The sequence below is a fragment of the Globicephala melas genome, chromosome 12, assembly GCF_963455315.2.
Source record: "Globicephala melas chromosome 12, mGloMel1.2, whole genome shotgun sequence".
Lineage (NCBI taxonomy): Eukaryota > Metazoa > Chordata > Mammalia > Artiodactyla > Delphinidae > Globicephala > Globicephala melas.
The window spans coordinates 78,594,551-78,666,639 of record NC_083325.1 but is presented as its reverse complement, the minus strand read 5'-3'; the positions used below and the strand labels follow the sequence as shown (position 1 = coordinate 78,666,639).

The 72,089-nt window shown below is 46.2% G+C and overlaps 1 protein-coding gene across 2 annotated transcripts in view; it reads left to right on the top strand.

Annotated features, from left to right (window-relative positions):
• The first annotated feature begins 70,718 nt into the window (after positions 1-70,718).
• Positions 70,719-72,089, top strand: part of MYCN (MYCN proto-oncogene, bHLH transcription factor) — a 5,948-nt gene continuing 4,577 nt past the window's right edge. Inside the window, exon 1 of one of the 2 annotated variants that reach the window (XM_030851835.2) lies at positions 70,719-70,921. In XM_030851835.2, coding sequence (XP_030707695.1) covers positions 70,766-70,921 — 156 coding nt within the window. In that variant the 5' untranslated portion in view covers positions 70,719-70,765. Of the gene's footprint in view, positions 70,922-71,288 lie in introns of those variants that run through there. The other variant, XM_060309728.1, reaches the window with a different exon arrangement.

Here is a 72,089-nt window from a genome sequence, read left to right as displayed (position 1 = left end):
GCCCAGTGCCCACCATCATTGATGTTTCCTCCACAGGATCTCCAAGCCGTCCTCTCACATCTGCTCCCCTAGGGCCCCTGTCTCCCCTTGGGTTCCTCCATCTCCCCAGCTTCCCAAACCTGTGCATTAGGCTTGCCATCCTCCTGCCGGTCAGAAAGTCCATTCAAGTCTTCCGTCGTTGTATCTCTAGAACCTCACCACTTCCTTCCATCCCAGCCGCCACTGCGTCAGGTCAGGCCACCGGGACCTCTCACGTGGATGGGGGCTCCCATGCTCCCCTAACTGAAACGAGGATGAGACCGTCTCTCTAAAAAGCTTATCTTCTTCAAATGACTCTCCTGTTAAAACTTCATCAATTGGTCTTCCCTGGTGGTGCAGTGGTTGGGAGTCCGCCTGCTGACGCAGGGGACGCGGGTTCGTGCCCCAGCCCAGGAAGATCCCACGTGCCGCGGAGCGGCTGGGCCCGTGAGCCATGGTCGCTGAGCCTGCGCATCTGGAGCCTGTGCTCCGCAACGGGAGAGGCCACGGCAGTGAGAGGCCCGCGTACCTCAAAAACAAAACAAAACAAAAAACACTTCATCAATGATTTTTCTGGGGTGGCTTTTGCTTCTGTTCTAACACCCTCAGAGATTTGGCTCCTGAGTTCTAGAGCCCAGGACACTCTCTGGGTGACCCCAGAGCATACCCAGGTTTAGGCATCACTGGCCTGCACGGCCTGTGCCTCTGTTGCCAGGACGGGCTGCTTCCGACGCGTGCAGGCCTCACCCCACTCCTTTACTCTTACGAGCACATCAAGACGTGGAGACCCAGACCACGCTCCCCGCCGGAGCCTCTACCCTCGAGGGCTGGTCCATCCCTGTGCCCTCAGCCACGCGCATGTCCCTCCGGCAGAACACGGAGGACACTGCACTGTCCAGATTTTGACCATGACCTCCATCCTTCCGGTTAAGGAATGTGTCCTTTGTCCCTGGGCCCCCAGCAAAGGGCCAGGGCAGGCATTCAGGAACTGTTTCTTAAAAATACAGTGTCTCTTGGACTTCCCTGGTGGTGCAGTGGTTGAGAGTCCGCCTGCCAATGCAGGGGACGCGGGTTCGTGCCCTGGTCCGGGAAGATCCCACATGCGGCGGAGCGGCTGGGCCCGTGAGCCATGGCCGCTGAGCCTGCGCGTCCGGAGCCTGTGCTCCTCAACGGGAGAGGCCGCAACAGTGAAAGGCCCACGTACCGCAAAAGAAATAATAATAATAATACAGTGTCTCTTAGCTTTCAGCTTTTTAAAGGCTTTTTATTAGAGTCTCACCCACGCAGAGAGATGGACAAACCCCAAGTACATGGCTCCATCGGTTTTCACATGTGAACACACTTGTGTCACTGGCTCAGAGATTGGCCTCCCAGCACCCAGCGAGCCCCATCTGCCCTCTCGCACATCTGCCTTCTAGAAGCAGCGTGTGTCCTCACTCCTGACCCTCCTGTGGGTGGAACCACGTGGCACGTACTCTCCTGCGTCTGCTTCCTCTCTCATTCTATTGAGCTTCGTCTGTGTTTGTGTTGTCGCGGTTCCTCTGTGTGGTGAGGGCCGTCGGAGGTGTGGGTAGGAGTGATGGGTGCATTCTCACTTCAGCCTTCAGACTTTGGGGAGCAGAAGGGGGAAAAGAATCCCTTCCCTATGTGGGTCCTGGGGCTGGGGCTTCTGCTCCCTCCTCTGCCAGGGCCCGCCCTCTGCCCCCCACCACCCCACGGTCGCTGTAAGGACGAGCCTGCCCCTCTCTGGCTTCAACCCCTGAGTCTATGGTGGGTGAGCTCCGAGTGACGTCTTGGGTCCCTTCTGGCCCCGTCCATCTCCGCCCCAAGCTCTTCATGCCTCATGCCCGGCTCCCCTCCCCACGGAGATGACTCAGGCTGGGGGAATGCCAGGCTGCAGCCTGATTCGATTAAGGGGAAAGAGGGGCCTTGTGAAGCCACAGGGCAGGCGTGCCACCACACTGACCCCTCAGAGGATGCTGATAATGGGGCGAGTGGCCGGGCCGAGGCTGAGGCCGGCCCCAGCAAACCTGATTACAGGGTCTCTGGCTGCAGCCTGCCTGCATCTCCCAGAGAGAACAGTCTTTATTCCCTCAGGCAGGTCCCTGGACAGGCAGTTTAAATTGAATCAGGCCCTGGTCCCTGGCACAGAATGGGCCATTCACTGGCCCTGCCATCCCCTAGCAAAACAGACCCCTCAGCCATATGGCGGCCTGGGGAAACTGGCTGGACGTGTGGCCAGCGGCCAGCCTTGCAGCGGCCTGCACAGGCCAACTCAGAAGTAGGGCCGTCTCCAGGGTCCGCGGTGCCAAGCCCGAGCTGAGGGACAGATGCCCGGCTGACAGCCATCGTGGGTTGGGTGAGCCAAGGGATCGAGGGCAGAGGGAGAGGCAGGAGGCCTGGGTGGCCATCGACACACCCCGTAACAGTGGTGGCTCTGGTCCCAGCCATGTCACATAACCGCGGTGGGACTGTGGAAGACCACTCGGCCTCCCTGGTGCGTGGTCTCATGAGTGATAGAACAGTGGTCCCACCAGGGCTGCTGTAAGGACGACACGAGGAGAGGAATATGCCCAAAAGGCCTTCGTGTTGGTCTGCGGCTTCTCTGAGGCGAATGGGGGCCCTCAGTCCGTCTGCAGGAGGGGCCTGAGGCCCCAGGCAGAAGCATTGGCCACATGGTTCCTCCCGTTTGCCAGTCCAGTGGGCATCAGCCTGACATCTAGCTGTCTGTGTGGTTGGCCGGTGGCCTGTCAGATACCAGCTACTATGACATCTTCCTAGAGGGACCCGAGACACCACTCCCGGATTTATGGATAGAGAAACTACCCCTCAGATAGGTTAAGGGACCTGCCCACATCAGAGAAGAAGGGGGGCCTGAAATTCTCACCTCCCAGCCCCAAATATTGCAGCTTTTTACGCTAGGCATTATTTTAGAGATAAGGAATCAGTGGCCAGAAGGGGGAAGTGACTCACGCAAGGTGCACTGTGGACAGCCCCCTTAAGGCACCCACTGTGCCTGGGGCCGGCCAGGGCTGCAGCAGCAGGGCCAGTGCACCTGAGACGCTAGTTTGGGGGAGCCTTCTTGCTGACGTCTCAAAGGCCTGGAAAAAAACACAAAAATAAATCCTTAAAAACAGATTTGGCTGCTGCACAGCAAGCGTTCTAAACTCGGACCCAGAGGCTGCAGCTCCCGGGCAGGCCCCCTCTCCACGCCCACCCCGGACTGGCTCTGGCTCTCGGTCTCCGTCCCCGGCTGGAGCTGAGTGAGGGTCCCCCCAGTGAGCACCGCAGAGAATCACCTTGGTGCACCTGGCTTCGCATCAGACCTGCCTCCCTCCTCTTGTTTCCGTGGAAACACCTCAAGCCCCACGGATCAACTCTCACCTGAGGCTTTCATTAGCCCGAACATTGGAATAAGTTTTGATTCAAACACGACGCTTTTTAACGCAGGGAAAAACTCGTTTTGTGCAAGACCCCATTATGCGGAACGGACAAGCGGGTTGATGGCCAATTTAGTTAATAGAGCTTTGCAGCTGACCTTGAATTAAACCTGCAGGAAGCAGCCTCCATTTCCCCCGGGAAGAGTCACAGGTGTAACCACAGCGGGCTGGTCCCACCCCATCCCCCCTGCTTCAGCCACTGCCTCCCCCTCAGCTGGGAGAGCAGAGGCCTTGCTCCAGTACCTCTCGGGGACTCTAGGGCTCCAGGCTGAGCCCTAGATCTCTAGCTGGGTCTCACGCCTTCCTCCTATCCTTGCACCCGGGCCCCCGTCCTTCACTCAGCACCGCGTGCTGAACTTTGAATACACGGTGTTCCCCCCAGCCCCCTGCATTCGTAGGTGTGGCGTGCCATCCCCCTGCCCCCCAGAATATCTATATGTAGATCCGTCTCTTCATTTTTAATTGTCTCAAGACACTACTAATTATTTCTGACCCTCAGTCTCCTCCTTCGTAAAGTGGAGTGATGACGCCTCCTGAAAAAATACAGGTAAAATACCTACCTGGGCGGTAGGATTAGAGGCTGCGCTACCTACCAGCGGAGGAACAGTTTCGCAGCTTCTCTGTGCCTGTGTTTTCTCACCGTAGAGGGCGGGTAACATGGTCCTTCCCTCTCCGGATTGCTGGGAGGTTTGAGTTAATACAAGTAGGCTGCTTGGGATAGTGACTCCATGCTGGAGCATGTGATGGTGACCGTTCGTTCTTTGCAATGGAGGTCCCATCCCCTGCCCCTCACTCTTGTTAATGGAGAGACCCTCCACACGGTTGGCTAGAGACACACGGGACGCCCTGGCCTGAAACAACTCCTAGGAGGATCCTGGGAGAGTCTCACACAGAAACCAGGGCCCTTCTTCCCTGGTGGGTGGTCGCTTGGGGTCACTGGGGCAGGATGGGACGGGATGCCTCTGATCGGTGTTAATGACAAGTGCTGCTCGCTGTGTGGGTCCCGGGCCCTGGGAGCAGGTTCCTCAGGAGGCTGCTGCCCTCTGCTCTGGATGAGGCTGGACCACGGCTGCCTGCACACACCCACCCCCGTCCTCTGCCTATGCTGTTCGGGGCTTCGTCCCAGCACCCTTGCTTGCACTATAGGACACCCAGGCAACGGTTCACCTGGACCCTTCCGTCAATCCGCTGTGAACCTCAGAGAAGCCACGTCCCCTTTGTAGCCTCAGTTTCTCTTAAACTTTCGGGTCCATCGCAATCACCCCGGTCACTGGTGACAATTCCTGGGCCCTGGCAGGGGGTGGGTAATGCAGGAGTCTGCAGCCCACCCTGTGGGAGACACAGCCTGGATGATGAGCCCAGGCCCTGAGTGGGCACTGAGGGCTGGCAGGGCCCCCAGACCCTTTTTAGCTCCGGGAGTGTTAAGGGCGGACAGCTCTCTGTGGTCACCCTACCCACGTCCACTGCCAGGGTCACATCTTCTCCCCAGCACAGCCATCATCCAGTGACTGGTCGAGGAGTAGGGGGTGCCAAGGCCTAGCCCCTGGCCCCAGACCAGAGCAGCTCTGCAGGACCAGCTCAGCTCCAAGGTTCCGTCATCACCGCATCCCCGCTTGACTCTCCCTCACCTGGTCCTGCTTCCTTCGCTCCCCAGTAAGTCTCCTGCATGTTAACCTCTGCCTCAGAGTTGGCTCCAGGAGCCTGTCCTGCAATGGTGCTTCCCAGACCTCACACAAGAGTCACTAGCCCTTGTAGGGGTCTTTCATGTAGAGAGCGTGTGCCTCGTGCCAGGGATGCAGAGACACACGGAAGATCCTCACAGTTCAATCGGGGTGCGAACAGGCCAACCAATGACTGCAGGACGGTGAGCCCAGGGCTCAGAGAGGTTTGTACAAATGCCATGGGACACAAAGGATGGAGACCCTAATCCTGCTGGGAGGCGCGTAATCCATGGAATGGTAGTGTCCAGGAGACAAGGAAGCGCTAGGTGGCTTTGAAGGGCAATCAGGATGTTGTCAGGCAGGTAAGGGGGCACCGGTGCAGGAAGGCAGCTCACGCACATGTGCACTTTCCCCTGGAGAAGTTCTCTCTTCTGGGAAACCAGAGGCTCGGGAAGGAAGAGGGGAGAGACGGCGTGCAGAGATGAGCGTTCCCAGCAAGTAAACATTTGCTGTTGTTTTTCACCCAAGCTAAGTGAGTGGGACAGAAAATGACGTGGTGGCAGCCCGCCAGCCCGGGCAGGAGAAGCACACCAGATCCGCGCACAGCGAGCTCCTCCAGTGCAGCCTGGACGATAATTATCTACCAGTTGTCCTGCTAGAAAACGCTCTGGATCTGGAGGCGTTTACAACAGAACAGCGTGTCCGGGAGCCTTGGGCGCCATCTCACAGTGGAGGGGGCAGACCTCCCCAGGGATTGATCAGCCTGGCCGTGGAGCCAGGCCCCTCTCCCCTGCGCCCACGGGCAGGGCATCCCCACCCAGCTGCCTAGCTGCTGGTGTCATGGGTCACCCGGAGTGTCCTGCCTCCCCAGGGACTGAAAGCTTTTCAAGACTGAGGACAGTGTCGTATGCAGCCAGCACTAATCAATCTATGGCAAAGGCTACAATGGGTCCAACCAGTGTCCACTGTGCTCGACCCTGTTCTGGGTCTCTAGCCCTTGTCCTGGAAATGACCACTGTCTTGTGGGAGAGAAGGATGAATAGAAACAAGGAGTAAAAAGGGCACTGACAGAGGTAACTCAGGGGTCCCTGCCACCCACAGGAGCACAGCAGAGGGCACCAACCCCGGTTACTCTAACTATTGAGGACAGTTTCTCAGAGGCCCCAAAGGTAGAGTAGGAGTTCACAAGTGCAGGGAAGGCTGTTAAAGGGAGAGGGAACAGTGTGTTTGAGGTCCTGGAGGGGAAGGGCATCTGTAGAAGTGGAATGAGAGGCGCTCCGGAGAGATGGCAGAGTCCAGGCAGAACCCTGAGGGATTGGCCTTGGGAAGCCTCAGAAGGGTTTTAAGTCAACCATAAAAATGCCTTTTCATGAAAATCACTTTGTTTTCTAAAGATGGCTTCCAAAGCTTGAAGCCCAACCTGAGAAGATGAGATTTGACCCAAAGAGAGCAAGAAACAATTCTCGAATCTGTTAATGCCAAATTCACGCGAAGGCCACAGACCAGGGTCCACTTGGGTTGGCCCTTCCTACCGATACGTGGAAGAGCAGCTCCCGGGGAGCCTGAAAGGCCAGACTCAGCCCAGTCCTTGAAGGGATCCCTGGGAGTTCCTCCTCTACCAGAGAAGCAATCGGGGGCCTGAGAGTGGAGGGTCTTCTCCGTCAGGAACAGCACGGCACCCAGTGCCCATGGGCCCCAGAAGAGGTCAGCAGGCTCTATCAGGTGTGGTTGTGGCCTGAGGCCTGATGCCAGAAACAATCTCTGCCCCTTTGTTTTCCTTATTTCCTGCTAGAAGGAGAAACATCCTAGCGCAGCACTCCTTGTGAAGTTAGGGGGAAGTCCCCAAGCTTTCAAAAGGTGTTTTATCCTTTTTCTGATTGGATGAGTAGGACAGGAATGAGAGAGAAGGAGAGGGAGAGAAAAGGATGAAGGGATGAAGGAATACAGGGAGTGATGGAGGGATGGAGGAAGAGGGAGAGAGGGAAGTGTGAGTGCAGGAAGAATAAGACACTTACTGCCCTGAAAAGAGCTTTAACTACAAACTCCTGAAGTTACAGGAGGGAGGGGAGGAGGCTGGTCTCAGCCCTCAGGACGTTCCTAGCAGCTGGGTGGGGGCATTTCTGGTTGGGTTGAGACAAGTTGCAACAGTCAGGATCCAATCAAGACACAAACCACCGCGATCATTTGCACACAGAGAATTTAACATAAAGAATTCTGAGGTATAAAGCTATTAACTAGGTGACTGGAAAAACAAAAGGAGAACTCTGAAATATCCTGGAGATAACAATACACGGAACAGTTTGCCACCCCTAGGACTGCAAGAACCAAAGGAATTGTTCAGGATGTCTACAACTTGGAAGTTTTGAGGGTGGGACCCACAGAGTTGAGTCCCAGGCATCTGGTAGGGGTGCTGTTTGGCTGGTCCTGGGGTCTCTGAGCTGGAGGAGGGGTCCTGGGGAGTTGGGACCCAGACCTCTGAGGCTCTGCTCGTCTGGTCCTGGGGTCTCCGGAGAGGAGGGCAAATGAAGCTGGTCTATAAGGGGTGGAAGAAAAGGGAAACTGGATCCAGCTGCTGATGCCAGGGTGAAGGAGCATAGCCGGGGTGACACTCAGAGGAAGGGCAAGTGCCTTGAGCCTTCTGGGCTCCCCCGTCATCCCCTGTTGGCAGAGCCCAATAGAGAGGCTGTGCAGAGTCCCATCCCCAGGACCATGGAGCTGACTCCAGAAGTAGATTTGGAGCTGAGAGGAAATACAGTAACTGAGATTCGAGCTTTTAGCACAGGAGCACGAGCCTTCTTTGTGTGTGGGAGGGCGGGCAAGGCTTATGTTGGGACGAGGATTGTTAATGGGTCTCAGTATAGGAAATGCGGAAAACAGGGCGGGAAACAAGAAAGAAAATCACTCCTAATTCTGCTCCCCCAGATGACCGCGGCTAACATTTTGGTGTATTGCTTTCCAGTTGTTTTTCAAAACATGGTTATGATCTTACATATATAATTTCACATGCTAATTTTTGGTTCTATATCACATCACAGTGTGTTATGGGTGGGTGTGTCCCCACTAAAGTGTTGACGTCCTCACCCTCAGAACCCATGAATGTAACGTGATATGAAAATAGGGTCTTTGTAGACGATCAAGTTAAGATGAAGCCATACTGGAGCAGGGTGGGCCCCTAATCCGATGTGACTGGTATCATTATAAAAGGAGAAAATTGGGACACAGACACCCACACAGGGAGAATTCCACGTGGAGGCTGAAGTTGTGTCGCTACAAACCAATGAACACCAAGAATTGTCAGAAGCCACCTGCAGCTATAGGAGAGAGGCCTGGAACAGAGCCTCCCTGGAGCCTCCGCAGGAACCGACCTGCAGACACCCTGACCCCAGGCAACCAGCCTCCAGAGCTGAGACAACACATTCGTGTTATTTAAGCCACCAAGTTTGCGATACTTTTTTACAGCCGCCCTAGTAAAGTAACAGCAAACTAAAGACAAAGAACGGTATGAGCATCTTCTGGTGTTATTGTAAACTCTTCCCAAACATAATTTTAATTACATATACTACTTCTCTAAGTGGATATAGGCTAATGTGCCCTATTTGGGGTATCTTTTAACTGTCGTAAATGGCATTATATTGGTCAGATTTTTCCATCAATCTTGCTTTCTTATTTTGTATTATTTCCTTTAGGTTTCTTGAAGTGAAATTATTGGGTAAAAATATCATATACACACACACACATATATGGCTTCTAACAAAACAAAATTTTTACTAATTATAAAGTTAACACATACAGATAATTTGCAAAATAAAGGAAAGGATAAATATTTTTTAAAATGTTATGCCAGTCAGAGATGTCCCATACCATTTTAGCCTACTTTCTTGCAATTATTTTTTCAGGTTCCCAGCACTTACAATTGCTTTCCATAAAATTACATTTCCAGGGCTTCCCTGGTGGTGCAGTGGTTGAGAGTCCGCCTGCCGATGCAGGAGACGCGGGTTCGTGCCCCAGTCCGGGAAGATCCCACACGGTGCGGAGTGGCTGGGCCCGTGAGCCGTGGCCGCTGAGCCTGTGCGTCTGGAGCCTGTGCTCCGCAACGGGAGAGGCCACAGCAGTGAGGGCCCGCGTACCGCAAAAAAAAAAAAAAAAATTACATTTCCACCACAAACTGTATATGAGAAAGTCTGTTTTGCAACATCTTCACCAGTCCTGAATATTATGACCTTTTAAAATCTTGGAGAATTTGAGTGGTAAAACTCATGTCATAGTTTTACTTGGCCTTTGATTTCTAGGGGATTGAACATTATAAAGTGTTTTTAGCTATTTATTGGCTCTCTGTCTAATGAAGTCCATTTTGTTTTTTAAAAAATCAAGATCTTAGTGTTTTTCTTATGCATTTGCAACTCTTTTAAACATTAGATGTTAACCTCTTGTTATAGTGGCTACAGGGTTTTTTCCATCCTTTTTTTAACTTTTAATATGGGTCACCTTTTAATGCCCACTTTACCTATTCAAATCTACTGATCTTCCTCTTTGCAATCTCTTCCACTACATTTCGGTGGTTCTCCTTGCTCAGAATGTAAGTTATTTATATGTTCTAGGCATCTTATGGCTTTATGTTTTTGTATTTAATTCTTTGGTCCATCTGAAATTTCTGTTGGAGTATAATATAAAATGTGAAGCTAAAGCTTTGGGATTTCGGTTTGTTTTCTTTCTTTTTTTTTTTTTCTGCACAGGCTCCGGACGCACAGGCCCAGCGACCATGGCTCACAGGCCCAGCCGCTCCGCGGCATGTGGGATCTTCCCGGACCGGGGCACGAACCCGTGTCCCCTGCATCGGCAGGCGGACTCTCAACCAGTGCGCCACCAGGGAAGCCCTGTTTTCTTTTTTTATTTAAAAAACAGCTTTCACATTGTGCCTGTACAATCTCCTGAATGATCTTACCCTGTTTTGAGGCTGACCTCAGCACAGGTTCAGTTTGGATGGATTCTAGAGTTAAAATTGGTTTCATTGATCCAGACCTATTTATGCTAGTCCCTTACCTTCTAACATGATGTTTTGAAAAGAGGTAGGGCTAGTTTTTCCTCATTTTTTTCTCTCTCTCTCTTTTTGGTGTGCGTGAGTTTTTGTTTTCCCCTAACTACTCACATCTGTTTATCTTCCAGGTAGCATCTGACATGAGAGGGGCTTCCCTTTGAGCCCCTGTCTCCCAAGGTCGAGTCAGTTCCTCCCCCACTATATTTCTGACACCCCTGGAGCCAGCCAGAAAGAGAAGAAGCACTGAGGCTATGAGCCCTGAACCCCTGCTTATTCTAGAAATAGAGAAATCTGAGTCCCCAAGGTGTGAACAGCGCAGCCAGGGCATGTGCTGGAGGAAAGGGGAGGAGAACCTGAACAACACCCCACCTTTCAGGACTGAGTACACCTGCCCTGGTCAGAGGGTGGTGGCATTTCCCAAGCCTGACTGATGGCAGGAATCACCCAGGGCTTATCTCCATTCCTGGGTCCAACCCAGACCTGGGGAACCAGAATCTCCCAGGGAGGAGCCCAGGAATCTGTGTACCTGGGAGATTCTTCACATCAGACAAGGCTGGAAAACACAGAGCTAGGAGAAGAAGGCAGAGCAAAACTAAAACCAGGACGTTATTCTGGACTTGCCCAGACAGCAAAATTGGTACCAAGAACCCAGGGGGTAAGAAACCCTCGGAAGGGCTCCTGCAAGGGCATGAATTCCAGCTGGGTCAGAGATCTTGAAGATAGGATCAAATGGAAGGAATGAGAGCCATCCTGGCAGGCAGGATTTGTCAGGCCTGGGTGGAGCAAAAGGAATATGTCAGGAAGCAGAGAAGGATCCCGAATATCTTCAGCAAACATTTACAGAGCCTTCTGGTGGGTACAGGAGACACAGGGACAAATAGAGTGTGTGGTCCCGTCCTTAAAAAGCTCATAGGTAAAGAGAAGATTACAGTAGAGTGTGCTAAGTGCCTAGGAGAGAAGGATGTCTGGGAGGTGATAATTAATTTTGCCTAGAGCAATCGAGATCGACTTCACAGGGAAGACCACCTTGCGCGGGACTGGAAGGATGCCTAGTAGATTCTTGGGTAGTGGTTGGGATGGGCTTGACAGGTGTGGAGAGGAAAGGTGGAGACATTTTTTTTGAAGCAGAAACGAATTGAGAAAGGCTGAGAAGCAAGAAAATCCTTGGTGCTTGGGGGAAAGTGTAAGTGGTTCAGTCCAAAAAATGTCTAGTGTGTTTGCAGGAGCCAGGCTACGGAGAAGCTCGGGCTTAACTCTGAGTTCAACAGGGAAACACAAGAGGGTTTAAATAACACCATGAGGTGATCAGATTTGCAGTTTAGAGAGATCACTCCGGCTGCCGTGAAAATATTGATTTAAGGGAGGGGAGATCAAAAGTAGAAAAACTGTTTAGGAGGTCGTTATAAAAGTTCAGTCATGGGGCTTCCCTGGTGGCGCAGTGGTTGAGAGTCTGCCTGCCGATGCAGGGGACACAGGTTTGTGCCCCGGTCCGGGAAGATCCCACATGCCGTGGAGCGGCTGGGCCCGTGAGCCATGGCTGCTGAGCCTGCACGTTCGGAGCCTGTGCTCCGCAACGGGAGAGGCCACAACAGTAAGAGGCCTGCGTACGGCAAAGGAAGAAAAAAAAAAAAAATTCGAGTGACTTTTTTGTAGAGTCCATTGGCTTTTCTGTATAGGTGATCATGTCATCTGCAAATAAAGTTTTGCTTACTTTTTAATTTGATGCCTTCGTTTTCTGCCTCATTGCATCAGCTATAAACTACAATGTGCAATTCTGCGCTGAAGCGGTGAGAGACTACATCCTTGTCCTATTTCTGATTTTCGGGGGAAAGCATCAAGTCTTTAACCATTAAGTAAAATGTAGGTGTTCTGTAGATGCCTTTTCCAGGTTGAGGAAGTTCGCTTCTATTCCTCGTTTGCTGAGAGCAGAGTTAGAAAGGGCAGATATGGAGTATTTAAACCCAGTCTCTCAGACCTTAAAGCCTGAGTACTCAGCCCTTCTAGCAGCAAGCATGAGTATTTTTTCTCCATTTCTTGCCAGTTCATTTTACAAAAGGCCATTCCCCTACCCTCTGAAAATATTTCTTTAACTAGGCAATGGGGAAGAAGAGATTTCTCAAAGGCTATTTCATCAGAAACTTGATGAACGTTCTGTTTTGCTCTAACGTACAGGTTCTTATTTCTCATCAGCTCGACTCTTTAATTTCATGTAAGTGGTGTAATTAGAGTGACTGTTAATTGGTGTATTACTAAGGTGCTATAATGGTATGTGACAAGCCTTAATTAGCATGTGGTCTGGCACTCAGTGTTCTCAACGAATCGCTCGGAAACAGAGATCGTTCTCTCAAGAGTGGCACTTGATATGAACAGAAAGGTAGTGCAATTTTGAGGCAATGGAGGAAAAAAGGAAAGAAAATAATAACCTCCAATGTTTTTTGCTCATGGAAGTGGAATTCTCACTGCCCGCGTGAGCATCACCTCCACAGTCAAAGAGACAAGGGTGCAGAACATGTGCTGGGCTCCACTTAACTGCAGAAGGTCGTACAAAGAAACAGCCTCGCATTGCCTCAGTAAACAAAGACACCTCTTTAACCCATGGGACTGTTCTTTAAAATAGGTGTCCTCTAAAACACAGGGCCTTCACTACTTCCTTACCCTAGAATGTCCTGGAAATTTTCTACCTATTTTGGGATCCAGAAGTCAACTCACTCGTTCTTTTTTCTAACAGTCAGCCATCAATCCAACTGATAAATATTTTCTGAGACCCAGTATGTGCCTAAGGCTCTAAGGAGATCAGAAGAGGAATGTGACGTGGTCCTGCCCTTGAGAAGGTCCTTGTCCCTGTTCACACAGCACCTGGGCTTCCTTCCACCAAGGCATTCGTCACAGGGCACAGAAACTGGCTTTCTACCACCAGTATCCCTTAGGGAGACTGCAGTTCCTTGAGGGTGATTTTATTCTACACTGTGCCCCCTCGTCCTTAAACATCTAGTACAACACCTGAAATATTAATTAACAGACTGTTAATATGAATCATTGCATGGCCTTAAAATGGGTGTTGGGGTGTTGTGGAAAGAATATTGCTTTAGAATTAGAACACTTGCCAGCTGGGTCAATCTGGATCAATTACTTTGTCCTTTTGAGCCTCAGTTTTACTTGTCTTCAAAATGGGAATAAAAAGGGAATTCCCTGGCAGTCCAATGGTTAGGCCTTGACACTTTCACTGCCGGGGCTCAGGTTCAATCCCCGGTCAGAGAACTAAGATCCCGCAAGCCACGCAGCACAACCAAAACCAAAACAAAAACAGAAACAAAAACCCAGAATGGGAATAAAAATAAATAGTTTTGAGACTGATGTGTAGCTCAAATGATATACTTTATATGATAACATGTTAAACTGCTAAGTGCCATTCAAATCAATTATTAAGTTATCTTATTAGTTATTAATTTAAAATGTCACCAGTACCATTTAAGATAACACCCCAATGACTCCAAGAACATTAATTGCCTCTTCTGTTCTGAAAGTTATCCAAAGTTGATTTCTACAATTCAGGGAACTCTTCTAATAACTGTCAGCCCTATTGGTCAGAAAGAAAATAAAGATAAGACTTCAATCAGTTTCCTAGAGATTTCTACTAAATACAATCTCATAGATGGTGTTTGTTTCATTTTTTAAATAAACTCAGAGCAGATAAATTATCCAGCCTTATGATTCAATGCACATCCATCTATTGTTTCTAGCGAAAAACCAATTCAAATAAGCCATGACCCATTTAATTGCCTAGCTTACAAAATTACGATTTTAATGCGGTTGAAATGATATTAACTGAGCTTGTGCCAAGCGTTGAGCTGGGTACTAAGGGTACAATAGTGAGAGAAGCACACCAATAGTTTAGAAGCACACCTTCTAAACTAGCTTGGCTTGTAAATATAACTCACCTACTAAATAGCTGTAGAAGCTTAAAAAAACCTATGTTAGTGGCCAGAAGCCTTATTTCCATAGTAAAATATTGGAAATAGCTAATAAGTAATGGTAAGTAAAAACTGGAGAAATGTCTTCCAGGTATGTTGAAGTCTAGAAGATTCTTTTTACTTGGAACCACAGGTAACTGTATAATACTTGTCTAGAAGCAATGATGGAAGAGTCAACTGGAGTTTCACAGACCACACAGATCTTGGGGTACTTAGAATATCCACAGTCAAAGAGTTGCTAAAAAGAGATAAAAAGAGTTGCTATTCTCTGCTGTTTGGGTAGAACACATCTGTTTTTTAAAGATTGACCTTTGAGCATGCAAATGGAAAGTCTGAGAGCATTCCACAGGGAGCTTGTAAGCACAGTGGAAAGCTGTCTGTCAAAAATGATGAAAAAATGGTGTCCCAAGAGAGAGAAATGAACCCCAGGGCCCAAGTTGCACAACTTGGTTGCTCACTATTCACGTTATAGACTCCAGGGGGCGCCATTATGTAGACAGCAATCTTGTACAGGCAGTGATTCAGGTTCTGAGTAAGGACTTTACCCAGGTCCTACTTTTGGGGATCAGTATTTAATAAACACCAGAACAATTTCCTAATTATACACATATGTTATTTTAAGTTAGCATATTTTACATGTGTATGTGAATATACAGATATATTAATAAATTTAGCAAATTTGTACATAACTCGATCTGTAGACTCAATCTAGATCTTGAGTACCAAGATAAACAAGCCCCACAGATATCTCCAAGGACAGCAACCTGAACTGGGTAGACATGATAGGTGGATTTCCTGGTTGGGTAAGTCAATTACCAAGGTCTCAATGAGTTAGTGAAACCACGCGTGTGTTAGCCAAGTCTACCCTGTAAAACTGTTGGAAAAATAATTACAATATCCTGCCATGTAATTCATAGACACTGAGACTTTATAAATTAAGAGATCGTATATTAGAATATTTGGCATTTTGTCCAGTAGCTTCAAAAAACGAAAAAACAAAAAAGCATGAAGTTATGACCAAAGGGTTAATGCCTAAGAGTCTTATTCTGATGTCAAATTATTCTAAGTCAAGACAAGCGAGCTCTATAAATATATTTTGTTATGGCAGCCTCTCTCTGACTCTCAGAAACTTCTCTCAATGAATGTCATTATCCAAGGCTGCAACTTTCAGACTCTGCATGCACAGATAATGGCTGTTCATTCATTGTATAACTCCTGGCGAGGAACCGGTCTCAACTTCTCTTTTAAAAAGCTCAACAGGCTAGAACAAAAATGATTGGAGACAATAGCAATAGCTTTTAAGTTCTTTTGAAAGGGGAATGATTTTCCAGAAGCATCTTCTTTAACCCTGTACCAATCCAATGTTACTTCTGCCCAGGTAATTCTTTCAAGTCCTTTTTAACTAGGTAGGCATTCCAACATTTCAGTTTGGATATCAACTGACAAAGTAAAGGTACATTTATTCAAAATAAATCTTCAGGTTAGTCATTGTTATTCCACTGAGAAAAATAGGATTGGACTTTAACCATTCATTTAAGAAATAGTTTTTCAGAGCTTATTAGGTGCCAGACGGTGTTCTAGGTGCTGAAGATTCAGCTCTGAGCAAAGAGGCAAAGACCTGGCATTCATGAAATTTACATTCTAGTAGGGAAGACAGAAATAAGCAACAAATATATTTTAATGTGCCAGATGAGGAAGGGCTGTAAAGAAAAACGGCAGGGTGAAGTGACAGTGACAGACGTTTTTAAAAGCATGGTTTTTTTTTTTAAATAAAAGGACATGGAGAAAATATTTGCAACAGATGTAGCTAACAAAGGACTTCTATCTAGAACCTAAAAGAAACTTGGCAACTCAATAATGAGACAACCCAATTTTAAAACAGGTTGAAGATTTAACAGATATCTCAAAAAGAAGGTATAGAAGTGGCCAATAGGCTCATGAAGAGATGTTCAATATCTTTAGTCATGGAAAAATGTAAATTAGAAAGAAATGAGATACCACTACAAATCAAGATGGGGAAGAAACGTTTTTTTTAAAGACTTACAATACCAAGCACTGGCAAGGGTGTGGGGCATGGAAATGTCATTATTGCCAGTGAGAATGTAAAGTGGGACAGGCACTTTGGAAAATCCTTCGGCTTTTTCTTGTAAAATTAAAATAAACTTACACTATGGCCCAACAACTCTACACCTCGGTGATTACCCAAGAGGAATGAAAACACCCGTCCACAGAAAAGACTTGTGAGCAATGTTTATAGTAGCTTTATAGACGATAATAAAAAATGGGAAACCACCAAGACCACCACCTACCCCCCCACAAATATGGATCCACAGGTCGATGGATAAACAAACTGGTATACTCATAAAATGAAAAAGGACACCTACAGATACTCACAACAAACATGGGAGAATCATTACGCTGAAGAGGAAAGAAGCCAGACACGAGTCCAGACTGCATGGTACCATTTATATGAAGTCCTAGAGCAGGCAAACCTCATCTAGAGGGCTAGAAACCAGATCAGCGGTGGCCTGGGAAGGGACGGAGGGGAGCATTGAGGCTCCGAAGGCAATAAAGGAACTTTGGGGGGTGATGGATACACTCTATGTTTTCATTGGGGTGATAGCTACAAAGGTGTATATGTTTATCAAAACTCAGCAAACTGTTTACTTAAAATCCGTGCGTTGTACTGTTTGCAAATTACACTTTAATAAAGTCGAGACCCATTTCTAAAAGAAAGGAGCTCAGATGGAAGTTTAAAATTTAATAGATGGGTTCAAATAGATATTAGAACCGACAGGGAAATTTGGTCAATGAGGACGTAAAGAAATGATCCAGAATGCCGCACAGAGATGAAGAAAGGAAGGTTGACAGGAAGGATAGAGCGAGAAGTACTAACCTATTGAACTTGGAGCTCTGTTAGGAAAGGAGCGAGCGAGACATCCCCCAGCTGATGCCACAGGAGCAGGGATGAGCTTGTGTCACTAAGCCCCGCTCAGACTGCAGATTCACAGCAACGTAAATCACTGCTGTTGTTACAAGCTGCTAACTGTGAGGTAGGTTTTTTTTTAAATAAAACTGTAGGTTGCTGGGATAGGTTTTGGCACCAGGAGTCTGGTGTCGCTGTAACGAAAACCTGCAAGACGTAGCCTTAGCTTCGGGACCAGACATGGTAGGAGCCAAAGGGCTTCGAGGAGGCTGCTGGTGGAGGCTTGAATGTGAGAAAGGTGTTATCAGAGGCCAGAAGAACTTGCATGCGGGAGGCTAAAATTTAACAGTATTATCACCCATGGTAACATGTAAGTGAGAAGCTGTACCCAAGGAACTGACAATCTAATTAAGGAAATTTCCAGGCGCAGTGGTGCTGTCTGGCTCCTCCAAGTTGCTTCTAATAAAATCAGAGAGCAGAGAAACAAAGTGATGAATGGCTCTTTAAATATAAAAAAGCGACCCACATGAACTGAAAAGTTTGGCCACACAAAAACCCACACGCAACTGTGTAGAGCAACTGTATTCATAACCGCCAAAACTTGGAAGCAACCGAGATGTCCTTCAATAGGCAAATTAATCAATAAACTGTGATATAAATAAATATACAGTGGAATATTACTCAGCAATAAAAAGAAATGAGTTATCAAGCCATGAAAAGACATAGAGTAAACTTAAATGCACATTTTCAAGGGAAAGAAGCCAGTCTGAAAAGGCCACATACTGTACGATTCCAACAACAATAAAAGCCAAACAAAGGACAGAGGAATAAAATTGTGCTAAGATAGATAATAAAATGCGCTAAGAAGCTTACAATCCCAAATTAAAATGATATAAGTGAATATTTTTATGGCTTCTGGATAGGGAGCGATCTCTCAAGTAAATTCCAAAACATCATCTGTGAAGAAAAATATATACACATATAAATATGATGGTGTTAAAGTTAAAAAAATTGGGTCAAAGGCATTATTAAGAATCTGAACAACATAAGCCAAAGAATGAAGGAAGATTGGCAACATATATAACCAATAAAGGGCTTTTATCCAAAATATTTTAAAAAAAAAAAAAAGAACTCTAGCACATCAATAAGAAAGAGATAGTCAACACAGTAGAAAAATGGCCAAAAGACTACAACACAGTTCACAGAGGGAGAAACACAAAGGCAGAAAGAGATTTCAATCTCACTCATCGTCAAGAAAATGACATCATGATATTACTTTCCCATCAAATCGGAAAAAAAGAAAAAGTTCTGACAATAACAGATCTTAGCGAGGGCATGTAGCAAGAAGAGCCCTCATACACTGCTGATGGGAATGTTAATACATATAACCACTTGGGAAAACAATTTGGCGTGATCAACGACTGTTGAAACCCATACACTACGTATAACCCTGCAATTCCATTCCTGGATATAGGCTTTAAAAAAAACCTCTTGTAGGTATACACAAGACTCAGGGTAAGCATGTTCATTGCCGCACTGTTTGTAGTAAAAAAAAAAAAAACTGGGAACAGTATAATATCCATAAATAGTGGAATGGATGAATAATGTGTAGATCGTTCATCTAATGCACTACGACGTCACAATGAAAATTAATGAAATCTTGCTCAATGCAAGAGCACAGATCCACCTTAAGAGCACATTGAGTAAAAGAAGAAAGTGCCTGGAGAGTATGAGTCCATTAACAGAATGTTCAAAACCAGGCAGAGCTAAACCACGTTGTTAGAGTTACATACATAGGTGGTAAGACTGAAGAAACAGGGAAGTGTTTACCATGAAATTCAGAAAAGTGCTTATTTTCAGGAGCTAGGGAAGGGAGTATGAGCTGGGAGGGAACATCTGGTGTGGGGCGTGGGAGGACGGAGCTGGGGTGATGCCGGCGTTCTAGTTCCTGACCTGGGTGATGGGTACACAGGTGTTCACTCGAAACATGTTTATTTCCCTATACATCGAAAGACTTCTTTTTTTTTCTATTTGTGTTTGTTATATTCCACAGCTTAAACAAAACTGAGAAAAAGTTTAAGTAGCTTTCTCAGGGTCAAAGAGCTAGTTCCTCACAGATTCATGCAGGACAGTCTCACACCAAAACCTCTTAACCTCTATGCTACAGAGTCTCTGCAGTAACGGGCTAGTTAGTTAAGCATATATTAAGCCCTCCAGAGCCCTCTCCACTAATGCTAATGTTGTTTTACCTCTCACTCTAACGAGCCTCCCGCCCAATGCCTTTCATCCAGGTATCAGTCTCTCCAGACTGATTTCATCCAAGAGCATAGCTAAGTCCTTCTTGGTCACACTTACAAACTTCTGAGTTGAAGAACCTCTTTAGGTACAGACGTTCCATGAAGCACAAGTTCAGGGCCGTGCCCTTGTCACACGCCCTCCAAGGCCTCTGTCTCCAGATGTTAAGACGTCTGGGCCAGGTGCACCCCTGAATAACAGCAGTTACGATTCTAGTAACCAGAGGGCCAGGCTAGACAAGCCATTCCTCTCCCACCGCGCTCGACGGCTGCGGTGTTTCAGCCTATACAGGCTGCACGCATCACACACACAATGGGCCGTCCTCAGAGCCCCTTCCCCTCCCCCATTCCAATCAATACAGCTGATTGATTTCTTCCTAGGGACCAGATAAACTATTCACTCCTCTGACTCCCCCAGGCGATGGCCCAGGTCTGACGGGGTCATTTACTTCTTTGAGAATTCTTCACCAGCTCCCCAGTGCCAACGCCCCCCCCTCCCCTTCCAGACCGGAAAGATCCCCGGCTCTAGGGCGGCTGGGTCCTAGGAGACAGAGCGGATTTGGAGAGAGCACAACATGCCTGTGGCTTCACTGATAAGAACTGAGAGAATAACTCAAGGGTGATGAAAATGGAAGGCCAGGCAGAACGAGCAGTGGGGAGTTTACTGGAAGGATCATCTAGGTAGAAAGCAGGAAGAGAGGAACTGGTAAAACTCCAGGAGAAGCTGGAAGGGCCAGGAATGGCAGACTGAGCTGGAGGAAACTCTTGAGATCCTTGGACCAGGCTGCAGGCACCTGTAGCAGAGGGTCTTGGCTAGGAAGGAAAGTGTTAGTAAAGGGAGTTAAATTGAGTCCAACACCACGAGAATAAAGTTCAAATCTGTAAGCCTGACTTTCAAAGCTCTCCCCAGATTTGATCCTAATTTCCCTTCCTGCTTCATCTCCCATCGCCCCTTACACAGGACATTCCCAAAGTTCATACCACCCAGACAATTACCACCACGGACACACCCCACACTTTCCCCTCCCCCAGCTCTCCAATCACCATTTACTGAGTGTGTGTGGCCAAAACGACCACCTAGTGCCTACCGGGCTCTGTGTTCAGTGCCCAACACTCATCCTCCCAGAAGGCAAGTAATGTGATGCCCACATTTCATTAGGGAAATTGCAGGACGTAGGAATCATAGGCGTCTGGTCACAGAGCCCAGGAGGGTTTGAGTCAGGTTGTGAATCCAAGTTCTCAGCCCAGCATTCTTCCTTCGGGGTTGCCCCAAGCCTAGCTGGGCTGCTGTGGGAGATGTGAGCCCGGCCGTGTCCTCAATGGGCTCTGCAGGCCAGGAGCAAAGGCCAGGCTGCTGCCCAGCACAGGGGACAGTCCAGGAGCTGGGCAGGTGCCTCGTGACAAGCGATGGGACCACAGGCTGCTGCTCAAGCTTGGAAGCACTTCAAGGGCAACTGGGAGTTGGGAGTGAAGGGACACAAACGTGCCACCCAGAAAATGTGGCTTTGGCGTAAGATTATTTTGACCTGAAGACACTTGAGAAGCAGCAGACCCTCTACCTAAAAGCAGGGTCTAAAATTTCCCGTGAGAAAGGTACCAGGAAGAGAAGAACGTTCTTATCACTGGAGACTGTAGTTGACGCCAGAATGGACCTGTACAAACAAACCTTCTGAAATAGCCCATAAGGTCTACTGGTTTCCCGTGTATATTTCCTGGTCACTGTCACAAAATTTACTGCCCCTAACCCAAGCCCTTTTGTCCTGTCACATTCCCACAATTTATTGTCCTTTGTGTAAAAAGTATATAAGCTTTTGGGCCTAACACCTTCTTCAGGTCTTCATTTTCCTGTTGAAGACTCCTGTGTAACTATGTCAATATGAAGTAACATTCGTATACTTTTCTCCCGCTAAGCTGTCGTACGTCCATTTCATTCTTAGACCCAGTCACGGAACCTAAGAGACTAGAAGGGAATTTTTGCTCTCCTGCAGAAGCAAAGTCAACTGTACCATAATATCTCATTTTTCTGGTACCAAAGTTTCTTTTCTCACAGCTGAGTACCCAGGAAAAACCCCTGGCAAAACCCCTTGACTGAGCTAGGCACGTGTTGCCATCAGAACAAAAAAACACATCCGTGTAAAGGCCTTCATGGTATCAGTGAAACTATACAATGCTTCTTAAAAGGAATGAGATTGTTAAAATCCATAAGTTTGCCCAGTATTTGGTGATGCCTTCAGCATCAGCTATTGCTCATCTAAGGACACTGTGGTCCTGCCAATAACCAGTTGATAATCCCCGTGGAAGGGATACAAAGTTTCAGACAACTAGCAGCTGGCGGAGTGTTCTCACATCTCTTCTCTCACTCCTACTCCCACAATAGCTCTATGGTGTGCTGGGCAGAGTGAGACTGTCACACTGCATCACTTACCACTGACGTCATGACAGACAGCAGACGCTGACAGCAAGAATACTTTCCCAAGGTGACTCTGCCAGCTTATTTCCCCCATCACTTCCCTAGTACCTATTAATTATAGTAGACACTCTGCACGTATTATTTGATTAAATCTTCACAATATCCTGAGAAGTAGAAACTGCCCTCTTTTTAGAATAATATTTGATTCTAAAATGTATGTACAAAGGCAGAGGCCAAGAATAGCCTGTAGTGTTAGGAAGATGTTGAACAAAGTGATGGACTTGGCAAATCTCAATCAGACATCATCAAGAAGTGTTACAAAGCCAAGACGATGAAGACAGTGTAGTATCAGTTCAGAGACAGTCAGATTAACTACTGCGCAGATAAAAAAGGGCAGACTGGTGAGCCAGGACCAGACCCCCATACACATGGAACTGGATTTATGACTGAGCAGGCACTGCAAATCAGAGGAAAAAGGATGGGATTTTAATAAATGGTGTTGGCGCTATTGGTTATCCATATGGTAAACATGGTATTCGATTCCTACCTCACACCATACATGAAAATCAACTCCAAGTGAATTAAAGATGTAAATACAAGTGATCAAACTATAAAATACTTAGAATGAAATATATGAAAATGTGTTTTTGATCTCAGGAAAGGAAAGAATTTCTTAAACTTATGTCACAAGAGGTACAAATAACAAAATGCCCAAATCATAGAGAAAAAGGTAAATAAAGTTGACTACATTAAAATGTAAAACACCTATTTGAAAGACACCATAAAGAGAATGCAAAGACTTTCACAGACTGGGGATAAAAATGCCCCAAAACTTGGAGAATTTATTTCTGATACATGTAATGGACAAAGCATTAAGTATCACTCACATAATAAAATAAACCTCATGGAAAATTTGGCAAAAGACTTGAAGAAACACTTTACCTAGCGAGAATCTTTTATAATCAATAAAGACATGGGACTTCCCTAGTGGTCAGCGGTTAAGACTCTGAGCTCCCAATGCAGGGGGCCCGGGTTCGATCCCTGGTCAGGGAACTAGATCCCACATGTCACAACTAAAGATGCCGCATGCCGCAACGAAGACCCAGCACAGCCAAATAAATAAATAAATACTTTTTTAAGATTAAAAAAGTAAATAAAGACATGAAAAGGTGCTCAACTTAATTACTAATTAGGAAAATGCAATCTTAAGTCATAATGAAATATATTTTACATCTGCCAGAGGGGCGACAATGAAAAAGTCTGAAAATATCAACTTTTGGTGAGGTTGGAGCAGCCAGAATATTTATACACTGATGGTGGGAGCATGAATTGATATAATTCCTTTGGAAAATAATTTGGCATCCTATGATAAGTATCTGTATGGATTCTGACAATTGTACGCCGTAGTGAATACCCTAGAAAAACTTTTCCACCTGTGCTTATGAAAAGATGCTTAAAAAATGTTCAGGGTAGCACTGTCTATAATAGCAAAACTGGAAACAGTCCAAAAGTTCACCAATAATGAATAATTAAATGTATGATATACTAGTATAACAGAATATCATACCGAAAGGAAAATGAATGCATTGCAGCTGCATGAAAGATCATGGATAAATTTCTTTTTTAAAAAAATTGAAGTATAGTCACTTACAATAGCCAGGACATGGAAGCAACCTAAATGTCCATCAACAGATGAATGGATAAAGAAGATGTGGCACATATATACAATGGGATATTACTCAGCCATAAAAAGGAACGAAACTGAGTTATTTGTAATGGGGTGGGTGGACCTAGAGTCTGTCATACAGGGTGAAGTAAGTCAGAAAGAGAAAAACAAATACTGTATGCTAATGCCTATACATGGAATCTAAAAAACGGTACTGATGAACCTAGTGGCAGGGCAGGAATAAAGATGCAGATGTAGAGAATGGACTTGAGGACACAGTGGGGGAAGGAGAAGCTGGGACGAAGTGGGAGAGTAGCATTGACATAAATACACTACCAAATGTAAAATGGATGGCTAGTGGGAAGCTGCTGCATAGCACAGGGAGATCAGCTCAACGCCTTGTGATAACTTAGAGGAGTGGGATAGGGAGGGTGGGAGGGACACGCAAGAGGGAGGGGATATGGGGATATATGTATATGTATAGCTGATTCACTCTGTTGTACATCAGAAACTAACACAACATTGTAAAGCAATTATACTCCAATAAAGATGTAAAAAATAAATAAATAAAAATTTAAAAAAACTGAAGTATAGTTGACTTACAATGGTTCTAGTATACAGCAAAGTGATTCAATTATATATATATATATATATATATTCTTTTTCAGATTCCTTTCTATTACAGGTTATTACAAGATATTGAATATAGTTCCCTATGCTATACAGTAGGTCCCTTGCTGTTTATCTATTTTATGTATAGTAGCATGTATCTGTTAATCCCAAATTCCCAATTTATCCCTCTGCTCCCACCCCAAATAAATTTCAAGAACTTAATATCGAAGAAATGAAGCAAATTGCAGAGGAATGCATAGACTGTGGTTCTGTTTACATAAAGTTCAAAATCATGCAAATCTAAATAACGTATTGTGTAAGGATACAAATACATGCGGCAAAGCTCTAAAGAAAAGCAAGAAAATAATGAAACTGAAGTGTAGGGTGGTAGAAAACTCTGGAAAGAAAAGGGATGAGATTGTAGGATGGACACGCAGGGGACTTCAAAAATAATGATACGGGTGTGATATGGACAACGCTATATACTGTGGTGGTGTTTGTAACAGCAAGAAAGGAAAAATGACCTAAGAAGAAACTGATTAAATAAATTACAATATATCCCTTCAATGAAATAGTGTGCAGTCATTGAAAAAGAATGAGGAGCTCTTTAAGAACAAATATGGGAAAATCGCTGGTGGGAAAAAAGAGGTTCAGAACAGTGTTTATAACATGCTGCCATTTGGGTAAAAAAGTAAGAAAATGCATAATATACCTGGATGGGATGTACTAGAGCCAGATAACATTGAATGCCTCTGAGAAAAGAAGTAGGTAGGTGAAAAATTTGCACTTTTTAAGTCATGGGAATAAAGTATCTAATTCTAAACTTACAAATTTTTAATATTACCTTATTCACGTCAAAGTATATGATGCTTAGAACTTCAAAACACTCTAGCAAGCTAAAAAATAAAAGTTTAGACAGCAGATGCAAACTATTATATATAGGATGGATAAACAACAAGGTCCTACTCTGTAGCACAGGGAACTACTGAGTCACTTTGCTGTAGAGCAGAAATTAATACAACATTGTAAATCAACTATACTTCAATAAAATTTTTTTAAAAGTCTAGACAGATGAGAGAAGATTAGAAAAATGTTGATAATATTGACGCTAGATTACGGATGATGGGATGGTGGCGTTTGAAGTTTTCTATAGCAAAAGGTATATATAGAAACCTGCAGAGTTCTGGGTCAAAACTCAGATTAGTCACACGTGTTGAAATCCTCTCCATCTCAATACTCCACTAAAATAACATAAAATGCATTTTAAAGCCATATTCACAACATAACTTGTTTAAAATGATATCAATGACAACAAAACCAGAATCAACCTACAGAGATGGTTCAATAAATTAGCGCGTAGCCACGTGATGTGAAATTATGCAGCTGGAGCCCAGAATTCAAAGCTGAATCACCCTTAAGATAGACTTATTCCACGGGGGGACCAAGGTTGGGTAGAGCATTTCACGTGATCCCCCTCCATTTGCAAATGGAGGCAGAGAGGGACCGCCCAGTACTTTCTGTCCAGGGATGAGCAAGGTCTCTAAAACACTCCTACCTGCTATGAGCCATTGTACATGGTTTGGTTTATTTGTTACAGGACCTAGCTTTACCCAAAGTCATAGGCGTGGATTTTCCAATAGAGACACATTCAAAACTTGAACCCCAAGAGAAGAGTGGGTTTTCCTGGTGGGTTCCCGCATCAGCCAGCACCAGGTGATGTGCACAGCACTTACTCTGCCAATAACAAGGGCGGCTAGTATTCCCCTCGTTCCACAGAGCACAAAACTGAAGCCCACGCAGGTGAAAGGACGTGTCCTTACTCTTTTCACTTGACCAGAGAGCAACAGAGTTGTGCTGGCTCCAATGCGTTCACGAGAGCCCCAGAACACCGGGTGTGCCGTCTGGAAACCACACTGTGTGAGAACGAGAGGCTGGCTCTCCAGTTGGACGGGACTTCATCGTGATTTGATTTGGGGATAGATCTGGAATGGCTGCACTACCCACAGGTATGGGAGAAGCCACCTGGGGGACCACAGGGTGATTGCGAGAGGAAATCACAGAAACCTACCAGAGCAGAAAGTCTGTTTTCACACCAGCTGCAAAGTGCAAAATGATATTAAATTGTCAACTCCGCTCCCCTGGTCTAACGGATGTGAAATCCTCTCTGAGTCTGTCTGTCATCAGATCTGCCGTGTGGCTGGGGGGCCATAGCACAGAATCTTCTGTGCCTGGGGCAGGTTCCACTGTTTCTAGGCTTTGGGAACGAAGGCAGCGCCCCCTGGCTTGCTCTGAACCTCGGTTTTCTCATGGGTAAAGCTGAGACTTCCTGGCTGGGAGGTTTGTAATGAGGACTTTGCAATATCATGTGTGAAAATGATTCGTAAGCTGTGAAATACTAACCTAATGTTACCTCATTAAGTGAGATAATACTTGTATCTACCCAGGGCCTGTTATGTAAGTAGGTGGTCAACCTAAAATTTCTTTCACTTGCTCCCTGTTATTCCTACTGTGGTTATTATTCCATCCCAAGCCCACCCCCCCATGATGTGAAGTCTTAGAGGGTCTTAGTGTCCTTTCTCATCCTATATTATTGTTATCTTCTGGTGGCCAATTTTATTTTCTGAAAATGGTACAGCCATATTTTCAGTCCCACATGGTTTTCCAGAACCTTGCCACTCCCTATCAAGAAGCAGGGTTTATATCCCCTTGAACATGAATGGGGCACTGTGACCACCTTGTTGAATCAAATATGGTGGCAGGGATGCTGCATGATTTCTGAGGCGAGTTCATAGGGGGGATATAGTGTCTACTAGGATTTCTTGGGATGCTTGTCTTTGAAGTCAGCCACCATGCTGTGAGGGAGCCCAACTAGCCCACAAGGAGAGTCCACGTGGAGAAGCCCAGAGAGAGGAATGGAGGCCCCCAGCCGACAGCCAGCATCAGCCATGAGACTTGCAAGGGAACAGACCTTTAGATGATCCCAGTCTCCTTACTTTGAGCCCTCCAGTCGAGACACCATGGAGCAGAGGCAAGCCATCCTCACTGTGTTCTAAATTCCCAGCCCACGGAACCAGTGAGCCCGGTAAATGGTTGCTTTAGGCCACTAAGTTTTGGGGTGCCACTTGGCACAGCTATAGTGACAGGGACATCCCCCCACTTCACCATAGATCTCTTGAAGGGGGAGGCTTCTTCATCTGCTTTGTCCTTAGTAAGCTGAACAGAGGGCTCCTTCAGGACGCTCAACCCCTCTTGCGGGCATTTTGGAATGCCTCTGTGCTCTTTGAGGCCAGGACTCCTAGATGTGCAACATTTTTTAATCATTCATTCAGTCAACAAATATTTATTAAACGCCTAATGGGTCAGAGGGGCTGCAAATGAGACACTCAGCCAATCAGACTCAGCACTGCCCTCACGGGGCTTACAGTTCAGTTGAGAGTGAATGGGAGGAGATGACAAATCAAAAGGGACACAAAGTCATTCCACATTGTGATAAACGCTACAGCAGGAAATACATAGAGTGAAGGTGGTGAATAGCAGGGGGAGACTTGCTTGAATAGGATGGTCAGCAAAGGCCTTTCTGAGGGAGCAACACAGAGATAGGTAAGCCTTGGGAAGGGTGGGGCTGGGGGTGAAGAACATTCCAGGCGCTGGGACTACAGAGGCAAAGACTTTGTGAGTGGCAAGAGCTTGGAATGTTGGGGAAATGGAAGATGACCGGGGGGAGGGGTCTGGTTCCCCAGGGCAGGGCTGGGAGCTGGAGAGGCGAGAAGGGGCTGGCCACGGAAGGCTGTTTGGATTTTCCTCTAAAAGCTGTGGGGAGCCACTGGGGGCGCTTAAGCACATTAGGATAATTCTCAAGAGTCTGCCTAATACCTCCTTGGTCTCAGTTTCCAGCACCAGCTGTGTCTGAGAGAGCAGAGCATGACGGAGGGATGGTGTGAGCACGTACATCACTCGGGTCCTTGGCAGGAGTTAGACGATAAATCTCTGACGATGTTAAGTCAGATCTCACACAGGACAGCCTTTGGCTGGGAAATAAGCCCCAGCATCAGGCTGGGATGCTGGTATAGGTATCATGATGCTCTTAGTTACTGGGAGTGGCCTTGTGACCCTCTCTCTGTCTTTCTGTCTCTGTCTCTGTCTCTGTCTCTGTCTCTGTCTCTGTCTCTCTCTCTCTCTCTCTCACACACACACACACACACACACACTATCAGCCATAAGTAGGTAAATAAGAAATAAGGAGCTTCTGAACAATCAAAGTCATGGTCACCAAGTGGACACCCAGTTGCCGTATCCTTTACTGTTCCAAAAGCCTCCTAGGCCTGGACGCCGCTACCTCTCACTTTGCATCCAGGTCTGGCAGCCCTGGTTCTCTCTAGCTGAGCTGTGCGCAGTAGCAAACTAAGCGGGGGCGACTGTGGGAGGTCACAGTCAATCTTGGCAGACAGCCTGGAGTAAGGGAGGGACCCCGGGAACTTCAAGGCAGGGAGGTGGGTGCCAGCAGCCCAGATCCCTCTGTGCCTTGCCTTCTCCAGCAGCAGCGCCTGCTCTTGGTTTAATTAGCTCAGTGTCGCTGGATTAAGACAGCAGCGCAGGGGCTTCCCTGGTGGCGCAGTGGTTAGGAATCCACCTGCCAATGCAGGGGACATGGGTTCGAGGCCTGGTCTGGGAGGATCCCACGTGCTGCGGAGCAACTAAGCCCATGCACCACAACTACTGAGCCTGCCCTCTAGAGCCTGCGAGCCACAACGGCTGAGCCCACGAGCCACAACTACTGAAGCCCGCAACAAGTAGCCCCGACTCGCCACAGTTAGAGAAAGCCTGCGTGCAGCAACGAAGACCCAACGCAGCCTAAATAAATAAATAAATAAATACAAAGAAAGAAAGCAGGGCATTCGTAGCATATTTTAGAATCATCTCCATTCAAAACGAATAGAATAAAAACATTTTCTTTCACCTCGCAGCTTGTAGGATCTTAGTTCCCCAACCAGGAATTGAAGCTGGGGCCACGGCAGTGAAAGCAATGAGTCCTAAGCACTGATCCACCAGGGAATCCCCTGGAAAGAATAAAATTTTAATGTTTAAAGAGGCAACAATGATAATGATGACAATAAGCAGCGTTTATGTTTCACGCTATCTCTCGTTTACCAACTCTGCATTCACCCGTTTGATTGTCATGATTGGTGCTTAGCTTTCTCGAAATGTCAGCTATCTGACACAATCACTCCTCTCTTTCAGCACGCCCCACGCCCAGAGCCTGCACGCTCAAACACACACACAGAGCTTCCAAGAAAGCATCCTCGTGGAGATACACAGATGTCTCCTTCTTACCCTTCATGAACCCACCAAATGAAATCCACATTCGGCTTGAACAGGAGCCGGCGCATCTGCGTGAGGCCCAAGACAGGACAGCAGCCCCCTTGAGCAGGGCTGCGGGGACGGCGGGAGCAGGGCAGCCCCAGGGCCCTCCTGTGTGGTGGCCTCACTCCTTGGGACAGTGGCTGGCGGGCGTGAGGGCTTGGGCTCTGCCCTTCGCACGCTGTGTGGCACTCTGTGGGCCCGTCTTCTGAGTGTGGTCTCTTCCCAGCTGTTGCTGCCTGCATTGTGTTTTCCCACGCCTGGGCCTGCCCAAGCTGTCACCAGCTGTGACCAGCTGTCAGCCAGTTGTTAGCACTCAGCCCCTCTCCCACCACGTGACACTCCCATCGTCAGCGGGAACCCAGAAGAGCTCTGTGACGGGCAGATCCAGGGACAGACGGCATTTGAGGCCTGAGCACCTGCAGTCAGGTGGAGACCCCGGTGAGAGACCCACATGGACGGAGCCAGAGAGACAGATGCCCAAACAGGAGTGGACTCAGAGAGATAGATGGGGAATAGAGAGCGCGCGCACACACACACACACACACACACACACAGTGGACTCAGAGAGATAGATGGGGAATAGAGAGTGCGCACAAACACACACACACACACAGTGGACTCAGAGAGATAGATGGGGAATAGAAAGCACGCACACACACACACACACAGTGGACTCAGAGAGATAGGTGGGGAATAGAAAGCACACACACACGCACACACACACACACAGTGCACTCAGAGATAGATGGGGAATAGAAAGCACGCACACACACACAGTGGACTCAGAGAGATAGGTGGGGAATAGAAAGCACACACACACACACACACACAGTGGACTCAGAGAGATAGATGGGGAATAGAGAGCGTGCACACACACACACACACACACACACACTGGACTCAGAGAGATAGATGGGGAATAGAGAGCGCGCACACACACACACACACACAGCCGTGCTTACAGACACAAGGCAGCCAAGAGTCACTTCCCTCCCAGCCGTGGGTCCTCCCGGGAGCCAGGAGCTCCAGGAATCTTACTAGGGGCCTCCCCAGCCCAGCTACTCAAAGTGTGGTCCGTGAACCAGGGCCAGAGGCCTCGGCACCCGTGGGAGCTGTGAGACCTGCAGAGTCTCAGGCCCACCCCAGACCTGCAGCATCAGATGTGCGTCTTTACCAGAGCCCCGGGAGATTCCCAGGCACGGTAAGCACAGGCAGCGCGGCTCTCCCTCCTGTCCTGGCCTCTCTATCACAGGAAGCTCGAGGAGGACCAGAGGAGTGTGTGCACTTTCACTCCCGTGACGCAAACCGAGCGCCAGGAGGAGAGGCAGCGGGGGCCGGGGGGTGGGGTGTGGGCGTGGGCTGAGCCCTCATACGCTCTGCGTGCAGAGCCGCGACGAGCTCAGCGCGCACGGACGGCTCTGCCCCTGTGGTTCCGCCACCTGGGCTGCCATCGTTCCCTCTTCTCGATGGTCCCAGGCCATCTTCCTCGGAGGCCGAGTCCCCTGCTCACTGAGACAGGAGGCCTTCCCGGTACACCTTGAAGACAGAGGTCTCTCTCCTCCGCTAACCACAGCCAAAATGATGATAGCTACTCACCCGCTGGATGGCCTCCGTATTCTCCCACTCGATACACAGAGTGGAACTGAATTAAGTACTATTATTATCCCTGTTTCACAGATGAGAACGCTGAGGCTCAGAGGGCTACCCGTCCTTTATTCAGCAAGTGTTGAGGGGATACCAAGTATGTGCCGGGGTGGGGGACCAGCTGGTCTATGAGCCCCGCCGCCTCCAGGCTTCTGCGCCCAGATGGTGGTCCGGGGGGGAGCAGGGGGTAGGGCAAGCCAAGCCCAGAGGAAGGGGCAGGAACCCTGGAAATCTCAGCTGTCTCTCCAGAGATAAGGCTGCTTTCATCTCCAGGCTATTTCCCACACCGAGGAATTCCATTCAGGCCTGTAGGCAGGCTGGCTATCTCCTCAGGTGCTGCACAATCGCTCTCCTGGAACATCTAGAAGAATGGTTATTACTTGCTGACGAACTCAGGATCTGCTTGGTTTCACAAATAGGGGTCTCTAACTGGAGGAGCCCTTGATGCCCAGCCCTTAGCCTCCAGCCCCCAGGAGGGGTCCCTCCACCCTCAGCCTGTCACCGCCTGAAGTTGGTCCCCCACTGGAAGCTGCTAGAGTGGCCCTGGACAGAGGGGCAGGAAAGAGGGGCCGCCTGGTAGGGACACCCCCAGCTCTGGGGCCCACAGATGCACTGTGGAGAGAGGAGTCACCAGTCTCATCCACCTACCAGCTGAGTCTCCTGGAGCAACTGACCTCACCTCTCTGGAACTCGGTTTTTTGGACTAAACGGGGACAATGGTAGGACACTGCCTATCTGAGGGCTGGGGGAATCTGAAGAATGTAAAGGTTGCATAAGGGTTAAACAGACGGCAGCTAGGTTGCCTTTGCCCTGATTGGAGCAGGTACAGCCCCCTGCCATAGAAAACCACCTCCGGTTTTTATCTTGGGGGTCATTTATTAAGCCTCTGCTTACAAAACACAGATTGCATTATGCTGATAACAGTTTCCCTTTTTTAAAATCTTGTTGCTTGACTTTCTTGTTATAAAGAGCAGGTGATAAAGGCATAAGGGCACTCTGAGGTGACAGTAAAATGAAGTCTCTGGCTGGTGAGAGCTGAATGTAATCGGACACAAGGATTTGCTTTAGGGAGGCGATCTGAAGGCTATAAATGTAGGATTGTGAAAAGACCTTTATTACTGATGTTCCTGCAGGAAAACCAACTTTATCTGCTGGAACTCTCACAGAAACGATCACTTGTAGAACATGATTTCTTTTTTTCTTTTTTTTTTGACTTTTGAAACTAGTGGGTTTTTTAAAATTGAAGTAGAGTTGACTTACAATGTTGTGTTAATTTCTGCTGTACAGCAAAGTGATTCAGTTATACATATATATACATTCTTTTTCCTATTCTTTTCCATGATGGTTTATCCCAGGATATTGAATAGAGTTCCCCGTGCTACACAGTAGGACCTTGCTGTTTATCCACTCTCTATATAATAGTTTGCATCTGCTAATCCCAAACTCCCCATCCATCCCTCCCCCACCCCACCCCCCTGACAACCACAAGTTTCTAGAACATGATTTCTGAGATTTCATATGAATGGAGTGCTCATGCTTTAGCAGAGACGGGCTCCAGGTGCTAAGCCCATTATCTTATTTAATCTTTTCAACAGTCCCATGAGATGGGTACCATCTCCATTCTCCAGCCAGGAAAACTGAGGTCCAGAGAGAAGTAACTTAGCTCGGGTTGCAGAGTTAGTAGCAGAGAAGGAATTTGAAGGCAGGACTGTGGTCCTCCAAAGTCCTGTCTTCTGCTGCAATACCCAGTCCACCTTCCTCAGTGTAAAAGCTTGCCTACATCGCTCCACCCCATAAACACCAGATGACTCGGACCAGCAGAGGTGAAAGCCTCCTGTAAACTGTGAAGGCCTCCACACAGGTCAGAACTTTTTACATCAAAGCTCTAATTTATTACAAGTAATTTAGAGCTTGTTATTTCCTCCACCAACAAAGCCTGGCTTTTCCAGAAGGAACCACCGCAGGGTTCCTTGAATAATGAGCGTTTAAAATATTACTAAACACAACTTTCCAGGATTACAATCTGCTGAAGGGAAGTGAGGGGTAGTTCGGGCTGGGAAGTGAAATCTCTGGAACTGGAGGAATTTGCAGAGCAAGAGGTGCTCTGTGAGGCCTCCTGATGAGAACGAACGCTTTGGGTCACCCCAACCTGTTCACAGCCCTGGAGCAACCAACTAAATTTTTTTAACCTACATTATTATGTATCGTCACTATGCCTGTGGTGACTTACATTTATGGCAGGGCCTGAGAGAGTTATTATTTCCAGTGAGGTTCAAAAAAGTTTAGTAACCATTTTTTTAGTCCAAGGTTATATATACAAGTATCACTTAATAGTGATGTACAACCATATGGTCCGGTAAATCCACTTTGGGGTATACCCACAAAAGAATTGAAAGCAGGGACTTGAACACCACTGTTCATAGAAGCATCATTCATAACACCCAAAAGGTAGAAACAACCTAAATAGCTATAGAGGGATGAATGGATAAACAAAGTGTGGTATGCACATGTATCTCATATCGTTCAGTCTTAAGACAGGGAAGAAATTCTCACACATGCTACAACTTGGATAAACCTTGAAGGCATCATGCTAAGTGAAATAAGCCAGGCACTAAAAGATTCATATTGTATGATTGCAGTTACTTCAGGTACCTAAAGTAGTCAAATTCATAGTGACAGAAAGTAGAATGGTTGTTGCCAGGGACAGGGGGCAGGGGGTAGAAATGGGGAATTAATGTTTCATGGGTATGAACTTTCTGTTCACGATCATGAAGAAGTTCTGGAGATGGATGGTGGTGATGGTGGTACAACAATGTGAATGCATTTAATGCCACTGAACTGTACACTTAAAAATGGTTAAAATCGGGCTTCCCTGGTGGCGCAGTGGTTGAGAGTCCGCCTGCCGATGCAGGGGACACGGGTTCGCGCCCCGGTCCGGGAAGATCCCACATGCCGCGGAGCGGCTGGGCCCGTGAGCCATGGCCTCTGAGCCTGCGTGTCTGGAGCCTGTGCTGCGCAACGGGAGAGGCCACAACAGTGAGAGGCCTGCGTACCGCAAAAAAAAAAAAAAAAAAAAAAAAGGTTAAAATCGTAAGTTACATTTACGTTTCATGTTATGTATACTTTACCACAATTAAAAAACAAAGTCAATGTACAACCTGAATAATAATGATGGTTAACATTTTTTGAATAGCTAATAGGTACTCAGTACAACTGTATGAAGTAGTTATTATCCTTCCAATTTTATAGATGAAGAAACCGAGGTTCAGAGTAGTTCTGTGAGTGCCCTGAAAGTCGTAAAGCCAGAAATAAAGGTGGGAGTTAAAGCCAGATCTTTCTGGCAGGTCTTTATTTCTGTGTGCTGCCTTCTATCCTATGAATACCTTAGCGCCCTCTGCATGGCCTTAAATAAAAGGATTTTGTTGGGACAAATTACAAGTCCTAAACTCAACAAAAACAAAAACAAAAACAAAAAAAACTATTGGGACTTCCCTGGTGGCACAGTGGTTAAGAATCCGCCTACCAATGCAGGGGACACAGGTTCGAGCCCTGGTCTGGGAAGATCCCACATGCCACGGAGCAACTAAGCCCATGTGCCACAACTACTGAGCCTGGGCTCTGGAGCCCGCCAGCCACAACTACTGAGCCTGCGCTCCACAACTACTGAAGCCCGCGTGCCTAGAGCCCATGCTCCGCAACAAGAGAAGCCACCGCGATGAGAAGCCCGCATGCAGCAACGAAGACCCAACGTAGCCAAAAATAAATAAATAAATAAAATGGTTAAATTTATAAAAAAATAAAAGACAGAGAAAGCTATCAGCAAAAGGCATTTAGCCTTGGATTGTTAGCTAGGAGCTGCCTCTGGCCTGGGGTTAGTTCCTCCTCATTCTGTACCTCAGCTTCCCCATCAGACAATCTGGTGGCTGGCTTCCAAGGGCACATCCAAGTCCCACATTCCAATACTCTCCACCCCGAATAGACCCTCAAAGAGAACAGTCTAAAAAGAAGCTAAATTCATAGGCTGACCATAAGTCCCATTTTGCCCCAAACTGTCCCAGTTTCTGCCTTTTGCTCCATGTAATGACAGTTGCACCGCTTAAACTTTTTAAATTTTTTTTAAGTTTTTGGCCACATGGCATGTGGGATCTTAGTTCCCTGACCAGGGCTCGAACCCACGCATTGGAAGCATGGAGTCTTAACCACTGGACCACCAGGGATGTCCCATACCCCTTAAACTTTCAAAAGTGTCCTGGTTTGGGAGATAGGTCATCCTACAAATGCACTAACCAGGTTTTGTTTTGACAACAGTTGACTTCAGACCTCACAGTCAGAGCTGCCTCTTGTAAATTCTTGTTACTGTTTGGTTTGAAACCTACAAGGTAAAATCATCCGAAGATTGTCAGGATTGATAAGGCAGGCTTTGTTCTGAAGTCACTCAATGCGGACAGTTATAAGCATCTTTGCTTAAAATTTGCAAGCCAAGATACCTAATGATTTGTTTGTTTCTGTTTCAAAGCTTTAAAAAGCCCTTTTATCTATTGTCTGATAGGGATTATTCTGTGATTTAAAAAAACCCAACAATTCAGTTCAGTAATTAAAAAAAAAAATTCTAAGTATAGGGCCAAATGCAAAATGGCTGACCGGGCAGGATGGGTAAAAGGAGTAATTATTATGGGGTGTTGATGAGTTGATCCTTAGAAGAACCACACTTTTACCCAAGCAAAGTAAGTTAAAAATTGTCTTGTTCTACTCTTTGGTAATTTATTGTCACTCTGAAAAAGCTGAAGTTTTTTAAAAATTTCATTGAAAACTAATAGATTAGTTTTAACAAATGTTAAACAAAACTAATACATTCTAGAAAATGTAAAAAATATAAAACAATACAAAAAGACAATAATTCCATTCCCAACAGACCTACTGCTAAAATTTGATATATACTTCTAGTTATTTTGTATTCATGTATATGTTATTTACCCCAAAAGAGTAGTCATGCTATATTTTCTTCTATAACACTTTTTGTCCATTTATATGCCAAAGCTTTTATCTGTTTCATCAAATACAGTCTATAAAACCACTTTCATAGCTATATGGTAGTCCTTCATATGAATGTGTAAAAATTTACTTAACTGTGCCCCTACTGTGGGATGTTTCTTTCCAATTTTTTGCTTTACGAAATCAAAAAGGATTGAGATAATCATTCCTTTGGCCAAAACTTGGTGCATATCAAAATTATTTTTGGAGACGAAATTTCTGGAAATGCATTTGTTCGGTTAAAGGATATACAGTTTTAAGGCTCTCGATACATACTCTGATCACAGTCGCTGTGAAAATCCTAAACCTTCCAGAATAAACACAAAGCAAGAGAAATTGAAGGGACAATCTTATAGTTCTCGATTTCTTCCCCATAATCCACTTCCTCTGTGTCTCACGGTGATGGGTTTCAGAAGAACACAGGCCAAGCCTCTTTGAATTATCTGCAGTGAGACCATTAAACTGTAGCGGGGAAGGACACAGGACTGGGAGATCGGACTTGAGGCTTCTACTCCTGATTCAGCCCTCACCCATTTTGTCCATAAACAAGATATCTGACCTTCTGGACCTAAATCCCTCCATTCGTGAAACTGGGGGCGTCAGCCAGATAATTATGAAAGGCCCTTCCTGTCCTTACATAGGAAATGAAAGAAAGCAGATGGAAATGCAGGTAAAATATTAACAAGTTTCTTCTAACTACTTGTAGCTCTCAGTGCCTTTCTTCCCCCTCATTTCCACATCTCCCGTGTCTCTGACATCTTCCCTGGGCTTGGCTGTGTTTCATCTTTCTTTCACTGAAAGACTCACTCTTGAACAGGCTTCAGCTGGGTGGTCAGCGATGACCAAGCCTTTCCTCTGTCTTTAGGAATTAGAAGTAATCTCTCCCTGATGTGCTCTTTTGCAGTTTATCTGGAGCCTTTGAAATGCAAATCACTCCAACCTGCAGCCAGGGAAACTGGATTCTATAGGGCCTCCAACTGACCTCCACAGCCTGCTGCAAGCTCGGAGCAGGCGGGAGTCTGTGGCCTGCTTCCGAAGATCAAAGGACCATTGTTCACCTAGGGTCACCACCAGAAAACCCAGATTAGCGAGTACTTCCACCACCATCGGTCTTAATATCAAACCTCTACTAACACGGACAGGACGCAGAGGCTTTGGCCCCTGGGCTTCAAGCTGCTCAAGGAGAGAAGCTACTGCAACATCTCAACAGAGGGATGGGTATCAGGTAAAGTTGCTTCTCTGATCTCTCTCGGTCTAGAGCAAATCAAAGGGGTCTAGAGCAGGGGCTCTGGAGTCAGCTGGCCTGGACTTACATGAAGGAGCTGCCAACGCAGGCGTTTGGAATAAACAATGAATCTCTACAGCTATGTCTAGGTGACGTATGATCCAGCTGTTTCAGTAGTACATCTGCTGTCCCTACCTTGCTTCTCCTGGAACGAGTCCTGACTGGTCCAAGGAGGTCAGCAAGCCCTGGCGAGCAGGGAGTGGATTCTGATCTGCCCAATCACCACTGGTTTCCACAGTCTGCTGTTTGATTGCCTGGACCCCTGCCTTCTTTTTCGAGTGAATGCCCCGTGGACACACGCGTTATCTCCACTCCCTCCTGGAATCCCACTAAAATGATAGTAAAGGAATGCAAAAGGCATGAGCCGCAAGGACAAAGGGGAGAGGGGAGGAGACGGCAGCAAACAGAGTTAGCCACAAAATTCAGAAGCTGGAAAACAGATGGATTTGTGGTAACTAACTTGGCAGAGAGAAGCATCATCTAACTTTCTTCAGTAGGTTGAGTAAACTAGAGAGGAGACAGTAGCAAACATGAGCTGTCGACGGAGTTCTAAAAGCATAAAAACAGATGGATTAATGACATCTGACTGAAAAGGGAGAGGAGAAGGGAATCTAACTTTTTTCAGTAGACTGACTAGAAATAAGCGGATACGAGCCTTAGAACTATGGAAGAGCCCCATCTGGGGAGCCCCAGATTTCTCTGGAGGTGAGGATTCAGAATAGGGCTAAAAACTGCAGAATTAGCTAAAAGTCTTCATAAGGAGCAGTTAAACCTCCAGATGCCCTCCCATACCCCATGTACCCACTTTGGTAGAATGCGGAAAGTTTACTCCCTAAACTAATTAAATTGCAGAGGATATCATCTCAGAGACACTAGGCACAGCTGAGGACAGGATGATGTTTGGTCTTGAAAGCAGGAGGACAAAGTAAAAGTAAACACAAATGCAGAGTGGCACCATCCCTGCTCCTGGCTCCTTTCTCTGCCTGACTCTCCAAATGGTGACACTCAGCTTACAATCACCCCAGGCACATTTTGGCAAGAAAATGGAGACATTCTCACTGCAGAAATTGATTGTCCAAAACAAGAAAAAAAAAAATCTGTGAATACTGACGTTTGAAAGTTCACCCAGAGAGCCAGTCAGGTCCCCACCTGATCATATTATAACAAAGCCTACCTCACACGCAACCTCCACACAGGCACACAAAGCTATTAAGGGCCTTGTTTTAAAATATGGTTATACAGCCAAAGGTCACCCAATTTTTAAAAAAAGCCTCTAGTATGGGCCTTCCCTGGTGGCGCAGTGGTTGAGTGTCCGCCTGCCGATGCAGGGGACACGGGTTCGTGCCCCGGTCCGGAAGGATCCCACATGCCGAGGAGCGGCTGGGCCCGTGAGCCATGGCCGCTGAGCCTGCGCGTCTGGAGCCTGTGCTCCGCAACGGGAGAGGCCACAACAGGGAGAGGTCCGCGTACTGCAAAAAAAAAAAAAAAAAAGCCTCTAGTATGATGGAAAAGTCAAAACAATTTCTAGAAGGGAACCCAAACCAATCAGAAGACCCTTATCTCAATTTTAGAAAATCCAAAGTAAATTTTCAGAGAAACTACACAGGAAAATTTCCCAGAGATAAGGGATATGTTTTCTGTTTTTGTTTTTTTTTAATAGAAAGTATCCTCCAAGCATTAAAAAAAAAAAAAAAAGTAATGAAATTTAATAATAGTAGGTATAAAAAGGATATCCTAAAAGTTTTGGGGAAAAAAAAACAACCAGAAAACCAGAAAATAAAAACACATAAAAGCAGTGTCTTAAAAATTCTGAGGGAAAATATTTTCCAAATATAAAACATTATACTCATCCAAAATATCAATCAAATGTAAGTTGAGACTTGACAATTCAGAGCTCAAAAACTTATCTCCCACAAATCCTTCCTTGGGAAATTACTGCAAAATATACTCCACCAAAATGAGAGAGTTAAGAAAGTAAAAGATGTGGAACATGGCAAAGATGGAGTCATGGGGACCAGATTTACCCTTCCGCCTGAAACAAATAAAGAACCAGACAAAATATATGAAACAATGGCCCTCAAGCCATTGGACACCAGGGAACAAAGGCTAGTAAGCTCTGAGGGATGGGAGATAAAGTGAGCCCTATAGTGCAGGGAAGGTCAATAAGATAGAACCCAGAGGTTTCCTTGAGGAGATGGAGTGGGATGTCTGGGGAAACCAGGGCAGCTGGCATCTATAGGATGGAATACTTGAGTAAAGAGAGCTACACAGAAAGAGAGCCTCAGAGATCTGAAAAGGATTGATGCCTCAAGTATTCAACTGAGTACCTATCAGTTCACATGGGTGAGAAAAGTACCCACAGTCAGAGAAAGAACCATTCAAATGATTAAAGGAAACACTGCTGGGACTACTGCCTGTTCCCAACAGTCAAACTGCAAAATCTCATAATTCAAGAAGCATCAGCTAAATATGAAAAAGGGTTTTGTCTCAGATTTGGGGGGAAAATTAGCCTTAGACTAACCATTGCTTTGTTCCAGGCCACCAAAGATTAAAAACAAAAACCAAAAAGATTATTTCCATGTAATTTAACCTCAACCCAGAACAAAATTCAGGGATATTTTTAGGAATGGAAAACTATCCAGCACCTAACATAAATAAAATTCATGGATAAATATACAGACTATTATAATTATTATCACGGAAATTTCTTTAAATAATAAAACTAATTACAGTAAAAATATTAACAATGTGTTGTGAAGTTGATAACATAGACAGAAGTAAAATGCATGAGAATAATATCACAAAGGCTTAGAGGGAAGACATAGACATATATTGTTCTAAGATTCTTATACATGGAGTAGTATATCACTTGGAGGTTGCCATAGAAAGTTAAAGATGTATACATAGGCGATAAAGCAACTGCTAAAATAACACAACAAAGAATTATACCTAATGAACCAACAAAGGGATTAAAATGGAATCATAAAAAAATACCTCATGAATTCAGAAGAATGTGGAAAAGGGGGAAATGTAGAACAAAGAACACATGGCAGAAATAGAAAGTAAATAGTAAGATGATAGATTTGAATCCAAACACATCATAACCACATTAAATATAAATGGTCTAAATACCTTGAGACATTTAGACAATCTCCAAGATGGCCACCATTGAGACATACTTTCTGGTACTCACATCATCATAAGTCTTTCCCACTGAATGGGCTGGGCTTAGTGACTTACTAAAGACAAGGTAAGGCTTATATCTTGGTGTATGATTGGAGACTAGTGTATAAAAGGCTGGCTGGCATTGCATTCTCTCTCTCTCTCTCTCTCTCCAGGAGCAGTTGCTATGAGGAAAGCCATGATGTGAGCAGTCCTGTGGTTGAGCCCACATGCTGACGAACTGCAGCCTCCTGCAATCAGCCTCCTGAGTGAGCTTGAAAGTGGAGTCTTTAGTCTCAATCTTCAGAGATGGAAGCCTTGACTGCTGCCTCCTGAGAGATGCTGAGCCAGAACTACTGCAGGATTTCCGACCCTCAGAAACTCGTGAGATAGAAAATGTTTGGTGCTTTAAACTGTTGAGTTTGGGGATAATTTGTTACACAGTGGTAGATAACTAATATAGATTTTAATTAAAAAACAGATTTGTCAGGTTGGATAAAAGAGCAAGACCCACCAGTTCACACCCATTAGGATGGCTAATATTTTAAAAACAACAACAATAGCAAACAGAAACTAACAAGTGTTGGCAAAGCTAGAGAGACATTGTAACTCTAGTGCATTGCTGGTGGGAATATAAAATGGTATAGCTGCTGTGAAAACAGTATGGTGCTTCCTCAAAAAGATAAAAGTAGAATTACTGTGTGATCCAGTAATCCCACTCCTAGGTATATACCTGAGAGAACTGAGAGCAGGGACTCAGATTCTTACACACCAATGTTCATAGCAGCGTTATTCACAATAGCCAAAAGATGGAAACAACCCAAATATTCACTGATGGATGAATGGATTAACAAAATTTGGTATATACACACAGTGAAATATTATTCAGCCTTAAAAAGGAATGAAATTCTGATACCTGCTGCAGCATGGATAAACCTTGAGGATATGCTAAATAAAATAAGTCAGACACAAAAGGACAAAAACTGTGTGATCCCACTTATATGAGTTACCTCAAGTACACAGATTCATACAAACAGAAAGTAGAATAGAGGTTACTGGGGGCTGGGGATGGGAGGTATTGTTTAAACAGGTACAGAATTTCTGTTTAGAATCATGAAAAAGTTCCGGAAATGGACAGCAGTGATGATTGCACAACATTGTAAATGTACTTGATGCCCTGAACTGTACACTTTAAAATGGCTAAAATGATAAGATAAGCAACAAGGATTTACTATATAGCACAGGAAACTATATTCAATATCTTATAATAAACTATAATGGAAAGGAATATAGATATATACATATATATGTAAAACTGAATCAGTTTGCTGTACACCTGAAACTAACACAATATTGTAAATCAACTAAACGTCAACAAAAAAAGAAAGAAAGAAAGAAAAAACTACTTATATAATGGAAAAAAATGGCTAAAATGATAAATTTTATCCTATGTATATTTTGCCACAATTAAAAAAGTGGGAAAAAAAGCAAGACCAAATGATATGCTGTCTACAAGAAACCTACCCTAAATATATAGATACAAACAGGTTAAAAGCAAAAAGAGGGAAATAGATATGCTATGCTAATATAATCAAAAGAAAGCTAGAATGGCTATATTAATATCAGACTATGTCTATTTCAGGCAAAGAACATTACCAGGGATAAAGCAAATCAATGCATAAAAAAACACCACAACATCTTAAACATCATATGCTTAATGACTGAGCTTTAAAATAAATGAAGCAAATATTAATGAAACTGCAAGGAGAAACAGACAAAACCACAATTATAGTCTGAGATTTCAACAACCCTCTCTCAATAACTATAAAACAAGAAAACATAACACTAATAAGGATACAGAAGACTTGAAAAACACTATCAACCCACTTAACTTAATAGACATTTATGGAACACTGCCAACAGCAGAATATACATTCTTCTCAAGGACACACAAAACATTTACCAAGATAGACTATAGCTTAGGCCATAAGACAAGGAAGTCTTTATAAATTTAAAAAGATTCAAGTCTTACAAAGTATGTTCTTTGACCACAGTGAAATGAAGTTAGAAATCAATAGTAGAAAGAGATCTAGAAAGTCCAAAATACTTGGATCCTAAATAACACAAGTCTGAATAATCTGTGGTTCAAAGAAAAAGTCTCAAGGTAAGCCTAAAAATACTTTCCACTAAAAGGAAATGAAAACACAACATATCCAAGATAGTACCTGGAAATCTACAGTGCTAAAAGATTATATTAGATAACAGAGGAAATGTCTCAAGGACATCATCTTCTACCTTAAGAAGCTAAAAAGAAAAGAGAAAATAAAGCAAAGAAAGTAGAAGAAAGGGAGATAAAAGAGTAAATAAATAAAAGAAAAAAATACATAAATAATAGGGAAAAATCAGTGAAATCAATTGCTGGCTCTTTGAGAAGATCAATTAAATTGATAAACTTCGAGTCAGACTGATCAGAAAAAAATAGATAAAACAGAAACAGCCAATTTCAGCAATGAGTGAGGTAGTGAGAAAATCATTTCGATTCTCTAGCTGTGAGAGGGACAATAAATATTATGAACAACCCTAGACAATAAATTTGACAAATTGATGAATGGACAAATTCCTAGAAAGACAAACTACCAGAGTTTCCTCGAGAAGAAATAGATAACCTGAATAACCCTTTGTCTTTTAAATAAATGACAAACTTTCCCACAAAGGAAATTCCAGGCCCAGATGGCTTTAATGATGAATTCTAATACACATTTAAGGAAGAAACTATTCTGATTCTATGCTGAAGAGGAAATAGTATTTCTCAACAGATTCTATGAGACTAGTATTATACTGATATCTAAACCAAAGGTGTTACAAGAAAACTAGACCCATATCCCTCATTAGCATAAATGCAACAATTATTAGTAAAATTTTGGCAAATTGAACTCAACAATGTGTAAAAAAGAATAATATATCAAGACTCGGTGTAGTTTATCCCAGAAATGCAAAGTTGGTTTTGCACTGGAAAATCAAGTAATATAATTTACCATATTAACAGACTAAATCCAAAATGAGACCAAAAAAGGGATATGATCATCTCTAATAAATGGCAAAAAAAAAAAAAAAAAAAGCATTTGACAAAACCCAACATCTATTCCCGATAAGAACTCTCAGCAAACTAGCAATAGAGGGGAACTTCAATCAGATAAGGGGCATCTACAAACTCCTAAAATTAACATCGTACAACGCCTGAATGCTTCCTTCCTAAGATCAGGTTCAAAGCAACGATGCAGTCTCTCACCATTTCTATGCAACATTGCACTGGAGGTGGTAGCTACTTCATAAAGGCAAGAAAAAGAATTAAAGGGCATCTGGACCGAAAGGAAGAAGTAAAACTGTCTCCATTTATGGATGACATGAAAATTCTTTCTACATAGAAAATTCTTGCAAATACACAAAGAAGTTACTACAACTATTCAATGAGACTAGCAAAGTTGCAGGACACAAGATTAATATACAAAAATCAATTGTATTTCTATAGACTGGCAATAAAGAATCAGAAATTTAAATTTAAATTATAATTTACAGGGACTTCCCTGGCAGTCCAGTGGTTACGACTCCATGCTCCCACTGCGAGGGGCACAGGTTGGATCCCTGGTTGGGGAACTAAGGTCCCCACAAGCCATGCGGCATGGCCCAAATAAATAAATAAATAAATATATGTATATATAAAATTTACAGTAGCGTTGGAAATATTAACTACTTAGGGACAAATCTGACAAAAGGTGTACGAGATCTTTAAACTGAAAATACAAAACATTGCTGAGAAAAATTAAAGACCTAAATGTGTGGAGAGATACACAGGTTCATGGATCCAATGACTCTATATTCCTGAGAGACTTAAGACTCTCCACTAAATTTGTCACTAAACCTCACTAAATCTCTCCAGACTCAACTATTATTAATTGATTTAGTAGATAGCAGTTTATTCATAATAATAATAGCAACAATGTATTTGATTATGTTTGCTTACGTATATACATATGCTTATGCGTGCTTATATATAAATGGAATGAGTGACAGCAATGATAACTAAAAGGACTGGAGAGAAGAATTAAGATTATTTGGTTATTATAAAATAATAACACTACCTATGAAGTAGTCTACTGTTATTTGAAAGGAGACTTGGATTAGTTGTAAATGTGTATTGAAAATTCTAGGGCAATGACAAAAAAAAAATAAAAAGAAGTATAACAGGTATCCTATAAAAGGAGAGAAAATGTAATCATATAAAATGCTTGATTAAAACTACAAAAGACAGAAAAATAGTGGAAGACAAAAAAAAAAAAAGAAACAAAGAAGATGGGTAACAAATAGAAAATTGTAGCAAATATGGCTCCAGCTGTATTATAGCTTATATCCAAGACATTAATCCAACTATATCAATAATCACTTTGAACAGCAATGGTCTAAATGTACCAATTAAGACAGAGATTGTCAGAGTGAATTAAAAAAAACAAAAAGACCCACTTATAGGTTGTCTACAAGAAATTAAAACCACAATGAGATACCAGTAAACATCCAATAGAATGTCTACAATTAAAAAGACTGATTCTACCAGGTATTGGCCAGAATGTGGAGCAATCAGAACTCTCATACACAGCTGATGGGAAGGTAATGTGGTACCAACATTTTAGAAAATAGTTTGGCAACAATAACAGCAACAAACACACCTCTCTTAGGACCCAGTCATTCCTCTCCTAGCTATGTACCCAAGAGAAAAGAGAGCTCATGTCCATACAGTGATTTGTACATGAATGTTCACAGGAGTTTTATTTTTTAATAACCGAAGAACAAAAACAACCTAAATGTCCTCGACAGGAGAATGGGTGAGCAATTTGGGGACATCTATATAATGGAATACTACTCAGCAAAAAAAAAAAAAGAAAGAAAAAAGTAATGAACTATTGATACAGACAACAGCAGAGATAAATCTCAAAATAATTATGCTGAGCAAATGAAGCCAGATAAAAACAAGTACATACCAGATGAATCCAACTATGTAAAATTCTAGAAAATGCCAACCACTCTGTAGTGACAGAAAGCAGGTCAGTTGTTGCCTGGGGATGAGGTAGGGACAGAAGAGAAGGATTACAAAGAGACACAGGGACATTTTAGGGGGTGATGGAGATGTGATATGTTCATTATCTTGATTTTGGTGATGGTTTCGTAAATGCATACGTATGAAAAAATGTATCAAACTGTACTTTTTAACATGTGAAGTTTACTGTTTGTTAATTACACCTCATAAAGCTGTTAAAATTTTTTTTAAAAAAAGACATATAGGACTTAGGGATCCAACACAAGAGATAGGGGATGGGAATGACCATGAATTTGGTAAGAGAAGGCCTAGGACACAGTTGAACATGAAAGAACTATCAATCCAGATTGGAACAGGAAGAAGGAATGCTCCAGAAAGGATGTTTCCAAGGAACGAAGATGAAAGACATAGCTTACTTTTTGCGTTTGAATGCATCAATTAAAATACTAAGGGGGCTTCCCTGGTGGCGCAGTGGTTGAGAACCTGCCTGCCAATGCAGGGGACACGGGTTCGTGCCCCGGTCCGGGAAGATCCCACATGCCGCGAGGCAACTAGGCCCGTGAGCCACAACTACTGAGCCTGCGCATCTGGAGCCTGTGCTCCACAACAAGAGAGGCCGCGACAATGAGAGGCCCGCGCACCGCGATGAAGAGTGGCCCCCGCTCGCCGCAACTAGAGAAAGCCCTCGCACGGAAACAAAGACCCAACACAGCCAAAAATAAAAATAAATAAAATTTAAAAAAAAAAAAAAAAAAAAACTAAGGAAATACAGTTCTATTAGAGAGTTTGGAATGCGCTAGAGATAGATACATAGAAAGTTAAGTAAACAAAAGGAGGCAATTATGAATTCCAAAGAATGGGAAAAAGTCATACAAGACAGGAAATGTATTGACAGTACACAAAAATATCTATGTCCCAAACATATTTACAGTGGCATAAACGTGGAAGTAAAGGTTATTTCTTTAGCTAAATTCATAAACTATATTGGGAAAAGTGGAGGGAGACGGATGAGAATTGGTGTATAGCTGAGTGGTGGCGGAGAGAGTAGGAGGGCTAGAATCCCAACTCCCATACCAAGAAGTCAAGAGACAAAAAATCTAAAAGCATCAACAGAGCATGTAACTCAGTGAGATGATGAAGTTGCCTATCTAGCCTTATTGTGGGAAATCATTTGCAGTACATACGTGATCAAATCATCACGTTGTACACCTTAAACTTACACAATGTTATATGTGAATTATATCTCAGTACAGCTGGAAAGAAAAGAAATAGTAATATAAGCATATTATGTAGACAGATGGGGGTAGATAGCAGAGACCTAGCTGGGGAAAATAAAAATAATTGCCTCTAGGGAATGGGAATCGGGGTAGGGAAGGAGACTGAGGCAGTAGACTGCTGGTTGTTACCAAAACCCAACATTCTCTGTCTTTTTAAACTATATATAAATATCTCTGTGACCAAATAAAATTCAAGAAAATGTATGGAAAGATTGCTGGGAGAACATCAATAACAGTGAACACAGTGGGTTTGACTCTGTGTCTCCCTGCTTATTTGTACTTGCCCAGAGTTTTTCCAAGTCTATTTATTACTGTCATAAAAGAAGAAAACAAATGAGTCAATAAATGCAAGTGAACAAAAAGCCCATCCTGTTTACAATGCTCAATAAGGTAAAGGAAAAGACTTTGAAAAGAAAGTAGAAACCGAGATGGAAAATCCCAGAATCAGAGCAGCTGGCAATACTCCTGATTGGCAGTGCCCAGGAGCAGCCTTCCCGGGGAAATCACCATGGGATCATTCCAGGATGCAAGCCAGGCTTCCTGAGAGCCGGATGCTCACACACTGCACCACGCACACACACACACCACCACCAGCACATGCACACATACTATCGTACATACACACCACCAACAACACATACACATGTACCACACACACACACACACACACACACACACACACCCCACACGCACCATCAAAGGTTGATATAAGATTCCTGCCATCGCTAACGGGCTGCCTTCCCGTACCTGCAACTTAACTTCAACAACATCTCCCATTTGGAACTTCAATGTCCAGACCTCTCTCCTTTAGAAGGGAGCTGAGAGGTTAGAGTGGGACGTGAGTGAGAAAGGAAGTGAGAAGCAGTTGACTGCTATTCTAAAGAGAACTTCCTAAAGTTTCCAGGGGAAAAAGCTACAAAAATGGGTGCTTTGCACAAATGATCTCACTGAATTCCAAAAAATAATTCATATCCCCTTTTGACAGGAAAGGAATCAAAAGTTGAGAGAGGTCAAAGAATCTTTCCAAGTTCACCAAAGTCAGAATCTGAATGCTGACACCTCCATGCTTTCTTGCCCCATTTCTCCCTTCCATACTTCCTTCATCATTTTTTTTCCTTCCAAAAATATTTATACAGCACCCAGGCATGACACTACACACGGGTCTGGGTCTTCATGGAACTTACACTCTAGTGGGAGATCTGGAATAAATAAATGAACAGAGCAATTTCAGATACTTGTTAGGGCTGTGACACAAATAAAACATGGTGAAGTAATAGTAACTGGGTGAGGGCAGGTGTGGGTGCATCAGAGTGGTCAGGGAAGGCCTCTGAGGAAGCAACGTTTGGGCCGAGCCCTGAATAACAGGCTATGGAAAGACCTAGGAGCAGAGCGTTTCAGGTTCAGAGAAAGGGAAGGGCAAAGACAATGAGATGAAAGTGAAAAAAAGTCATCAACTCCTAATACCACGGCAAAGCCTACTAGCGGGGATCTGAACACTCATTTATTTATTTATTAATAAGTTTATTTTTGGCTGCATTGGGTCTTTGCTGCTGTGCGCGGGCTTTCTCTAGTTGCAGCGAGCAGGGGCTACTCTTCGTTGCAGTGTGCGGGCTTCTCTTGTTGCAGAGCACAGGCTCTAGGCACGCAGGCTTCAGTAGTTGCAGCACATGGGCTCAGTAGTTGTGGCTCACGGGCTCTAGAGCACAGGCAGTAGTTGTGGCACACGGGCTTAGTTGCTCCGCAGCATGTGGGATCTTCCCGGACCAGGGCTCGAACCCGTGTCCCCTGCATTTCGCAGGTGGATTCTTAACCACTGTGCCACCAGGGAAGTCCCTATTTATTTTTTTTTAACATCTTTATTGGAATATAATTGCTTTACAATGGTGTGTTAGTTTCTGCTTTATAACAAAGTGAATGAGCTATACATATACATATATCCCCATATCTCCTCCCTCTTGCGTCTCTCTCCCACGCTCCCTATCCCATCTCTCTAGGTGGTCACAAAGCACCGAGCTGATCTCCCTGTGCTATGCGGCTGCTTCCCATTAGCTATCTATTCTACATTTGGTAGTATATATAAGTCCATGCCACTCTCACTTCGTCCCAGCTTGCCCTTCCCATTCCCCGTGTCCTCAAGTCCATCTTCTACGTCTGCGTCTTTATTCCTGCCCTGCCCCTAGTGAACACTCCTTATTGATATGCCCTGTCTGGTGTGGGCTTTCCTGGGAAGCTGACTCTGAAAGTGAGATTAAAGTCCAGGAAGATGATTGGGGAAGGCTCTTGAGAACTACTAGTGTGAAATGTGAAAGCAGAGGGACTGGGCAGAGGGAGGAATTAAACTGTGTTGCAGCCTCAAGGTACTCTGCACAGTCTGACCTTGGCGTAGCGGAGCGCTGGGGTTGAGAATTCAACCATCTCTGGAGCTCCACTACTCTGCTAATTAAGTTCCAGACCTAATACTCAGCCTCTTCTGCCTGCAGGTTGCAGGTTGTCTCTTCATATGCCACCAGAAAGGTTCTCTGGCTTTCACACTTGACCTTATTGATCAATCACCCTCAGCTTTCCCATGTCCTTGTCAAATGCATCAGTAGTTCTCAGTAACAGCCACCCTACTCCATTGTTCTACCCTCCTGCCAGCCTCTGAAATATCTGAGATACATTCGCCCCCCCCAGTGCATTCCTCTCCATGGATATTCCATCCAAGTTCATAATGGAACTCTTAACAAAGTTCACAGCATGCCTGAGGCAATCAGGGCTCCACTACAAGTGATGGAGTCCTCATGGCCAACTGGCCGGGGAGTAATCAAACTCCAAAATCCCAAGGGGAATCGGCTTCCTCAAACCATTCCTGGTACCAGCATCTCTGAGCAGGAGACTTGTGTGCAGTATGTTGGCTGCTCTCTGAATCAACCCCTGTGGGGCAGTGAGGGAAATACAATGAACAAGAAGGAGTTGAACTCCAGTGTCTTGGCAACAAAGCTCAGCCAATCTCACGGGGAGATCTGGAGCTGGGGTGACCCTTCAGAGTTGTCCCAGATTGAAGCAGGGGGCTGGCCGCTTGTACCTTCCCATCAGCCAATCTGACTGAGCTGCCTCATGGGAGGGGGCCATAACTTTGTGAGTGGCAATGGCCTTCAGCCAAGGGTAGCGTCCAGGAGGGACTCAGCCGGGAGCCATCAGTAGGGACAACACTGCCTGTAGCTGGGGGGATGAGGGCTTGGGTTCTGGGGAGTATGTGGGGACAGCCACACCAGCCCAGTTTGGACACATCGAATGCAAAGAACAATTAGCTTCCTTTCCTGAGGCCTCCTTGGAAGCAGCATCTGGAGGCTGAGAGTCTGAGGCCCCTTACAAGTAGCAAAAGAATTTGGACAGGATGCATTTAATCTTGAGCTAATGGTACAATGCTTCGCCAAGATAAACTTCTCAACCTCAACATATTTTATTTTGAAAAAAATGTTATTGTCAGGTACAAGGGAAATTCCTCCTCACTTAGGCTGCCGGGCCAGATGACATAATCCCTGGCTGGGGCCACTTGTGTGGTGTGGTATCTTTTTCATCTGAGCAGATCTCTTCCCGACAGGCCCACCTCCCCAAAAGCTGGCCATGGTTCCTAAGTAATTCTAGCCTCTGACAGCTGCAGGAAAGAAAGAAATGTGACTTGCAAACAGACATTTTTTGGATGTCACGTTTCTAAACACCAGATACGTTGGATTTCTCCCCACCCCCTGGCTCTGGGTGGAGTTCAGATGGGAACTGAAGGGAGTATCTGGGAGTCTCTTTTTCATTCCTTACATTTTTATTGAGCGTCTACTGTGTGGCCAGTGGGGTGGTAGCTATGAATGGTAATGACCGTCTTTCACTGCCTATTAGGGGCCAGGCACTGTGCAGACATTACACACGTGTTATGTCTGCAGGGGGTAGAAGGATGCTCAGGTCATCCCGGTTGTCTAGACGGAGAGATGGAGGCTCAACTAGATTAAGCCACTTTCCCAAGTCAGAGGTGGAACCAAGCCAGAGATACGGGCCTTCAATTTTCATGTTCAAGGGCTTTCCATCCATCATGGAGTCTAGCAAAGCGAAGAAACTTGACACACGCATGTGGAAGAAATGACTGAGTCACTAGGAAAACAACAGGGTGGAGTGGAGTCAGCCGTTCTACAGTGTGACACCCAGATCAGCTTCTCAGGCAGGTCCTGGCACTCTCTGAGAACTCTAGAACTCTCTAGAGCTGCCACAGCAGTCCAGACGCAGGCAGGACCTCTACAGGCAGGACAGGCAGTTCAAGCCCAGAAAGGGGCTGCCTCTTGGCGCTGAGCCTTCTGTTCTCCGCTCCAGGGAAGCTGTGTGCGGCTGGCGTGGTTTCCCATTCTCTCAGAAGCAGCCCTGAGTTCCTCCAGCCCTGCCTCAGGGGATTTCCTATAGGACTGGAAGGAAGCCAAGGATAGGATAGGATGGGGGCAGAAGGGAGGGTCCTAGAGCCACCTGCATCACAGGACCTCAAAACATACAAAGAAGTGCAGGGAATAAACACCATCTTTATTTTGGACATAGCTTGATGTCAGATCCTGGATGTATTCGCTTAGTCTTCAAAGATTTTCAGAGGCATTTTTCCTCCCAGTGAAGTTGGCAGGGATGAGATCACCAGTCCCATCTTAGATAAAACAAGTGAGACTCAGAAAAGCTACCTGACTTGCCCAGGATCACCCTCAAGCACCAAAGTGAAGGTTTCCTTCAAGTTCATTGCTCTTTTTGTCCCCCATCCCCATGGCGTCATCGGAGCCAGAAATCTGGGAGGGGGCAGTGTATTCTTGTAGGAAGAAGATAAGCTTTGGAGTCAGAAGATCTGAGTTTAAATCCTGGGCCACTAACTGGGTGATCTTGGGGGGAGTTACTTAGCTCCTCCTGGCCTCGGTTTTCCCATCTGTAAAATGGAGCGAGTAATCCTTGCATCAGAGAGATTGTTCTGAGGATTAAAGCCTATCACAGCTCTAAAGAAGCTGGCCCTTGCGTTGAAATAAATCTTACATCTCTTTTCCCCTTCTTGAAGATGTACAATTATTCCTACACGGATGTGTGATTATTATTATGCATTTATATTTACCTGTTTTATTCAAAGAATAATTTGAGGCAGCTATTGCAACGGTAAGCCCAAAGCAGAAGGATTTTGTCCCCTTTAATCTTGATCTCCAGGTGTCAGTGGAGGTGGGTATGTCATCCCGAAGATGCAGGAAATAGAAGTCCAAGGCGTTCCTTTAACAGGCACCGCCGTCCCAGGCTGAGGATAAAGCTGTACCTGGCCTACAGCAGCCCTGCTTTTGTCTCCAGGACCCTTTCTCACTCTTTCCCTCCTTTTCCCTCCAAATTTGTCTTGACTGTGCAGTCCTATCTCTGAGCATTTTCAATGCTCTTCCCTCTGCCAGGACCGCTCTCCATCTGGCTGACTCACCTGGAATGTCACTTCATTCATTCATTCATTCATTCAGTGCTGACTGAGTGCTCACTACACCCTAAACAGTGTGCTGGGACATTCCAGTGGGGAGACAGTGAAGACACAAGCACATGTATACAGAATTGCTGTTACTGAAAACTGCTAAGAAGAACAGGAGAGAGCAGGGCAAAGAATTGAGAGCGGCCATGGGCTGTTTCAGATACGATGCTGCAGGATTACATGCCTCCCTCGGAGCAGAGTCCGGACAGAAGTGTGAGATGGGAGTGCGGGGCATCAGGTTGGGAGGAACTCAAGTGCAAAACTCTAGTGGGAGTAAACTTGGCATGTGTGCAGAGAGAAGGGAATAGGGGTCCAGGTGCCCCTACCCCTTGCTGGGCCTGGAATCTGGGTTGCCAGTGAGGGGGTGAACTTGATTGCCTTTATGAACTTCCTCAGGCTCTGACCTTCTAGGAATCAAAGATCCCTGAGCCCGTGGCCAGCTGGACAGAGAGGGGAGGCGTGAGGACACAGATGCTCCAGTCAGCTCAGAGGAGCCTGTGCCCCGCTCCCCAGTGCAGGCCACCTGACCAGAACTAGATGGACACGCTGTGGGACTCTGGGTGGGATCAGGCGAACCCATCACTGCCAGCCTGGCTCAGAGACGGAAGGAAGGGCAGCTAGTCCACTCTGAGGGAGACTCCGGGCACAGTTCCTTCTGTCTTAGTTTCCTAGGGCTGCCATCACAAAGTACCACAAAGCAGGTGGCTTTAAACAACAGCAATGGCTAGTTTCGCCGTTCTGGAGTCTAAAGCCTGAAATCACGCTGCTGGCAGGGCCTCGCTCCCCGCGAAAGCGGTAGGGGAGAAGGCTTCTTGCCTCTTCTAGCTTCTGGTGCTTTTCTGGCAACTTCGGGGATCCCTTGGCTTGCAGCCACGTAATTCCAACCTTTGCCTTTGACGTCACATGACATTCTCGTGTGACTCTGTCTTCACGTGGCTGTCTTCTTAGAAGGGCACCAGTCCTATTGGATTGGGGCCCAGCTACTCCAGCATAACCTCGTCTTAACTCGTGACATCTGCAACGACCCCCAACTCCAAATAAGGTCGCACTCTGGGGGTTAGAACTTCAGCATACCCTTTTTGGGGGGGGAGGGGGCAAATTCAGCCTATAACACCTTCCATGCCACCCTAACAAAGGGCCTTTCAGCCTCTGATGGTCACTCCCACTGACGGAGGTGCACGGCCCTCAACGCAGTAAGCTCTCTTGCTGGAAATTTCCCTCTCCTCCCTCTCTCCCACAAATATTTATCAAGGGATTCCTACAGTCCAGGAGCATTGCCAAGTCCTGAGCGCCCAGCAGTAAACAAAACAGATGGTGGGAAGGCTGACATGACATCATCTTTGCCCATGGGTCCCAGGTTCCCCCTGGGGCCACACACAACATCCTGGCCCACCCCGAAGGTGGCCCTTCAGAGAGCTGAGGACAGCGGTGGGTTCCCCCAAGTCTCCCTCAGATTGAACACCTGTGGTTTCTTTACTTATTCCTCGAATAGAGTGAATATAGATTTTATGGACCAAACTAGTATGGTTCTGGGGGTGAGAGTGGGTGCCAGTAATAATGACACAGAGACGACGGGCTTAACCAGGCGTGTCCCAGGCAGACTGCTCTGTACAGTCACCACACGGAGCACAGGTTTCCAGATCCTTCCTCACCCCGGCTACTCTCTTCTGGACGTTTTGTAGTCTGTCTCCTTTTAAATCATTGCTCCCAGAATTAACTACCATGAGTGTCTGGCATAGTGGAAAAAGCCAAATAGGCAAGGAGATCATTTTAATAAAGTGCCAAACAGCTTAATAGGGACGAGAGGGAGGTATTATGGCAACCCCAAGGAAGAAACAATGAACTCTTTCTGAGAAAGTTGGGGATGGCTGCAGAGAGGAGCCGATATCTGCAGTGGATCTTCCAGGGAGTAGAAACTGCCCATCAGGAAAGTGAAGGGCATCTTGGGAAAGGGCATCTTTGGCATGCCGTGATGGAGGAGCGAGCGGGGTTCCCAGCTCACCTGCTGCTGAGGGAGACTCATGCTGTCTTCCCCTAGAGTCCGTGAGGTCTCATCTGATGCTAGCTTTACTTTGGGTTAAATTATGGGATATTATGGGAAGGACTCACTTGTCCTAGACGCCTGTGGTTCTATCTGAACCTACTTCTGACCAGCCCTACTTCTGATCTTCAGATTTGTTCTAAGGAAGAACCACCAAAATACAGGCAGAATTTGGCAAATGAGGCGTTAAGCAGCTTAACCCAGGATCCTTCGCACTTCCGGGCCGCGGTGGGAGTGAGTCGCTTACAAGCACTTGCTGAGACAAGCTTCACTGATGGGTCCGTGCTGGTCTCTGGGGAGGCGAAGATCACTCAGGGTCACTGCTCTCAAAGAGGTGTAGCTGCTGAGTGAGACACACACGTGCAAAGAACTTCAAGTCGTGCCAAAGCACCTAAGGACTGTCACACCCCTTTATAAGTTTGCCATATGTTTTGGGAACACAGGGACTAGTTCCCACTGGAGGAATAAAACTGACTTTCACTGCAGAACTTCCAGGGCTTTGATGGCCAAGCGAAGCATCAGAGCTAGAGAAAGAGTGGGTGAAAGGTGTGGAAGCATGAGAAATGCCTGGAGTAGGAATAGCCTCTGGGGCTGGCCTGTGGGGGGCAGGGCAGGGCAGGGAGGCGACCTCAGGATGCAGCAACAAGGCATTGCTGGCATAGCAGGTCACCATCATGCCTGGCCGGCCACCTGCCTCGCTGCGTTCCCTCTGCAGGTTCTGAATGCCGGTGGGAGACTGCCTGCGGGGAGGCGAGCGCAGGAAGGAGCGAAGTGGATGACTCGGCCCCTCAGCCAAACACACGTTACTGCCTCTGGCTCCCGCTGGTCAGCTGGCTGCATCCTCTGCTCCCCTCCCCTTGGAGGCGGGCCCTTCATCAGCTGTGTGCAATCGTCCTCTGAGGTGGGTGGTGGTGGTTCTCTAGGGTGATGACTCGTCACAGAGCTGGACTCTATCCAGACCCAAACACTGTCGACAACCCCGGCCCATAAGGCACCAGCACATCCTCACCAGCCCTTTAAAAGTTCCGTCAGACTCATCTTGGACAGACGCTGGGACCGGAGGTGTGGGCCCTGGCAGAGGCTGGGAGAGAAGTTCAAGCCCCCAGATGGTCCCCGGTTCTATGCCCCCCTGTCTGAGCTGAGAGAGAAATTCTGCGGGGATGCCTGGAGCTCAAGCATCACGTCTGTCCCGACTCACTTGGGTAGAGGAGACCTCCCTCTTCTCCGAGCACTTGGTCCCCTGCAGGACCATCTCCCGGCACAGCATCCCAGCTGGCGGGCTCTGTATCTTCATCGCCTCCGGACTGTGAACAACCCAAGGGCAGGCAGTGTGGCTTCCTCATTTCCAGATGCTCACGGTACCCAGTAGGTGGTCTGCGAATAAGGAGGAAAAGGGGAAGACAGTGGATGAAGGAAGGTCCGCGGAAATACCATCATGGGCTCCTGGAGATAAGAGAGGGATGAGGAAAAGGGGAATGGGGCTGCATTCTGGGTTTGCTTTTGTTCCTGGAGGCCGCATGCATTACAAATACTGCAAAATTAAACTTTGTGACTGTGCGGTTAGAAATGTAAATCCAGGCACGATTCTTTATTAGTTAGTCATTGTGATAATATTCATTTTTTTCTTCTGATTTTAAAAGAAATTTAACTTAAGCCTTTTTTGGGGCCCCAAGGCACTGCATTTACTGTGCCCTAACCAATAAGCTGGACATGGGCTGTGAACAGGGTAGTCAAATAGTAATGAATGGTTCCACTCAGGCACCTGCCAATCAAAACCAGAGCAAGGGGCTTCCCTGGTGGCACAGTGGTTAAGAATTTGCCTGCTAATACAGGGAACACGGGTTCAAGCCCTGGTCCGGGAAGATCCCACGTGCCACACAGCAACTAAGCCCGTGTGCCACAGCTACTGAGCCTGCACTCCAGAGCCCACGAGCCACAACTAGTGAGCCCACGTGCCACAGCTACTGAAGCCCGCATGCCTAGAGCCCGTGCTCCGCAACAAGAGAAGCCACCGTGATGAGAAGCCCGCGCACAGCAACAAAGAGTAGCCCCTGCTCTCTGCAACTAGAGAAAGCCTGCGCGCAGCAGCAAAGACCTAACGCAGCCAAAAAAAATAAATGAAAACAAACAAAGAAAAAAAAAAACCAGAGCAAGTTCCTGAAGGCCCCTCACTCTGCCAGACCTTACCTCTTGGTCACAGGCTCTGGAGGGAGGGGCTGAAGTGGTGGACAGAGGGGCATTTGGGGGGTGTGGCACTGTGACTCTATACCAACTGGAATCGAAGGGTTTCAATCTTTGAAAAATGGGCGTGGACATTCTGGTGCCTTCCGTAAGCCCTGGATGGAGGTAGAAATAACAAAATATGGTCACTGCAAAGATGCAAGATGACTCAAAAGGAGGAGGAGAGCCTGAATGCCAGGTTTCTGATCTGGGTAAAAGGTGGTACCATCACTGAAAGGGAATTTGGCAGGAGGTATAGCTTGAAGGGAAAGACACTGAGTTCAGTCTGGGACACGATAAATGTGATGGATTTCTGGGAAGTGATGTCTGTAAGCATTGACTAGATGGGTATAGTTTTTTAGGAAATAAAGTGAGGATGCAAAACGCAATCTGGAAGTTTCAGTAGACACATAGTAGGACCTCAATCAATCTGTCCAGGGCTGAATAAGAACTCCAGACACAAAGACTTCAGCCCCAGGCTCATGGACTGATTGGAAGGACCCCACGCAGACTGACTTCAAGGGGAAAACACAGAACATCCTTTGTCTGATTATGATCGACGCAGACAACTGGAGGGCATGTTTCAGCTCCAAGTACCCAAGGTGTGGGATCTGTGAGGGCTTTACTGCTGTCAGAAGTCAGCATGAGGGGCCGGCAAGAGCATGTCTTATTGTCTTGTACCTTGAAGATCTGGGAGGCATAAGGAGAAGAAACTGCATTTTCCAAACCCTGAAGAAATACTCATTTTCTTTTCACATCTGTTTCCTTAAGAGTCTTTTTTTCCCACTGTGTTGATAGATATTATATAATCACATTGTTTAAATATTTGAGATGGTGATTACACCACCATTCAGTTTTAATCGCTGCTTCTGTTAACATCGTCAGACATTCTCAAGCAAAATTAATTAGGACCAAACAATGGATTGATGGTCTTTAAAATTCAAACCTTCAGAAACTAACCAGTTTCCTAACCCAACACCATAAATGCACAGTGAATTTAGACCCTAGAACTTATCACTTCAAGGATGTTTTCCCCTAAGACCACATGTTAGTCTTACCAATAATAAATAAAAATGCAAAATATACAATGAGAATCACAAAATTTATTTTTATACAAAAATACCTTCTATAGCAAGTTTGATGCCTCACTCACCTCTCTTTGAATCCCGTGGCAGTCTACTCAGTACCTACTAAGAGAGCCCCATCCACTGTTGGCTGGTTCTAGTCTCTACCAAATTCTTTCTCCTACTGTTAAGACTGGGAACTCTATTCTCAGACAGTGCCTCCTGTCACTTGTAAAGTTCACTTGCTGGAGCAACACAGAAAAATTCTGTTTCCAATCTGAAGATTCCTTTGAGAGTTGAGTCCTCGTGAATGGGGAAGCAAACAGACTCACTAGATACCATCCTCTGCTCCCCAGTGATATATTAGGGTGAGGCTCTCGGGAGTCTATGGTTGACTTCGTGTCCCATATGGTGGTGTCATAAGTCTACAGACTTACAGGATTTGAGAAATCTTTTTTTTTTTTAATACCATGCATTTAAAAAAAAGATTTTATTTATTTATTTTATTTATTTTTGGCTGTGTTGGGTCTTCGTTGTGGTGTGCAGGCTTCTCTTTGTTGCAGAGCACGGGCTTCAGGAGTTGTGGCGCATGGGCTCAGTAGTTGTGGCTCACGGGCTCTACAGTGCAAGCTCAGTAGTTGAGCTGCCAGGCAGATTCTTAACCACTGCGCTACCAGGGAAGCCCTGAGAAATCTTTGAGAAGGAGTTCTGAACGGATTCGTAAGTTGCTGTGGCTTCACTTAGATGTCATTCACATAAAAGAGAGTGCACCCTAAGATCTACCTAGGCCATTGCCATCTGGGGGGAGATGGGGGTCAGCGTTTGAAGGAGAGAGATATATGCTATATTGACTATGTTAAAATCAGATTGTATATACAAGTATATATTGATAAGAAATTTTAAAATTCTGTTTATGAGGTTTAAGGCCATCTTGAAGATCGCATCAGGGAACCTGAAGAGAGGTACCTTTATAAAGAAATGTGCACTTTGGTCATACTGAGTCAGATTGTGCTGGGTTAGAATTCCAGCTCTGCCACTAATTTACAGTGTGACCTTAGGCCTTAGCTTCCTAAGATGGAAAATGGGTATGAAAACAATTCACCTTGCAACTTGAGAGTGAGGGTTACGTGCCTGGCATTCAGCCTGGGATATAGCAGGTGCTTGATACAGGCAGTGATTAGGGCCGTAGATTCCAGTTTTACACACGAGAGAGAATGTGCATGTAACTTATTTACAAAATTAAAGAGTAAAAACAGATATAATGATCTATTAAAATATATTTCAAAGCCATGTGTTTAAAGTGTCTGCTGATGTTTAAAATTTTGTTAATTTAAGAAGTAATATTAAATTTTTTTAATTTTAATTTTTCATTTTTTAAAAAAAGTTTAAGTAAATAGGGCTTCCCTGGTGGCGCAGTGGTTGAGTCTGCCTGCCGATGCAGGGGACACGGGTTCGTGCCCCGGTCCGGGAGGATCCCACATGCCGCGGAGCGGCTGGGCCCGTGAGCCATGGCCACTGAGCCTGCGTGTCTGGAGCCTGTGCTCCGCAGCGGGAGAGGCCACAACAGTGAGAGGCCCACATACAGCAAAAAAAAAAAAAAGTTTAAGTAAACAATCATAGTTTTAAAAAATTCAAACAATAGAAAAATAAATAAAAATTTCCTCATCATCCCTCCCCTCCATCCTTAACCCCAGCCCCCAACAATTCCACTAAACAGTTTGGTGTACATTTCAGACATGCATAAAGAAGCACATATGGTGTTTTCCCTTCAAAAATGAGCTCATGCTATACGTTGTTCTACAGCTTCACGTTTTCATCTAACACTATAGCTATGTATGATTCTGATGGGTTTTAGAGGAAGCTATATATTATTCTTAGCCATATATTATTCTGATGGGTTTTTTTTTGGTTTGTTTTTTGTTTTGCGGTACGCGGGCCTCTCACTCTTGTGGCCTCTCCCGTTGCGGAGCACAGGCTCCGGACACGCAGGCTCAGCGGCCATGGCTCACGGGCCCAGCCACTCCACAGCATGTGGGATCTTCCTGGACCGGGGCACGAACCCGTGTCCCCTGCATCGGCAGGCAGACTCTCAACCACTGCGCCACCAGGGAAGCCCCCTGATGGGTTTTTAAAGAAGGGTTTTAGCAGAAATAATGCCAGTGAAATGTGATGTTTTGAGTACACAATTCTAAAGAGTTGGATGAAAACAGAAAAACTCAGGTTAACACCTGATTATTTCACCTCTAAAATATGGCAGAAATCCAGACAACAGGTGGGGAAATAATCCAGATAAGACAATTTGGGAATTCATGAATGAGTAGGGATTAGTTTTGTAATACTGACAATCACTCCTACAGTTACACGGCACTTTGTCATTTATGTCACAGTTGACTCTGACAGCAATCCTGCAAGGACAGAGGAACCAATTAACCCATTTTAAGCCCGAGAAGACTGAGGTTCAAAGAGGTGTCCATGCCTCTGGGAGGCCAGGTGTTGGGAGCGAGGTGGAGGAAAGGGGGTGTGCCGGGCTGCTTAACAAACCTGCTTTTCCCTGAGCTGACTCATTAAGGTCCTCGGCCAGCAGATGGACCTAAAAAGGAGCAGAGTGACCCCTTGGCATCTGACTTGATGAATTGAGCAGAACTGATTTCGAAACCTCAATTTCGGAGGAATGCTCTTTTGGGACCTCTGGCTTAAGCGCTGGGGTCCTCTTCATCTAACCATAGTTGTATATGATTCAACAGTGTTTGGTGAGCGCCTCCAAAGTGCTTGCCCCACGTTAGAAATCAAATGCGGAACAGTGGAACCTACACTGGGTGGGCATCGGGCTTCTGTCCCAACCTGGGCATGTCCACCTCTCTCGGGATGCTGTTGCCCCAGCTGCCTGAGGAGTGGCTTGGGCTAGGGGAGCTCTTCCTGGCTTGGAACTGGGGTCCCCAGGGCCTCCGTGAGGATGGAGAAGGGGGAGGAGACCTCACTCGTTCCCAGGTTCACAGAGTGAAGATCTCCCGCATTCATCCTCATGGTTTCAAAGGTGAACATTTAATAAAGGAATTATCTAAGGTTGAGGGTTTGGGTTTTAATGGAGCAGAATGAGGACAAAAAGGACCAGAGACCCCATCTGACACTGGATGATGACGCTTAGAAAGTTTGCCCAGCTCTGCAGCCCTGTCTTCTCCGTGGAAGTTAGGTGGGAGGCTGTTGGTAGGAAACAGGCATCCTTGGCCTCTCTGACAGCATCCATGGGGCCCCTGAAAGTCTGGCTTTCCTTGGCTCCGATTAGCAATGATGGGACTGGAAGACCCAGGTTCTCTCTGGGTCGCTCTTGACTGGTAATATTGTGGGTGGAGGTTCTTTAGTGAGCCAGAGTGGGGGGTGGACCAGCAAAGCCTCTTCTTCCTTCTCCCCAGCCTTCCCAAAACCTTGGCCTGTGAGAAATGAGTATCAGATAGAGAGAAAGACAATCTTCCTTGGGAGTCTAAGCAGGTTTTGCAGAAAAATGACACATGCCCAGGCTCCCACCTTCAGGAGGCACTGGGAACCTTGCTTAGCTAATCTGTCTCTGCAGGAGTCCCAGCCCCTGGACGTGCAGGGCGAGCCTTCTGGAGGATCTTGGAGCCAGTGGCTTCTCTCAGCCCTCCACTCTCGAGAACTGACCGTCTCACACTCACATCTGAACATTTTATTCTTCCCTGTGAAACTAAATGCACCACACCCTCAAAGCCCTCGTAGGAGAATGGAGTTAACTGTAGATTTCAACAGCGGCAAGAGATGAAAGCCAGAAACTTCTGCTGGTTTCCTAAGAAAGTGCTGGGGTTTCTTATTTGTGGGCTTTGATTTATCTAAGTGCTCGACTTTCAATCTGGGTTTGAAAATCCTAAAGATGCCCAGAGGTTCGTTTAGAGGGAGCCAAAAGGGGGCGGAGAAAGTGGGGCTCAGGGTTCCTTATTTCCATATCAACCAGAGCCATTCCACTTCTGTCTCATGTTTTTTAAAAAATGTGGGCTTAGTGTAAAAGTTATTTAATTATTAATTAATTAATTTATTTATTTTGGCTGCGTTTGGTCCTCATTGCTGCACGCGGGCTTTCTCTAGTTGTGGTGAGGAGGGGACACTCTTCGTTGCGGTCCGCGGGCTTCTCATTGCGGTGGCTTCTCTTATTGTGGAGCATGGGCTCTAGGCTTGCGGGTTTCAGTAGTTGCAGCACGTGGGCTCAGTAGTTGCGGCTCATGGGCTTAGTTGCTCCATAGTTAGGCACGGCATGTGGGATCTTCCCGTACCAGGGATCGAACCCGTGTCCCCTGCGTTGGCATGCGGATTCTTAACCACTGCACCACCAGGAGAGTCTCTAATTATTGTTTTTTAAATAAAGAGTTTTGGGACTGGCGGTCTAGTGGTTAACACTTGGAGCTTCCACTGCAGGGGGCTCAATCCTGCAGTGGAATTTTGATGCTAAAACCAAAATTGAAAACCACAGGTCTGTCACTTCACTTTTCTATGGGGTGCTGGTCCTGATATTCTACATGTATATAGAGCTCAGTCTTGTTTTGGGAGAACAGAGAAATTCATTCACTCATTCCGCTAACATTTATTGAGCACTTCCTTTGTGCCAGGTACAACTATGCCCTGTGAAAAATAAAAAGGTCTAATAAATGCCCCCCTTGCCCTTGAGGAGGTTGTCCAGTGCTGAATGGTACAGGTTACAGGCCATGGCAGGTGGTTCAGAGGAGCGGAAAGCATGAGGGCTGCGAGGCAGGCCTGGGTTTCCATCCTTGAGTGATCTGATTCTTAAGAGCTGTAGCCATGGACACAGCTGTCTTCAAGACATCGCTCTTTCTAGACTTACTTTCAGTATCTTCAGCTTATGAGCCTTCTTTGAGGAGCAGCCATGCTTTAGTTTCTTTTTCCTAAATCATTTTGTCCAACGGAGGGTCACTTTAATCCAATCAGAGGTTTTAACAAAGGGTATAACAGCTGTGCTCTTGATTTGTCTCTTGCCTTCTTCTTTTTTCTTGTTCTTTTTTTCTGTGAGGGGCTGCTTCTCTAATAAGGATGATGTAACATGTAAAGAGAGCAAAAATTAAACCTTTGTTATATTGAGCCACTGAGATTTAGGGGGTCTTTGTTGCTACAGCATAACCTCATCCATCCTGACTAATACATTTATCTACTCTTATATCATGGGAAAACTCCTGTTTCTCAACCCATAGCTTAAATGTCTCCCAGTCTGTGAAGTCATGGTCCACTCCCCCAGATGGAGGTGAAGGATCTTTCTTCTGTGCACACAATATATTATAACATATAATAAGTTTACCTGAGCTTTTTGTGTCTTTGTCTATCATCCTCACTGGCTTGTGAATACCTGAGAGCAGAAGTTATATATATGTATTTATTGATAGACTGAATGAATGCAAGTATAGAATTTGGAAATTGCTTCTTAAAGCCTAGCGTTTATTGCTCATTTCTTAGCTGCAAAGACACAATCTGTCACTGTATAAGTGACAAGGTGCAATTGTCAACATCTGCCCGACAACTCAGGTTAGGTATGAAAGTTTGAAATCAAGGGGATTAGAGAAGAGGGTCTGTAAGGTTTCTCTAGGCACTCTAACAGCCAGTGCCCTGTGAACAATGCCATACCAGACGGAAACCCTCCTCAGCAAGTGGCAGGGAGTATAGCAGTCTTCCACACTGAAACAATTTGTTAGCATTTACAAGTTCCCATTTTCTGTATTTTAACTTCTAATTGGTTTCCTCTTTTGTGCTAAGAATGCCATCTGTCCCTTTGACAGGTTTTTGGATTTGATACCACTTACCAGGAAATATGACCATCACTGTAAGATGATTCTAAAGTGTCCATCCCAAACAGCCCAGTTTTAGTAACTTCACACAGAATCCTCACTATTCCTGTGTAGAAATGTCACCATTTTTCAAGCAGTTTCACCTCCACATTTTCGAGGAGTTCATAATATAATGCAAGGTACGTGGCCTTTTGATTCTAAATCTCTTATCTGCTCCCTTGCAGCAAAACGGATATTATTATCCCTATTTGCAGATGAGAAAACTGAGGCTCTGGAAGTGGACTTGTCTAGGATATGGAAACAACATAGTACCAGGACATTAAACTTAATTTCTGAATCTAAACCCACTTCTCTACAGATACCATTTCTACCTTGTGGGATAGCAGCAGGGATGAAATCATTATTCCCATTTACTGAACCAAGTAACTGAGGCCAAGAGCAGTTAAATGACCAGTGTAAGATGCTTCAACAATTAATCCACAGCTCTAGGCTTGGAGAACTCCAATCCTCTCCCCTGTGGTCTTGTGCTCTCACTATTACTTCCTTAGCCTACTTTGACTGTGCATGACCTTCCTCCAAGACCAAAGTTACCTGGGTTGTGGACAAGCTAAGGGGGAGAGGGAGCCACCCAGGGGAAGTTCTGGTTGGAGAAAGGATTATTAACTAGCTCCAGAAAATCAGAGGACCGACTTCAGAAGGCTCAACCTGGAGCCCAGGTGCTGTGGTTTGTGGGTGTAGGATTTGCTGAGCCCCTGTAAGCGGGTTGGAGCCGGGACAAGAGAGCACTGACTCCTACTGAGCACCGTTATAAAGCAGGCACTTGAGGGATGCTTCCCTACTTAATCCGCAGGGAATGCTAATTTAATTTAAAGACGATGAAATGGGAGTGGCCGCCTGGATTGGCTCCTCTGGCAGAGCTCAGCTGGGCCGTCTGTGGTGGGGAAGGCTTCTTCTTCTACTCTGGAACTGCTAACCTTGTTAGAAGAGCCACACCTACACGTGAACCCGAAAAAGAACACAGCTGGATAACGCTAGCTGGCAGTCCACAAAGAATGGAGATTTGGATGGGAGAGTGTAGTTGGGGCGAAGAACAACAGCCTTCCTTCTTGGAGAGTCTCCAGCCAATTTTTGAGGACAGAATTTGAAGCAGAAAAAAAAAGACTTTCCAGGCCAGAAGTAGCAGTGGGGCCTGTTACTCATCACTATTTAAACACAAGGAAACACCACCCCCCCATCACACCCCACCCTCAGGCAGATATTAGGGTGGGTCTGGGCCATAGGGGATGACTCCAGAATTAAAGGAAATAGAGATTAGCAAGGACCAATGAATGGGCAAATCACCCATCTGTTCTGTAAGCACCAGAAGAGATCTGAAAACCTCAACTGAGGAAATCTGGACACACCCAACCAAATTAAATCAGTGAGACTGGAAAGTAGTCCCAGAAAAAGAAGATGGGATGTAGGAAGTTCTGCTCGTTCTAAGGGGCAGTGCCTAACGGACTTGAAGACCTGATCTGGAGTCAGAATTCCTTGTGGCTCTTACCGGCTCCCGATAAGACTGGGCTCCCCTCCGTGCATACTCCCTGATGTAGATGATTGAAGTTTAAGGTCTACAGAGTGGCGGCTTCTTTGCCTCCCCCACCCCTCAGAGCCTGGTCCTGAGCAACTTGCCTGTCTCCCAGGACAGTTTTCCCATCTTGCCTTTTAGCATCAAGAAAAGCAGGTAAATGGAAATTCGAACTCGAAGGCAACAACCACCCACGGAGCTCTTTGCAGTTGGCAAAAGCCATTTTTACTCAGCCCCATCTTTGTGCTTTCCCCAAGTCTCTGTAACGTACTAAGCCTGAAAGAAGGTTTCCCATGGACGGGGGTATCTGAGCTGCCTCAAAGGATGTGAAATCAGTCTTCGAGAGGAGTACAGAGCCTGTTGGACACTTCTCATTTTCTAGATCTGTAATTAAATTACTGGCACTCAATGAGGATAATTTTTGTTTTAAACATAATTGTGGACTTCTCTGGTGGCGCAGTGGTTAAGAATCCGCCTGCCAACGCAGGAGACACGGGTTTGATCCCTGGTCCAGGAAGATCCCACATGTCGCGGAGCAACTAAGTCTATGCGCCACAACTACTGCGCCTGTGCTCTAGAGCCCGCGAGCCACAACTGCGGAGCCCATGTACCTAGAGCCCGTGCTCCACAAGAGATACCACCGCAGGGAGAAGCCCACGCACCGAAATGAAGGGTAGCCCCCGCTCGCCACAACTGGAGAAAGTCCACGGGCAGCAACGAAGACTCAATGCAGCCAAAAATAAATAAATAAATAAATAAATAAAACATAATTGTGCCAGTACCAATAAAACTCCCCACCCCCAAAACTCTCAATGCTGGATCTCAAATTTTCCTCCAGCCTCAGATGTCAAAAAAATATATGTCGTGCTTTGGGCACGTCCAACATCATATCCTCAAATGGCTTTGGTTGGCTTGATTCTAATCCTAATTAAACCAGCGCCATTTTGTCTCTAATAACCCACTCAGATGACTCAGTTCAGCACTAGTTTGGTTTGAAAGAATGCCAACCAGCCTGGGAGACAAAAGAGAACTTGGGGGGATGATTTTAGGCTTCGCAAAAGGATCCTTTACTTCCCCCAAATGATCAGCTTAATGACGAGCTTTCCTGGGGAGTAACAAAAATATTGTTTTGAAAAATAACCAAAACAAAAAATTAAATTTGCTCGTAATTCCACTGGTTCAAAAGTATTTCATAAAGAGGCAAGTTTCTCCCTTCACCTGATTCCTTTCTTCAAAGTAAACCACTAGGGCTTCCCTGGTGGCGCAGTGGTTGAGAGTCCGCCTGCCAATGCAGGGGACACGGGTTCGTGCCCCGGTCCGGGAAGATCCCACATGCCGCAGAGCGGCTAGACCCGTGAGCCATGGCCGCTGAGCCTGCGTGTCCGGAGCCTGTGCTCGCAATGGGAGAGGCCACAACAGTGAGAGGCACGCGTACCGCAAAAGAAGAAAAAAAACAAAAAACCCCAGTAAACCACTAATGAAAAATTGTTGCATATTACACCCAATTCGTTGTTGGGTTTACGCAGAACATATCTAAGTGCACATATATCCAAAATGGCAGACCACTGCCCTAGACCTTGCTTATTTCCCTTCACACTCATGGATGTTTCCAAGTCAGTACATGTACATATAACATACTATTTTTAGAGGCTGCACGTTATTGCACTGCATGAACACATTATAATAGATGCAACCATTTTTCTATGGATGGGCATTTAGATTATTTATAATATTTTTGTTATTGAGGACAATGCTGCAATACAGGTTCTTGTTTATGTATTTTGATGTATTTATTTTATTATTTCTTGTAGGATGGAATTTGAAGACTGGGATTGCCTTTACTCTTGGGACTGGAATGCCAGTGGTGTAGGAGAGGGTCGTGTCCCCCTGCCCCCCTCCCCCTCCGCCCCCCACCCCCGGGCCTTGCCAACACTTGGGCCAATCTGCTAGACCAAAAAATGCTAATCTCCTTGAGATTTAATTTGCATTTCCCTGACTACTAGTGAAGCTGAGCATCTTTTCATATGTTTATGGACAATTTGCATTTCCTATTCAGTAAATTACCTAGTCTTATCCTGGACCCATATTTCTATCGGGTTGTTTTTCTATTCAATGTGTAGGAGCTCTTTGTGTACATGGGATTTACTCTTTGTCTCTTATGGACGAGGAAAGTATTTTTCTATCACACTGTTGTGTTTTGACTTTGTTTAGGATATGTTTTAAGTGTAATTAAAAATTTTTATTATTGTCAAATATGTTAAAATTTTTCTTTCATGTTTCTGGGCTATCTGTCTTAGAAAGAATTCCACTCTCTAATTTCTTTGCTTGTATAACCTTACTTTTTCCAATTTAAAACGTCAATTTAGGTTTTTAAAATTAATTAATTAATTATTTAGTTGCTTAATTGATTCATTAGTAATTGGGTAATTCAGGCCGCTGGCTTTACTTTATTCTAAATGAAGAGTCAGGAATTTTAAAAGCATTTAATCAGCAAAAATGTACACTTTGGTGGGAGGCAGGGAGGGACCCAGTAAAGTTCCTAGGAGAAACCGTGGTCCTTGAAGCTGGACCCAGAAGATCTTTAACTCACCATCTGGGAAAAGCATCTAGAGGTTTTTGATCTCCCAGGCCAGTCATGGGTTGGACCCCTCTGAATGTGTGTGTGTATGCATGTGTGTGTGTGTGCGTGTGTGTGTGCGCGTGTGTGCGTGTGTGTGTGTGCGTGTGTGTGCGTGCGTGTGTGTGCGTGTGTGTGAGAGAGAGAGAGAGAGATCTGGTTTTGTTTTATAAAGAAAGGATTTGTAGACGAAAACATTGTCCTCCCTCAAAAATCTCCCCATTTATAAACCAAATTCTGTGTACAACTCTGTTCTGCCTGTTGGTCCATTTTAGGTGTGTCCCCCTCAGCCCACGATGAGCTCATTCAGGCTGTGCCTGTACTCATCTCTGCTCTGAATCGGGACAGTGGATGCCGGCTGAACTTGTCTTCCAAGTCTTCTCAAGATGTATTTCGTGTGTGTCCGCATAGTCTAAGAGGGTTTCAACATTTTTAAGAGGAATTTGCAGGCTTCTCTACAAGCAAACAAGGAACCTGCAGTAGCAAGATTTCTCCACGGACAAAGTCTTTTATCTTTCCATTTGCAAATGAAAGTACCAATAAATACTTGTAAAATTTTATCATTCTGTTAAACTTCAAATTCAGACTTGTCAGTAATTACTGGTTTGCATTAAGAGCATGAGATTAGAGATTGAGCTTCAGGAAGAATACAAGACTTGCTTGGGGGCACACAGAGTAACCGGGTCTCTTGTCTTCTCATTTTCTGCTGCACTTTGTCCCTTGACAAAGGACGAATGGCGTGGTAAAGGGCACAGGTCGGGTCAAAGAGGACAAGGTAGGACTTTTAAATGTAGCGACTAGGGTCATCCTGGCCTATTGTGACAGTCCCCCTGCCCTTTCGGTAAAAAGGTGGGGCACGCAATTCTGAGAGCACTTCCTGGGGCTGCTGCTGAGGACCTGAAGGTCCTGGCGTGGCATTCATTCCTCTTTCCCTCTATTGCTGATAAACAGAAACTCCCTTCAAAGAGCTGGCTTTGCTTCAGAAGGACTCATTCAGGCCTCTCTGCCTTGAACAATATCGTTGAGTACGTAGGTACACAGGTATCTGCTTTGCTCCAAGGATGCCCCCTGGAGCAAAGCAGACATAGATGGAGTGAGGAAGACAGAGCCTGTTTCCACTCGGTGTCTCGGGAGAAGCGGGCATTAAACAAACTCTCCCAGGCATATATCATTACAAATGAAACTAAGTGTTCTGAAGGAAAATCCAGGATACTTCGGGAGAATACAGCGGGAGAGCATGGTTTAGATTAGGGGGTTAGGGAAAGGCAGAAGTGGGAGTGTGAAAGGCTTTTGCAAAGGTTTAGAGCTTTACATACGGGAAGGAAATAATAATAATAAAGGTGTTTGGAAGGGCAGCTCATCCTCATTCATGGGCCACTTCCTAGGACTCTGGGAACCTGCCTCTCTTCCCCGAATTATGTAGGCATCCAGGGTAAGGACTGGAAGAGCCTTCACAAATGCTAATAGGTGAGCGTTTTACAGGCTGCCCCCTGACCCTCTGCATCCTCATCCGTAACTAGTTTGAATGAGGAGGTGAATGGCGAGGATGACTGGCATTTCCAGTTTGGGAAAAAGGAGGTGGAGAAGTTTTCCCACCCCAGTGAGGGCGCAGGGGAGGGGGCAGGTTTCTCTACCCCAAAGAGGAACGTTTTTCCCGAGGAAATCCCACTTCGTCGTGTATCTGGTTGTGAAGGGGGCTGAGATTCGGGTTGTTCCCGGGGAGTTTTGGTTCTGGAATCTCTGACCCTATCACCCCTCCGCCCCCCAACACACCTGCAGGAAAGCTTGACCAGAGTGAAGTTAGGATCTGAAAGTGGTGGTGGGATGGGAGAGGGGGTGGGGTGTTAATTTCCCCGGAAGAATCGATCAGGATCTGGTAATAACAATAGCTGACACTCAACACCCATCCTGTGCCGGGCACCGTCCTGAACGCTTTCAAAATATCTTAAAACAACCCTGTGAGGTAAGCACCGTCACTAACTCCATTTCACAACTGAAGAAACCAAGGTACATCGAGGCTGAGCAGAGATGGCAGCTTGCCCCTTTGCCTGCAACAATCTGAAGCCAAGGTTTCTGAGCCAGGGTTTGGGCTGCAGGAGGTGTGGACCGCCGACTCCAACAAGGACCTGATCCGCCTCCCCATAATTCGAGAGATAGGTGGTTTTGAAGGGCTAACTTGGGAGCCCGTGGGAACGGCTTCGGGAGCCTCACGCCCATCCCCTTCGGAAGCCGAGGCGAGCCGCCACCCCCCGCGCGGTGGCGAGGACGGGTTGACAGCGCGGCGGGAGGGCTGCCCGTGGCCCCGGTTGGACCCCCGAGACCAGGCCCCGCGGCTCCGCTTTCTGCGCGGCCTCCGCGAGGTGTCGCCTTCGGCCGAAGAAACCACAGCGGCGCCACCCTCGTAGCCTGCAGTTATTTATTTATTTTCAAACAAGGGGGCGCCCCTCTCCTTTCAATTTAAAACTAGAAACCTCCCGCGGTTTCGTTCTTAAATGGGCGCGTCCTCTCCCTCCCACTGTGCACCCCGGGTCCAGCTTCCCTTCCGAGATCGCACACGAGCAACACCCCTCCCCCGCCCCCCGCACGGCCCGGCTGGACGTCGGCCTCGCGCTCAGCAGCACATACACGCAGTCGAGGCGGGGGCTGGGTTAGGAGACTCTGAACACCCCCGGAGCCCTCCGGAAATTTTTCTTTTTTACGCCGAGCAATTGCCAGGCCCGCAGGGTGGGTGTTGCATTGCACCGCTCGGCGCGCAGCTGGTCCACAGAGTGCACAGGGGGCAAGCTCGGGGGTCTAAAAGGGCGGGAGGAGCACGCCCCGGGCTTCCCAGCTTTGCAGCCTCCTCTCCGCAAAGAAGAAAAGCAAGTGGCTTTTGGCGCGAAAGCCTTGGCGCCTCCCCTGATTTTTATGGAAATCAAGAGGGCGGGGTAAAGCCGCTTTCCTCTGCCTTTCTCCCTCCCCCTTGTCTGTGCCGCAGCCCCCTTCTCTCCCCGCCCCCCGGGTGTGTCAGATTTTTCAGTTAATAATATCCCCCGAGCTTCAAAGCGCAGCCAGTGACAGTCATCTGTCTGGACGCGCTGGGTGGATGCGGGGGGCTCCTGGGAACTGGGTTGGAGCCGAGCTAGCGCTAGCCAGGCGCAAGCGCGCACAGACTGCAGCCACCCGAGGACCACCCCCCGCCCCTGGCCACCCGGGGACCCCGGCACAGAATCGCCTCCGGATACCCGGCCGTCGGCGGGAGGTAAGGAGCGGGGGGCGCAAAGCGCCCGGCGCCCCGGGAGCGGCGAACGCGGCGGGAAGGCAAGCCCTGGACGGGATCGCGGCTGGCGCACAGGGCGCCCGACTGTGCCCGGGGGGGACTGTTTCTGCTTCCGAAACAAAACCGTCTCGGGGTTTTCCCTGAAAAGCCAGTTCCAGTCCCCAAGGCTCCCGGACTGGGAGAGACCCGCCCTAATCCATCTAGTGCCCTTGCCAGGGGTTGTAATGGCTTCATCGAAAAGAAATTCACCCTTCTCTAGAACATTTGTCTGCATTTGAGCTGACGGGGAGCCGGTGCGTCCCCACCCCGAAGCTGGGTTCTCCTCCAAAGGGTGCCCCCAGAGGAAGAAGAAGGGGGTTAAGCAGGGCGAGGCCGTCGCGGTGGTAATCTGGGTCACTGCCGCCCCGGCTCAGAGGAGACGTGGCTCTCCCTGCGACCCTCCCCGCGCTGGTGTCCCTGAACCATTCCCGGGGACTGGGGTCCAGGCTCAACCAGGAAGAGGATGCCGTTGGGGGCTTGGAAGAGCGGGGGTGGGGGTAGAGAGGTTCAAAATCAGCTATTGACAGTACTTTCCCTGCAGCGGGTGAAGGCTGGGGACGTCGGATCAAAATTTGAGGGAGGGGGTTCTGGATTTGGGTGCCTGTTGTTGGTCTCGGTCTAGAGAAAGGGTTTTTCCATTTGCAAAGTTTCCTAACCCCCCCCCCCCATCGCTTGCGCTCCCGAGGTTGCAATTTTACAAAGGAGGGGGGTGGTTTGAGGGTTCTCCAGAATCCTAGACCCGGTAGCTGGGTTGGAGTCCTGGGCTTCCTGGGAGCAGCGGGCCCTACTTGGGTGCAACTGCGGGTGTCGGTGAGCTGGTGGGAGCTAGAATTCTGCAGCCTTGGGCAGCCCCCTCCCCCGGGCAGTGCCTTGTGTGAATGAAACGGCAGTTTGCAAAGTTGCAGAGCTACGCCGCCACCCCCCGCATCTGCATGCCCCCTCCCACCCCCTGTCGTAGACAGCATGTACACAAAAGGAGGGAGGGAGAGAGCGAGAGACACAACTTCCTCCACCTTCGGGAGCCCTGGCGGAGTGGGGGGCTTGGAGGGGAGATTGAGGAAGCGGGTGAGAGGGGGTGACCGCTGCCCGTCCCCACCCCTCGCGCCCCCCA